The following is a 72089-nucleotide window of genomic DNA, read 5'->3' as shown; positions in this document are numbered from 1 at the left end:
AACAAATTGCAATTGGTGAGAATCTCAAGAAGAGAGATAAATTATATAAATGTCTAACCACTATGCTGTACATGTGAAACAAATATGACATTAAATGACAACTATAGTTGAAAATGTTTAAAAATTTAGAGAGTAGGGATAAAGACAGAGAACTATAGTCCTACTAACAGGTGTTTTTGAATTTACATGGAACTGTTCATTCAATTATCTATAGTTAATTTGAGAATAGGGATTCAATCATGAATCGTTCTTCATAATTGCTTTTATTTAAGTTAAAAAAAAAACACCATGTAGGACATTCAAATGCAGGTGGAGCCAAGAGTGATTTCAATTTTAAATTCTGTTTTTTCATATTTCTCTCTTTTTTATTGTTGTTCAAGTACAGTTGTTTCTATTCCCTGCCCCCTACCACTTCCCCTCACCCCAGTCATCCCTACCTCCCATCCTCATTCTTACTCCTCTTTGGCTTTCTCCATGTGTTCTTTATATATGTTCCTTGATGACCCTTTTCCTTTTCCCCTTGTTATCCTCTCCCACCTCCCTTCTGGTTACTGTCAGTTTGTTATTTCAATGTCTCTGGTTGTATTTTGCTTGCTTGTTTGTTTTGTTGCTTAGGTTCTACTTCTAGGTGAGATCATATGGTATCTGTCCTTCATTGCCTGGCTTATTTCACTCAGCATAATGCTCTCTAGTTCCATCCATGCTGGCACAGAGGGTAGAGGCTCCTTCTTTCTCTCTGGTGCATAGTATTCCATTGTGTAAATGTATTAAGTTTTTGGATCCATTCATTTACTTGGTTGCTTCAAACACTTGGCTATTTTAAATTGTGTTGCTCTGAACACTGGGGTACATAGGTTCTTCTGAATTGGTGTTTCAGTATGCTTAGGGTATAATCCCAGCAGTGGAAGTGCTGGGTCAAAAGGCAGTTCTGTTTTTAGTTTTCTGAGAACATTCCATACTATTTCCCACAGTGGCTGTGCCAGTCTGCATTCCCACCAACTATAGCCAAGGGAGATGTGTTAAGGTAAACAGCTCCTGAGCTTGCTGCCTTAGCAAAGTTGGTTGTTGTCTGGGTGAACTCCATGTTACAATACAGATTCCCAACTGGGGAAGACTGTGTCCAATAACATAAGCCCTGTCCTAACTGGTGTGGCTCAATGGATTGAGCGTGGACTTGTGAACCAAAGAGTCCACAGCTTGATTCCCAGTCAGAGCCCATGTCGGGGTTGCAGGCCAGCTCCTTAGTAGGGGTTGTCTGAGAGGCAACCACATATTGATGCTTCCCTCCCTCTTCTTCTCCTCTCTCCCCCCATCTCTAAAAATAACTGGATAAAATCTTTTTAAAAAGAAAAAGAAAATATAAGGTAAGGTCATGGCAAGTACCCCTGTGTTTGAATTGCTAGGGACATTCACCAGCCTACGCATATACTGAGGTAGATGAGACACTAACTCTGGGCCCTGGCTGTGTCTCTAAGAAGAAATTGCCATGGAACACGTAAACCCCCCGCCCCACCACCAAATAACCCTTTTTGCTTCTTACAGTAACTGTTTAGTTTCAGTTCCATTTCAAAGAGGATACCATTTGCACTATGAACATGCAAAACTCATTCAAGATGTTTGTGTCTCTTTATGACACCCCTTTCACGTTCACGCCAATGTAATGGAATCTGCCTTTGTGCTGTTTACAACAGAGTTCAGTTTTTGTTCAACTTTTAGAACTCACCTCTCTCATAAACTAAACATCAGTGAGCAGAGAGGGAGCGGTAGAGGAAGGGGTCGGTTCTGCTTCTTCTATGGCTCTCAACTGAAATGGCTGGATCTTCCCCCCAAATGAAGAGGGGGAATTCTACAGTGACTTATGCTGTTTCCTAGAGTCAAAAATATAGTTTGGTCCTTATTCTAGTGTCTCTAGGAGAAGATCTCAAATTTTAAGGAAATTTGTTAAAGAGAGGCTCCCGTCCCAACGTGAAAATACCTTTTAGGGCTGTATTATCTAATAATCAAGGGCTTTGTACTAAAGCCTTGTTTCTGTCTGCACTTGCCTTGTGAGCTACGGGAGGGTGGGCAATACACAAGTTCAACGAAATTGCAAATGTCTGTACACATCTACTTCTTAAGAGAAACACTGAAAGGCTAAATTTCTTCAGGGAATAGGCATTGCCAGATAACTATTCTCAGTGTGACTATTTGTTTCCCTTCAATAAAAGGAAAAGTGTGGGCTTTTAGGAACTTTTGAGAGATAAGTCTGTAATCGTGAATCCACTTGACAGTGAAGGAAGAATATGCTGCATGTTAAGTTGCCTTCCTGGTGAGAAACAACGCTTGAGGCCCCAAAATGTGGCCCACGTTTACGGAGTGTGTATTCAGTGACAGGCACCCAGATTAGACGCTTGAGGTACAAAATCTCATTGCGATTGATACTGTCATTCTTACTTGTCAGAGGAGGGAATTGGGACTTGGAGACCTACCATTATGGGTTTAGTAAGTGGCGGGGCTGGGGTGCCAACTGAGAATTGACTCTGAGTCCCACATGTTTCCCGTCAGACCACACTGCCTTCTTTGTATCCCTCCATTTACCGGGTAAACAGGAAGCACTCAGTAAATATTTGGTAAATGAGTGTACAAAAGACTATTGAACTAGATTCAATGTAAATAAAGGATAGAAGGTCAGGCTGTGTGAAGTGCAGGTAGGTGCTACTCTTCTGGCAGGAGGGGAAGGCTGACTCTGGGTAAACTTGTGACAGCCTTTTGACTCTGCTACCCGTCTTGCCTGCCACAAGTCCTCACCTTGAGGGACCTGAAGTGTCCTCTTCAAGTCCCCACCACCACCAGCCTACACTCTTTCCTCTCACTTTTGATCACAGCTTTTTATTAGAGCTAGCAAGCATCTGAGATCTTACGACTCAAAAGGAACTCAGGGAATATTTACAACCTGCCAATGTGGATCTAACAGCAAGTTCAAGCAGAGACAAGTCTATTCTCCATCCAGCCACCAGAAAATTTTCCTAAAGTATGAATCAGATGTCACCTTCTTTTGCCTAAAACCCTCCTGTGGCTTCCCACGGCACCTCAGATAAACCCAAATTCCTTATGGTAGCCAATCAGGCTCTTCGTGGTGTGCCCCTGCCATCCCTTCTGTTCTCTGTCCCTCTCACTGGTTCCAGGGCTTTCCAGTCACGTCAATCCCATGTTCGTTCCTCACGCTCGCTAAATGCTTCACCTTTCTAGGTCTTCTCACAGGACTTTCTGTCTGGTTCATCCACATGACCAGCTCCTGATCATTCTTTGGGTTGTAAATTAAAATGTCCTCCTCAGAAAGACCTTCCCTAACCAATCTGTTTTAAAAATCTCCTACCCCCTGCTCATTTGCCCCCATGTCAGAGGGTCACCATTTTTAATTACTGTCTTCCTCTAGGGCTTCCCCACCAGTATGTGAACTCCATCATGGCCAAGGACACAGGTGTCATGTCTACCCACGTACCTTGACTGCCAGGCTCACTGCCCAGCATATATTAAGTGGTCATTCAATATTTGTTGTATGAATGAATGAAGTGGAGTGTTCTAACTACAAGCCAGTACTCTTTCAATGTACTTTACAGCTTGTCTTTCCTCACTCCTAATTCCCATCTCCAGCTCGTGGTCACTTCTCTAATATTTTTCACTCATTTACTGCTTTAGCGGTTGCTGATTTACTACATAAACAAAGTTTTTCTGATTTACAAATTAAACATGTTTATACCTCACTTAAACACAAACACTTGTATTTTTAAGAAGGCCAGCTTCGAAAGGGATGTTTATGGAGTCCTGTGTTCTGTAGGCATCTGTCTGAAAGCAATTTTTCATCTGCCCATTACACAGATGCAGCCTCTGCCTACCCTTAGGGTGGGGTTTGGCATGGTACACACCGGTACAAGTTGTACCCCACACAGGGAAACATAATCTGGCTCACGGGGGCATAAAACAGCTCTGCAGTGAAATCTGAGCTTTCAAATACATGAGGGGAGTGTGTGATCCAGAAAGCATCTTGGTTCCTGCAGGCCTGGACAGAGTGGCTGGACAATTGTTCCTTCCTGCTACTTCTTTCCCCACAGACTGAGAGACACTAAGTACAGAGAAACTGAAGCTGTTCCTGAGTAACTGGCAGCCACGGCAGGGACGTAGTTGAGTTTATAGAAGACTAGAGAGATCCCCTTAGGTTTCATTACTGGGGGACTGGTAGCTACGAGAATCAGGGATACTATGCTCATAAGCAGTTTGAGGAGCAGTCTGTATTTTTCTGCATGGAACAGTTACCCCCTTGTATCAAGGACTTTATATTAATATAAAGGAATTTAAGTCTTGCTGCGACAGTTGATCTAAATTCAAGGTAAAAGAGAGTATGAAACCCTAGGTTAGATGAGCATCATACTAACTAGGAAAAAAGAAAAGAAACAAACTTTAAGAAGAGATCCCACCCGCAACTTGGCTTCTGTTTTACAAATACCTGACTGTTGAAGTAGGAAACTGGTGACTGTGGTTTATAATATTAGAGCTATTTTAGATTTACTTCATCCATGCCATGGATAAAAAATAAGTTCAGTTATTCTATGGTGAATGTTTTTGTTGTTTCTATTCAGCTGAGAATATAAGGAACCCCTTCCCAGAGGCTGAGACTATGAGTGCATGCATTTGGATGGATGCGGGTGCTGTATCCCCTATCTGGCATTTTTAACAAACATTTCCAGGTTGAATAATAACACAAAGTAAATATATAAATGCACACTTTTATATTTTGAAAAATAAACTTGAGGTTCAGAGAGTTTTTCTGAGCATCATGTTAAAGCTGGAAACTGCAGCAGAAAAACATGACAGATCATACAGAATTTTCACCTGATAAAAGACTGACTGTCAAAATTTAAAATACAGATTATGAACTTGAAAAATTGTTAAAATACATGAAAACATTTAATATTCCTAGAAATAATAATAAATGTAACATTACTAACCCACATAGGCAGTGATTACCATGTATCAGACATTATAATAAGCTTATGTTAAATGATTTACTCAACAACCTCATGAGGTACATGCTCTTAACCTTATTTTACAGATGGGGAAACTGAGGCACTGAGAATCTGAAATACTTATGCAAGGCCCAGAGCCTATAAAATGGTAGAAATTGGATATAAGGAATGTTTACAGATAAGAAACAAAAACAAACATCCCACTAGAGAAATAAGAGAGATCTTTAAAAAGGCAATAGAAATGAAGAAAAGTCTACAGGACTTTTATCATCACCATAGAAAGTGTTCAGGAAACCTCTTGATGGACTTAAAAACCCTCTGGGTCTAGCCTAAAGTTGAGAGGTAAGATCAAGATTGCCTTGCATTTCAACTGACAGAAATTTAGGGTTTCTGGGGATGGTAGAATCTGCCACTGTCAGAAGGGCAGAAAGAGGGAAAAGCAGGGCCCAGGATTTGAGAAGAGGCCTGAGCAAGAGCTGAACAGATGCAGGACAGTTGAGAAGGTCCCCCTGGGCGGGGATGGGCAGAACCTTGGAGACAGTGGAGTCTGACACAGTTTTGATTCGTTGGTTTTTCTATGTTTTAAGCCTATGTTATCTCCAAATTTCCTTAAATATTTACAACTCAGAGCAGGATTATGTTAACACTGTGTTTGCAATTGAAAAAGAGAGGTGGTGGTCAGTGTGAGGAGCAGTGGTGTGGACCAGGACTGTAGCCACGGGGATGAGCCAATGAGCATAACTCACCCCACCACATGCCAGAGTCTCAGTGGCTATAATTCATAAGATGTGAGGAGGGAGATTAACCAGCAGAAAGAAAGTTTCAGAAGTGTGGAGGCTGGAGTATTGGGGTGGCTCATATCAGAGCTATGTAGGCAAAGCTATGCAGAGCAACTTTTTGGAAAAAATACCTAGAGCAATCCACTCAGGAAAAGATGTTCATCCTCACTGATTATTTAAAAAGTCCAAAATTAAAAAAATAAGAAATTATTGAGGATTAGGTTAGAGATTTTAAATCCTATTGCTAATAACTGTGGACACACAATTCCTGAATAGTGGTTTAAAAATGGGCTGTGAGTTATTGGCAACTCCACCCTTAGGTTCAGCTGGAGCCCCTTGGCTGGTTGGCCTGGCTGAGAACACCTTCCTTTCTTTCCCCTCTTGCCATCCAAATACTATAATTTCCTCTCTGTGCTACAACTTATAAAAGGATGGAGAGTGTGCTAGGTTAGAGTCTAGAGTAGTACAACTATAGTGAGTGGCTTTGCAATACAGATTACTAGTTTCAATGCACATACACTTTAACTTGGTGATTCTATTTCTAGAAACACAGAGAACTTTCCTGGAAAATGCACAAAGGTGTAAGTTCAAGGCTTTTATTTCAGAATTGATTGTAAAAGCACTAAAAAAGTAAAATTTGTATTACCCTATTTTCTCTTGATAGACATTTATGTGGGGACTATATGATGTAAAAGCATACCTCCTTTTAGAAGGATGAAGGCAATATGTGTGTACTTACAGGATGCTACGTGTAGTAAATAGTGAAAAACAGCAATGTAATAACAAAAATTCAGTATAGTATTTATAGTAGGAGTCATTGAAAGTTAAAAGCTAAGCATTGGGTGTTAATCAAAGAAGGCTAATAAAGATTTTTACTTTGGGAAGAAAAGATATCATAATTTTTAGAAAAAATCAATAAATAGCAAAAGGTATTTTAACAGAGCGAAGCATTGCAGTCAAGGTCTGTTGTGTATTCTAGGCAGACAATAGACACAGGCTTTCATATTGGTGCCTACTCTTACTTTTTGCTGCCTGGTTATACCACAGGTAACATTTACAAACAAAAGGCAGAAGCCAGCTTAACACCATCCTCTAAAGAGATTACATGATGCAGCTAGAGAGGCAAGTATAGTGTTATCGTTTTGGAAATAGGAATTCTGAGGAGAAACATGCCTTGCTATTTCCAACTTAATTAGAGAAATCTTCAGAATTAGCTTTGAGAATTGCTAAGCCAGGATCTTCCAAGAATTCTATTCATCTCCCAGTATTTTTTCCCTTTTGTAGGACTAAAGAACTAATTTAGTAAAATTGTTGAACATATTTTTATCAGGCTTAGCTTGTGGATGTGCCAACATTTGAGTGTATATATTACAGATATATAACTAACAGGTTCGCCTTCTCTGTTTTCCTGCCAAAACCCAAAACATTGACAACAAAGACATAAAATGTGATAAAAACAAAGATGTCAGTTATTTGGAGTCTGAAAAGGCAACCAGTCTTCTGATGGAAGAAGTAAACATGCTTCATGACATCCTAAGCTATTAGCGAGACACTACTTATGCTAATTTATTGAGCATCGTCCATGTGCAAAGCATTCATGAGAGCTTCAGGAAATATAGAAATAAATATATAAATATGGGGTAGAGATGCCTATAGACTGTGGGGAGAAAAAATATCATACAACTCAGAAAGCTACTCATTGTACTTGGTCATGCAAAACCGGTAGGGTTCTCTGTTTTCTGTGTTACCTCCTACATGACAGTCTTTCCCAAGTTTCAAAGGCTGGGAGTGACTGCTGGAGGAGGAGGTAGGGACACAAACTGGACAGCTGAACTCTTTTGACTTTGCACCTTTCAGGTTGATCATTCTCATTTTGGTAAATATTCAGGTAATTCAAATTTGCATGTCCTGCCAGGGCTAACCGGTCTCTCCACTTTTTTTTTTTTCCAAGGTAGGGTCTTGTTTCAAAAGAGAATTGAGCTGACCTCAGGCTTCAGGTTTGGCCTGATGTTCATGCTGCCTTCTGAAGAACTAGCCTCTCCCTTTGGAGGGCCATGAGGACCCCTTCCGCACCTGAGGCCATGGTAACCAGGATGGTGACCTCCGGTCTCAGGCTTTAACTAGACACCTGTGAGCAAGATTCCAGGACAGTGGCTGCTCCCTGATGGATGCAGCAACCATGACTCACAGATGACCTTGTCCCTGAAGTGAGAGCTTACAGTTTGATCTAGCACACCCCAATTTTACTTTATGCCAGTAGGACTCGCACTTGTACATTATTTCTACCTGCAGCTGAGTTAAAAACAAAGCATGTGATTAATTCCACCAAGCCAAAGAATAAAACAAGTAAAATTCTGAAAAGAAATCATGCTCAGTAGATCTTACTTAAGCGTGTACCTTGTAGCAGCCTCATTCTGAGGAGACAAACAAAATAGGATAGCTTATCCCATCTCCATGATTTATGTCCTATAATATGACTTTATTATAGCATTTTGGAGTAATAAAGAATTGACTGTACTGTGGTTCCTGGCCAATAATTAACATGCAAGAAGTTACCCAGTTTCTTAGTGACTCACCATCTTCGATTAAGATATAAATGACATCCTCTTTCTTCTATGAGTTTTAATTTTTCACTTTTAATGTAATTAAAAGGCTTTTAGACATGGCTTTTAGACAGCCATGCCAATGTGACTGTCTTGAGACTGTTATCTAAGAGTTTTCACATCACTCAGGTGTGACACACTGCAGGGGTCTCTCCATGGAGTGACTGAGCTTGGGTTTTAAGGAAATTTGTACACCCCCAAAACTGCATGTAAAATGTAGTGTGTTTTCTGGGAAAGGACCCGGAGCTTTCACACTCCCTAAAATTCCTGCGGCAAAAAATAGTTCAAAAACAAAACAAACATACAAACAAAAAACTGCCACCTAAAACACAATTAGAACTCTCCCGAAAGAAGATTTCATCACATAATTATGTGGGAAATATGATAAGTAATGTCTCCTTGAATTAGAATATATATATATATTCTAATCTATTCCATATATATATATGGAATGTTGCTTATCTTTTCCTGAATTCTTTAAACCTAAAGCTAGGTTAGCTATCTTTGCTCTTTAAAGGTTAAGACACTAGGGCTTATGTGAAGAAAAGCCAGAAAAAACAAGCTTCCTCTCACTCCCTTAGATTTGCTGTACAAATTTAATATCTGTTGGAACCCTCAGGGCTCACCGTGGAGCAGTACGTAAGTCCAACAGTACAATGCTGAAGAACCCGCCTCATATGCTGTTGCAGTCACGCACATGCAACTTTTTTTTTCTGTATTCTAGAAGGAAACACATACCACCACTTCAGGTGAGCTTAATTTGCATAGAGAAATGAGAATTTTAAGATGTTTCCATGAGGAGCTGAAAATAGAGTTCAGGCTCCTTTTTCCATTACAGCTAGAGTCCACATGGGAAAATGTATCAATTCCCTTTTTCACAAGCCCCCTGAGTTGGGGATTGAAAAGATATTTGCAGGACTATTTTTCAAAAACAATATCATTTGGATTATTTGTGATTAAGGAGGCTGCGAACCCTCTGGAACATCAGAAAAATGAACCACAATGACTTCAAAATGGCTCTTTATCTGTTTATCAGAAAAAAATCTTTCTCATTGAAACTGGCTTGTTGTCTTGCTCCTGTTGTCACCCTTCACCTTGCATCCCGACAACTGCCAGGGGTGCAGCAGGTCTGGCCCCACAACATCTGTACGATGCTTCTTCCTTGTCCTGCTATTTCTGCCAAGGCTTACACTTGCACTAACTCTCATCTAGTCCCTCGCCAGAGATTCCCTGTTGGCTTTCTTGCCCTCATGTCCTCTTTCTGCATTAATTTCTCCAGACTGTAATCTGATGAACAGTCATGGAACTCAGAAGGAATCATGTCCCCCTGAAATACCTAATGGTTCCCCCATTAGAGAATATGATTCGCTCTCAGCTTGCCATTCAGTGCTTCTCCACACATCTGACTCAGTTTCAACCAGCTCTTTCAGCTTTATATCCTTGGGGAGGTCTGTGATGCCTGAAGGACAATATACCTTTTTCCACATCTATACCGCACCTAAGGTAGAAAATGTCTTTGAATGGTGTTTTGTCCACTTCAGCAAAAAGGAATCTCTTAGATCTCTTAACTCCAATAGAAAGTGTTCCATAAAGAATTATTGAAGCTTTGTTCAGAACAAAAAATTACTGATTAGTCTGGAGTTTGGCCTTTTAAAATCTGTGGTGAAATAACAATCTTTAAAGCCAGACAATATGGATGCAAAGCAGGGTTTTTCTAAATTCCAACAGCCTTATAGTCATAACAACAACCAAATATGAAGCACAATGTTATCAAGTAGAATAATTTTTGTGCTTCAAAGGAGTCTATGAAAAAGTGAAAAAACAACTCTTGAGTTGGGAAAAATATTTGCAAATCGTATAGCTAGACTATATTAAGAACTTACAATGCAGCAAGAAAATGATAATCCAATTAAACAAACAATCAAAGTCATTGAATAGAATTTCTCCAGAGAAGATATATACATGGCCAATAAGCACATGAAAAGATGGTCAACATCACTGGCCAGTAGAGAAATGCAAATCAAAGCTACTATGAGACACCTCTTCATATATCGTAGGGCAGTTATAGGCAAAAAGATATATAAGAACTGTTGGCAAGAATGTGGAGATTAGAAATTTATATACTGTTGGTTAGAACAGTCTGACAGTTCTTTAAAAGGTTAAACACAGACTTACCATCCAACCCTACAATACCGCTTCTGGGTATAGACTCAAGGGAAATGAGAAAAAAATATTTACACTAAAATCTGGGTATAGAATCAAGAGAAGTGAGAAAAATATTTACACTAAACTCTATTTACAAGTGCTCATGGAAGCATTATTTGTAGTAGTCAAATAGTAGGAAGAATGCTTATCTTTACCAACCAAAAAACAAATTTAAAAAGTGGTCCATTGATATAATGGAATATTATTCAGCAATAAAGAGGTACGGAATATTGACATGTGCTACAATGTGGATAAACCTTGAAAACATTATGCTGAGGGAAAGAAGCCAGATACAAAGTCCACATTTATATGAAATGACCAGAGTGGGCAAGTCCATAGAAATGGAAAGCTGACCCATGGCTTTCCAGGGCGGAAGGAAGAAGGGAATTGGGGAATCTCTGCTAATGGCTATGGCAGTTTTTTGGGGGTGATGCAAGTTTTCTGAAATGAGATAGTGCTGATAGTTGCAAGACTCCATTAATATATTTATAATCATTGACTTATATACTTTAAAAGACTGAATTTTATAGTACATGAATTCTATCTCAATAAAACTTTTACTTATAAGATGCTACTGGGAACAAAGTATGATTTTAAAAAAAATCAATCATGGAAGGCTTGGAGGCCAGAGTTTTATTAAAATAGTAAGATAGAGCAAACAAAGAAAATAATTGCCAGAGCAATTTTGCTATGGTTTTGAGCAAAATAAAGTGTTAAGCAGTAAGCAGGAATCAGAGAAAGAAAGAAAGAAATGAAGGTGAGGAGAAGGTGAAGCTGGGCCCTCAGTAACCTCAGGGCACTAACCTCAGGCAAAATGATACACATTCTGATAGAAAACCCAAATAACTTAAAAAAAAAACAAACCAGAGACCTTGGGGCTGATCTTTACTTCGCTTCCACATCCCACAAGGCAGTTCTTCTTTGCCTGATGCCTTAACCTTTTGTTCCTTGGAATAATTGACCTTAGAAACCTACATACTTAGGTTTTTCCAACTTTCTGGACTCCCATTAGGAACCTCACTCTAACTTCAGAATTTCCTCTATTGTCTTGGAGGTATCTGAGTCCCTGAGCTTTTGCACAGCTTTCTAGTCCTGCCACCACCCAGACCTTGACTTTAAAGAAGTAAGGCACATAAAACAGAGTAAGAATATAAAAAGGAAAATTAAAGTGCACAAAAGGGCCTCTCGCCTGGGATGCCAGAAGTTTATGAGCTACCATGTTTGCATATTAAGCCACTCTGTTATTTCTTTGATCCGCAGCATGGGACTAAGGGAGAGTCTTTGATAGGACACTAGAAAAAGACCATCAGAAAGAAGATTTATGGTCCTAGGGGGACGGTCAGCAAATTCAGATGCTGGCTGTCTCTCTGCTCTCTAAAACTACAGAGACAGAATAAACAGCCTATTGAGTCTTGAGATGAGGACACGAATGGGGTTATTGGTTCCAAGGTCAGAAGGATTTCAATATTTATTCCCCATGAGAACAAGACAACAAAAATCAGCAGCAAATCCTGAAAGAAAATTTTGGATAATTAAATCATTGATCCAGTTGCCAATGTTATAATGGCAGAATGAGAATATAATCCCCTCTCCTGCTCCCCCTCCTTTGATATGATATATATTTATAGATTGCATAGGTATAGAGGAAATCAGAATGATAACAAAACATAAAAATGGACTACCGCCAACCCAAAATTTGTGACGAGTTCTCTAAAGGTAGAAAGTAGATGGAATCCACCTGACAAAGAGAAAAGGTCATTACATTCCATAACCCAAAGGCACCAAGGACAGGGCAGTCGTGATGGTGGCAATGACTCTGAGTGCTCCTCGTTGGCTCAGTTAACAAAGGAAATGCTTTGAGACCTTGAGGTCATTGACACTGTGAGTAAATGCGTAACTCCTTTCAGAGCTCCTGGGATTGTTGGGTGAACACTGGGAGAGCTCCACTGCCTAAGTCTAACAGTCTAACACACTGGGTACGAGTGTTAGAGTCAGCCGCAAAGGGGGACCGTGCCTGTTGACACCTGGGGCTCTCCAGGATGGGGATGTTCAGTCTCATTTACTGATAGAGCAGCCCTGGGTTCTTTTTCTAAGTTACTGTTCCCTGAAGGTGCCCACCTCTCTCAGGTAGGCCACCGTGTTTGTACTTGCTATACCTTTCACCTAGAATGCCACTTCACCCCAAGGTACCTGGCCAGGAATTGCTCTTTATATAATGAATCCATGTAAAATAAATTGCTTGTAGCCATGCCACAGACATAGTGCTCAAGGAATCTTTGCTGTTTATTGTTATGGTTGTTAATTATCACTATTACTCACTTAAGCCACATTTCAGGAACCACCTCAAAAATCATTCCTCAAGCTAATTCATTCAGAGTGGAATTAGGACCTTTCAAAACACTTAATTTCTTTCTGTGGGAAGGAAGGGTCTATATTGATTTGTGTCTCTATTTTAATCGAGACGGGAGGGACTTTTAAGTTATTAATCTCCATATATTCAGTATCTAGCTTATGCACTAGTACAAAATAGATATTCAACAATTTACTGACTGAGTGAACAAATAAATATGACTATAAAAGTAACCATTTTCTTCAGATAATCTGCAAGGTGTGTGCCTGTCAGCAGATCACTGCACATTAATTGTTGTACCCCAGGAGCTGAAAAGCGACATCTGTGTGAGCTGAATTACTTTTGACATGGGGCAAAATATTTTATGTCTTCAAATTACACGGCTCAGTGAACTGCCCTGAAAAAGACAAAGGCCTTCGTCTTGCCAAACCTTCATTGCACGTCACATTTCTGTGATCACACAGAAGCTTCTGAGAGGAGTAATTGAAAACTTCATCCAGAGAGCTCTTTTGTTGTGGTTGTTTTCAGCAGGAGAGACGAAATAGTCCTGAAACCATTGGCTTTTTCTCCATCTGTGGCTGCACAGAATATGAGAGTTAATGTCCTGTGTCAGCTTGGCTAGGCCACAGGTCTGTCTGTGAAGGTAGTTTTAGATGAAACTAATACCGAAGTCAATAGGGTTTTAATGAAGCAGATTACCTCTTATGTTGGTGGGCCTTGTCCAATCAGTTGAGGATATTAAGAGAAAAAAGTTTAACCTTCCCACGGGAAGAGGAATTCTGCCAGCGGACTGTAACATCAACCCTTTCCTAGGTCTCCAGCTTATGCTGCAGATTTTAGACTTGACAGCTTCCATAACTGCATGAACCAACTCCTTAGAATCTCTCTCTGTCTCCTTCTCTTTTTCTACACACACACACATACACACACACTGTATTCATCCTGTGTCACCTCTGGAGAGCCTGACTCATATTATATTATTATAGAATATTATGAGTTCAGAGGCCATAGCTAACAAGCCCATGTGACATCGCAGACTAAATCTTCAATTTCTACCTTCTACCAAATGAGTAGGGGCTTCCTCTAACCAAAAAGTTTGTCATCAGTCCCAGACTTCTCACTCTCTGTCCTCTTCTAAGCTCCGATATCCTTTGGTCCTCAGAGCACTCCATTCAGGACCAGGCGGACTCTTAAAATGCCATGGGGCTGCCTCTCCCAATGGAGCAGGGAGCAGCTTAGAAAGAAACTACTAAACTCATTTCCTAGGCATTGATGTGCGCTGGAGAGCCCTTGCGGGACTATTGACTCTGTTGTTTTCCTGAGCCTTGAGACAGAAACCTCCCCTGGAGGCATCACCCTTATGGAAGGAATTTCAGCCTCTGTATAAAGTTAAGGGAGCGTCCACCAAAGATGTGGCTGAACACAAAATTGGTTGTGTGGCACCTGAAATGTGGGCTATATTGTGAGGAAGCTGTTTATAAAGAAACTGTGTGAACTAGCAGGAATTGTACGAAATCTTGGATCCCCCCCCTGGGCACCTTAACTTTTTGGCTGGGGCCGCCATCGACACAAGCACCCGCTGTGCCCTAAGGACTCTGGTGGGAAACCGCAGGAGGGCTTTCCTTCCCGACTTGGGCAGGGGGAAGGAGGAGGGCCCTTCTGCTGAGTCTCTTCCCAGTTGCCACTCAGCTAAACAGATGCTTCCAACAATGGCATGAGGTGAGAGATCTCTGCCGCAGGGTCGGCAGGAGTCCTCAGAAGCAGGGAGGAGTCTGAAGGCAGTGGAGCACTAGCAAATCTCTGTCATATCTGTCAACTTTGGGGAAACTGCGGCGTCAGTTTGTGACATACCGAAATTAGAGAAACATAAAGGGACATGTGCTATGAAAAGTGCATAATTGATCGTGTATTTTCAATTTTTAAAATTAAAATCAGGCATCAGTTTGTGATGGGATTTGGCTTTATTTCTCTTCAGTGGTTATAGGAACAACAGGCATTAGGCTTTGTCACTTACTCAGTTATGCTGCTTCAGCTGCTGTTGTGAAGGTCAGAGAAATGCGTGACTTCTGCCTCCACGCCCGTTAAACCCAGGCTGCCTTTAGACACGCTCTAACTTCTAATATTGGTACTTCAGTGTGACTCCTGGCCAGGAGGCCAGTGAAAAAATAATCTTAAATCATCAGTGATCGCCCAGACACACTTGCTAAATACATTTTTTGTATGACACAGGAATTATCACCATATGAAGTTAATTTGAGACACATGATTCCTGCTCTATAGGAAATATAACCGAAGACATGGTAATCTGTCAATATACATGGATGGTATAGTAGCAGTGATTGTTTACCTCATTACCAGTAATTCCACCTCCTTCCAGGAGCATCTCTGTTTTCTGTGCGAAGGTCTGTTCTTCTCCACTCTTACTCTGTGGGTCTGGATCAGGCTCTACCACCACTTTCATGGGTGGAACATGAGATTCGGAGCTAAACAAACAGCATGTGGAGAGGATAAAACATGGTCACTGAAGCTGGCATCATCTTAGGACTGAAGAGAAGAGCCTGTTTGATACTAAAATCAACACGTGGAAAGCTGAATGTGGAAAAGGAGAGAATTCCAATCCTGAACACATTACCTGAGTCTTCAGTAACTTTCTTTCTTCTAATAGATTGGAGATGGCAGAAGTGATGCCATTTGTCTTCTGAGGCTAGGTCATAGAAAGGATATCTTTCCCTTAGCTCGGTCTTTTAGATCACTCGTCTGGGAAAAATTGGTACCCTTCAGAAGGATGCTCCCATAGTCCTGCGGAGAGACGCCTGAAGGGTGAAACTGTCTCATTAGTACCACTTTGCCAGCGGACTTACATCGGGACCCTGGGAGCAGAAGGTGAAGCCCTAGTCAAACTTTCTGATGACTGGCTGCCACTCCAGATGCACCTTGACTTCAACCTCATGAGAGACCCAAAGGCAGAACCGCTCAGTCAAGTCACTCCAAGATTCATGACCCACAGAAACTTCAAAATAATAAGCGCTCGGTTTTATTTTAACTCTTTATGTTGTACGGGGTAGGTTTTATGTTTTGTTTTTAACATAGTGACAGATAGGTACTACACTTACACCAAAAGAATGCTGACTAATAGAGTTAATGAAACAAAACAAGCAAATCTAATATTTCTCCCAAGTCAGATTATGCATTTCTCTGACTCCGTCCTTGCTGCACTTTGTATGACCAGTGGCTGCAGCACCAAAGATGCAAAACATGAAACGTTTTCCAGGTAGCTACTTATAACACAATTTTAGATAAAACATTTAAATGTGAAAAATGAAACTATAAACGGACAAAAAAAAATAATGTTGAAGGGGTAGCTTTTAAATGTGTCCAGCAAACCCTGATTCCACATTGAAAAAGATTGTCAGGGCTGTTTATGTAAACATTTTAAATGATAAGCAAAATATAAGTCATATATTAAAGTCAAAAGATAATAGGAGAACATAGACAAAAAATTATCAATATCTCTAATTTTAAAACATTTCAATTAAGAAAAGCAAATGGGCAATTAGCAAAAGAAAATGAATCAATTAATAATAAATTGTGAAAACCTCCAGTATTACAAATAATCAAAAAAGGAAAATTTTTAATTTTATGTTTTACATGTATGAAAAATTGTCAGTTTTTACCATCAGCAAGGGTTTGAGGAACTAGATATTACTGTTCTACTAAGGACCCCAGGAATCAGTACATTAAAATTTTTTTCCCTCAAATTAGTTTTGAGTTTCTGTCACTTACAATAGAATAAGTATATAATGCCCCATGTAAAATTTTTTCCTTTATTTTTATAATTTTTCTTAAAGTTTTCCTAAAATGAAAATATATTATCCCCATCCATATTCAAAATTACAATCCAATTATTTTAAATTTGGCACAAAGGAAGGAAAAGGCAAAACTAATTTCACTTCTGCACAGTTCTCAGTTACTCAGCCCACCCTCTGTGGGCTCTCGCCTGTCTGTGTAGTTTGACCGCTCAGTTTCACCTGGCATGTGATAAATTTCAAAACAGAGAACTCTAGACACATCTTGCTTAAAACAAAATAAGAGAAACTAAATCTGCACATGCACAACCAATCAAAGGACATTTTATTTTACCAAATAGGTGCTTGCTTTTAAAAAAGAGTTGCTTGTCTAATTGCATCAGATAACAATTTAGAGAGACTCTGATGTGATGCAGTTTATGAGTAACTTTCCAGAAAAATCTATATATATCTGGCTATGCACTGATCACATGATATAGGAATTCAACCCCATACTTGACTATTGACATTAGCATGAAGGAACCAAAGCGGGACCTCGAACAAAGCCAAAAGATGTGGGGCAAACTTCATTTCAGATATCCTCTGAGTAAAATGAATCTTTTTAGTAACATTTGGCCACCTTTAGATGATTTATTTTATCCTGGAGTTGGTATAGTGTCTGTCTTGTGAGGAGCAATTTTTTTTATGTTTGTGTGTCATTGCAATAAAAAAAAAACTTCACAGAAAGCATGTGTTAAAGCAAACAGTCTGATTGTATTGCTTGGTTGATTGAGTTCTCTCTGTCTCCAGTCGTAAATGCACACATCTCAAGGGCTGGAAAAACATCAGCTTGTGGACTGCCTGAAATTGTGGAGAATTTTGGTTTCTGCTTGGGTTATATAAATCCTCAAAGCACTATTTCAAGACATAAGGTTGCCTGCTCTCCTGGTCTGTTAGTTGATTGTGTTTTTAATATTTCAATGAAATATTTTGATTTGGGGAGACAGCTATGAATAGTAGGAAAGTTCTGGAAAAGCAGAAATAGCAAGCATATTCTACGCAAAAGAAAAAGCTGCTTTCCTTAGTGAGGCAAAGCAATACTACAGCGTTTCATTTCTGTTTGCATAAGGAATAAGTGGCTTTGGCCCATAGCCAAGAGAACTTCGAGCAACAGTTTGCCCCACCCTCCTAAAGCCTGAGGATGCTGACAGATGGGGAGTATAATCTCAGCTATGGCATTTGCCAATGATTTGCACTTGGAGCCATGGGGTTCTATGGCATTATGAAGATAATAGTGGAGATCTCAATTAGAGAGGACAACTGAAACAACCAAATAAATAAGGAAACACATTGGTCAGTACTTGAAAGGCTCCAGTGTACAGCTTTATGCATGCCTGGCTGAATTTAGGAGCACAGCCATGGCAAAGGAAACTGATCTCTCTCTCTGTCTTTTTTAAAGATTATATTTATTTTTTTTTTAGAGAGGGGGCAGAGAGAAAGAGAAAAACATTGGTTGTCTCTTGTGTGCTTCCAACCAGGGACCTGGCCTGCAACCCAGGCATGTGCCATGACTGGGAATCCTACTGGCAACCTTTCAGTTTGCAGAACTACACCCAACCCACTGAGCAACACCAGTCAGAACTGATCTTTCTCTCTTTGATGATTCATTTTCTGTGTCAGATTGACTGGGTCACCGAGTGCCCACATAATTGGTCAAACATTATTCTGGATGTGTCAGTGAGGCTGTTTCTGAATGACGTTAACATTTGGATTGGTAAACTGAATGAGTAAAGCAGATTCTTTCCCCTACCCACCCCATCAAGGTGGGCCTCATCTAATCAGGTGAAGGCCTGAATAGAACATAAGCATTGACCTCTCATAAGTAAAAGGGAACTACTCTGGCCTGCCTACTTGAGCTAGATTATCAGCATTTTCCTGCCTTTGAACTTGGGTATAAAGCCTATCAACTTTCAGACTGGAACTTAAACCGTCTACTCTCTCAGTTTTCTGTCCTTCGGACTCAAGCTGGAACTACACCACCAGCTTTACTGAGTCTCTAGATTATTAAATGCAGAATTGTGACTACTTAGCCTCCATAATTGCATGAGCCAATTTCTTACACTGAATCGATAGGTAGATGTTATTATATGGAATCTCTCTCTCTCTGTTTCTGTCTCTGTCTCCCTCTAATTAGTTCTGTTTTATTGGGAACCCTGGCTAACGTCAGCTCCACCCTCCTGCAAATACGGATGCCCATTCATGGCAAGAGTGCTGCCAGGAGTTAGTCTAGGCTTTACAGTCCCAGGTTTCCATTCAATTGACAAAAAAAAAAAAAAAAAAAGAACAAAACTAAACAAGCCAGCACAATCACCACTGTGTTTTATTCACTCTGATTCATAGATATGCATAGACCAGAACTGAGCTGCTTGACAGGACAGTGATGCTCTGCCTGATGAGGCCTCAGCCGCAGGCCCATCTCTGGAGCCAAAGGTGGAGTCAAATCCATCCAAAATAATCATTGTTAAATGGGTTGCATTGTGCTGGGGGAAAAAAAAGTAGAAGAAGAAGAAGAAAAAAAAGTTGAAATCTTAACTTCCTATACCTCAGAATGTGATCTTGTCTGGAAATAAGGTGATTATAGATGTAATTAAGATTAGCTCATACTGAAGTAGGATGGGTCCTTAATGCAACACTGGCTAGTGTCCTTATAAGAAGACAATGTGAAGAGAAAGGTGGGGAACATCACATGATGATGGAGGCAGAGTTTGGTGTCATGCAGCTGCAAGCCAAGGAACACCACAGAATACCAGTAAACCAGCAGAGCTGGGAAAAGGCATGAGGGATCCTCCCCTTCAGCTTTCAGAAGGAGCATAACCTTACTAACATCTTGGTTGTGGATTTCTAGCCTCCAGAACTGTGGAACAATGCATTTCTGTTTTTTGAAGACACCCATCTGTGGTACTTTATTACAGTTACCCTAGAAAACTAATGCAGGTAGAGAGGTTGTTTATTAAAGGAATAGAAAAGTATGGCTACAAGAATAGAAGTTTAGGGAGGGGGGACATAGGAAAAAATATATTGGTATAGGTTTCAATTCTGTAATTGTCAAATTCCATTCAACTCGATTTCTGACACTTCTGAGTGATGGTTGTTCTATATTTTAGATGTAATTTTGATGTGGTTGTGTAAAGGGGTGAGCTAGGTCTACCTACATTGCCATTGTGACCAGAAGCCTCTATTTTCATTATTTTTAAGTGAAACAAAGATTATATTTATATTTATTTGTGAAACTATGATCATACTAACTAAACCACAAATATTTGTGTGTTAATCAATTCTTTCAATCTAATTGTTGTTCTTACCAGGGCAGAAACTGCTTGCCAATTATGCATTTCTTTTCTACTTAAATGACAAAGGAAATTACTTGGAACCAAATAGTTCCAAACATGGAATTATGGGGTATTAAGAAATAATAAAGTTTTTTGTATAAAACAATTTAAATATTTAGTATCCTAGATAGGTAGAGGGAGACTATCATAGAGATCTAGGAATTGGAGCTGTAGCTTCAGTAATACATGATTAGGACCTACTTAATGTGCCAAAATGAGCATCCTTGCTGAATACCCTTCCTAGACACAGTATGAATGAAATTAGTTTAGTCACTAACACATAAAATTGTTAGTGAAAAGGTATATATTTAAACAAACAATAGAGCAAGTGACATGGAAATAGTACCGAGGTAAGTGAGTGAATGTGAAATCCATTTGTCAAATACTCAATAAGGGAAGCACCTCAGATATTTAACAATTTACTTAGACAATGGTATGAATTTCCTAATTTATTGGACTCTTGCTTCTTTCGTAAAGGTAAATTATATATCATTAATCTTTCTGGGAAGCTCTTGTCCTAGAGTTAATTTAGTGGTGATTTTTTTTCAAATAATATACCTGCTAGAGAAATGGTATGCAATCAATACAGAAAAGTAATCAAGTAAGAAATAGAGTATGCTCTCCCTTTTCCACTTTATGGTTAGGGGGATATATTGCAGGTTTGGGGTAAAAAGAGGATTAAAACAAAAATAGAGAGAGATACAATTTAACCTGACTATCAGACTGTCCTAACACCAAATTTCTTCCACATTAGAACTTCCTTTATTTTCTTAGCTGTTTCATCACTTAGTACCCTGCCTCCAGCCAAGTTCAGATACTCTACTATTACACTTCTTTCCTATCCTGTTCTTGTTTTAACCCACCCCAGGGACCTATAGTCCTGTTATTTTATTATGCATAACAATTTTTGCCTTCTATTTGTTGTACTACTTCTTATCTCTTCTTGCCCTGGTATTACCATTTACAGAAGCAAAGGGGCCATTAAAGTGTTTCCAAGAGTTCTTTCTTTAAGAGAAATGCTGCCCTCTTTTTATCAATAGGCTCTAATTAAAAGCATCTTTTAAATTCTGTTTTTCACTGCTTCTACTAAAACCAAGTAATCTCCTACCTACAGTGTCCTCCACAAATCACTGCAAACTCTAGACAAAACACAACTAAGTACTTGAGAGCAATGGAGGATTAATATAAACAGATCCTAGAAGAGAGCTGACATTTGGGAGAAACAAAATGTACTGGATAAATTTCAAATCTCTCCTCCTCCTCCTCTGCTCAGTCCTCTTCCTTCTTTTCTTTCTACCTTCTCCTTTTTTTTTAAACCAGTTTTTAGGTTAAGGCAGGTGGCAGACAGAGCCAGGCAGTACAAGCAAAAGTCTAACAGAAAGTCCACAGTCTTTCTGGCTTAAAAAATAGAGAACAGAGTTGGGGAGTTTCACCCTCTGAAAAGTTAACCAACTGGTGGTGTTGGGGGGCAGGTGGGTAGATGGAATCCCAGAAAGGAGAGAGACAGAGAGCCAGGGCTGAAAATTCTGTACATAAGCTTTGCCTAAAAAACTCCTGATACATGAACAATGAATGTATGGGGCAGATTCCATAAAACCAAATAAGAATAAAAGAATAGAACTGAAATTTGAATTATCATCCAAAGGATAGTCAATGCTGACAAAATCTAAGAAAGTTTATTGCCTATAAAAAAATAAGTGAGAGTGCTGGTCAAGATAGAGGCAAAGGTAGATATACTTTGCCTCCTTGCATGACCAAAAGAAGGACAACAACAAATTTAAAAACAAAAAATAAGCAGAACTGCCAGAAAATCAAACTATATGGAAGTCCAACAATCAAGGAGTTAAAGAAGAACATTCATCTGGACTGGCAGAAGGGGTAGAGATGGGCAGCTGGTGGACTGAGTGCTCTCACATTTGCATGTGGACAAACCAGGAGGGACAACTGGGGAGGGAGACAAAGCACACAATCAGGGTTCCAGCATGGGAGAAAGAAAGCTTCAAAAACCTCTGGCTGTAAAAACCTATGGGGGTTGTGGTAGCAAGAGAAACTCCCAGCCTCACTGGAGACTTCATCGGAAAGAACCACGGGGTCCTGGAATATACACCCCCCCCACCTTGGAATCAGCCTCAGAATGGCCCAATGTCCTTGTGGGTAGAAGAGGCATGAGAGCCGAGCAAGAGGCATTGTTCCTTCTCTGACTCCTCTCCCACAGACAGTGACACAAACCTGAGAAGTAGCTTCCTCCACCCTGGCAAATACAAAAGGCTCTGCCCCTTACAATGTAACAAGTGCACCAAGAAAAAGAAATGTGGCCAAAATGAAAGAACAAATAAAAACTTCAGAAAAAGAACTAAGTAATGAAGAGATAGCCAACCTATCAGATGCAAAGTTCAAAACACTAGTAATCAGGATGCTCACAGAAATGATTGAGTATGGTTGCAAAATAGAGAAAAGAGTGAAGGCAATGCAAAGTGAAATAAAGAAAACTATATAGGGAACCAACAGTGAAGGGAAGGAAACCAGGACTCAAATCAATAACTTGGAGCATAAGGAAAAATATAAACATTTAACCCAAACAGAAGGAAGAAACAAGAATTGAAGAAACTGAGGAGAGGCTTAGAAACCTCCAGGATGACTTTAAACATTCCAACATCTAAATCATAGGGGTGCCAGAAGAAGAAGAGAAAGAGCAAGAAATTGAACATGTTTTTGAAAAACTAATGAAGGAAATCTTCCCCCATCTGGCAAAGGGAATAGACTTCCATGAAGTCCAGGAAGCTCACAGAGTCCTAAAGAAGTTGGACCCAAGGAAGCACACACCAAGGCACATCATAATTCCATTATCCAAGATTAAAGATAAAGAGAGAATCTTAAAAGCAGCAAGAAAAAAGGAGACAGTTACCTACAAAGGAATTCCCATAAGACTGTCAGCTGATTTCTAAAAAGAAACCATACAGGCAAAAAGGGGCTGTATTCAAAGTCATGAAAGGCAAGGACCTATATTCAATATTACTATATTCAGCAAAGCTATCATTTAGAATGGAAGGGCAGGTGAAGTGCTTCCCAGATAAGGTCAAGTTAAAGAAATTCATCATCACCAAGCCCTTATTACACGGTGTTAAAGGAACTTAAGTGAGAAAAAGAAGAAGATCAAAACTATGAACAGTAAAACAACAACAAACTCACAACTATCAACAACAGAACCTGAAACAAAAATAAACTAAGCAAACAACTAGAATAGAAACTGAGTCACAGAAGTGTTGACCCTGTGGAGGGTTATCAGTGGGGAAGAGGAGGGGAAGAATGGGATAAAAGGCACAGGGGATAAGGAGTATAAATAGTAAATAAAAAATAGACAGGGAGTGGGGAAGAATAGTATAGGAAATGGAGAAGCCAAAAAACTTATATGTACAACCTATGGACATGAACTAAGGTGGGGGGGATGCTGGTGGGAGGAAAGGTGCAGGGCAGAGCAGAATAAAGGGGAGAAAAAAATGGGACAACTGTAATAGCATAGTCAATAAAATATACTTAAAAACAAAAAAAAAATAAAACAAGTGGAGGTATCAACATAGGTTAAGGAAACAAACTCCAGAGCCTCTCTAACACAACTTGTATAATGTGGGATACAATCCAAAAATACTTGATATGAGAAGGTGACAGAAAATGTGAATGAAGACTGACCCCATGATGATTGACTCAGACATTAGAAAGAACTGGAAAATATTTTAAGTGTTTCTCAAAACCATGCTCAATAAAGTAAAGGCAAATATGCTTATAGGGAATGAAGAATGACGTGAACACAGAACTTCAAGAAAAGAACCAAATGGAAACTATACAATTGAAAAGTAACAATAGTATAGCTCTGGCTAGTGTAGCTCAGTGGATTGAGCGCGGGCCTGTGAACCAAAGGATCGCAGTTCGATTCCCAGTCAGGGCACATGCCTGGGTTGCAGGCCAGTTCCCAGCAGGAGACCCATGAGAGGCAACCACACACTGATATTTCTCTCTTTCTCTCCCTCCTTTCCCTTCTAAAGATAAATAAATAAAATCTTAAAAAAATATGTAAAAAAAGAAAATACAATAATATAAATTAAAAAATCTCTTAATGACCTAAAAGCAGAATGGAAACTTAAAATTAGTAAGCTATTTCTCCTTAAACATGCTTATGGATTGAAAAAAATTCCAATCAGAATCCCAGGAGGCTTTTTTGTTGTTGTTGGACAAGTCAGAATCTAATTATAAAATTTATATGAAATGTAGAGAATCTAGGAGAGTGAAAAACTCATTGTAAACAACAACAAAAAAACCCCCAAAAGTGTAAGACTTACTGTAAAGGTAAAGTAGTCAACACAGTGTTGTATTGGTATAAGAGTAGTCATATAAATCAGTAGAACAGAATAGATAGTACAGAAAACAAAACACATAAGTGGTCAATCAAATTGAACCAACAAGGAACCGAAATAATTAAATGGAGGAAGGAGGGAATAATCTTTTTAGAATAAGTGCTTGAAAACCAGATACCCACATGGGTATCTTGTGGGTATACTTACATGGAAAGATACTTAGCAGATACTTACATGGAAAGAATGAATCTTTTATCTTTACTTTTGTCCCAAGTCACAGGTTAGTGTTGAATTGTCCTCTTTGACCTAATCCTGAAGTCCCAATTTTGTCCTCAAATTAGTAACAACTACTGACCACCAGTATAGATTACTGCAAGCAGGGAGCTATCACGTAACTGGAAATCCCACCTACTAGGTTGAATGGTGGACCCCCTAAAAGATATGTACACTTGGGATCTGTGGATGTGACCTTATCTGGAAAAAGGGTCTTTGCTTATTTAGTTAAGGCTCTCTCTAAAAGAGATCATCCAGAATTATCTGGGTGGGTCCTAAATCCAGTGAGAAGTTCCTTACAAGAGCAGGAGAAGACAGAGAAACCCAAGGTAGAAAGTGATGTGAAGGTGGAGGCAGAGGTCTCTGCGAAGGCTCTACAAGTCAGGGGATATGCCAAGGACTGGGGGCAGCCACAGAAGCCAAGGGAGAGGCAGAGAGCAGTTTCTCTCTCAGAACCGCCAGAATGAACAGACCCTCCATTCCTTGATTTTGGACTCTAGCCCCCAGAACTAAGACAGAATAAATTTCTACTGCTTTAAGCTACCCAGTTTGTGATGACTCATAATAGCAGTCCAAGGATACTAATATACCACCCTATGAAGAACTGTTAAGTCTGGACCAGATCCTGGACACTCCCTTTACAGAGACCTGGATGGAACACATGACCTGGAAAGCTCAAGACTGAGAAAGCTGTGATGAAATAAAAGGTAAACCAATAAAAAATGGTCCATCCCAAATACCCTATTTAAAATTATAGCCCCTAGCATAATCAATCCCCCTTATCTTGGTTTGTTTTTTCCTATAGCATTTATTTTTTAATAACAAAATCATTTTCTTATTCATTAATGATAAGATTCTGTAACACAATAATGCCTAGATATAGCTAGAAAGAAACAATAACTATTTGATATGCATACTATTTATTTGCAGTATGCTAATCTTTCTTTTTTAATTTTTGGTAAGTACCCCTGGCTATTTATTATTGCATGTTAGTTTTAATGAGCAATTTTCTCTTAAAATTTTGGAAAAGAGAGTAAATACCTAACAGTGATCTCCTAAAGCCCTTTAAGATGAGTGACTTTCAATTTTCAAGAAAGTTCAGCTTAAATTATATTGATTCTTTCCCTTCCCACTCATAAGCAAGAAATATGACAATGATTTTTGTAAAAGAAGTGGAAATATTTAAAAATATCAGAATGCCATGTGCCCCATGCAACTAGAATTTCAGTCAAATTATTCTTTCAAAAGAGATGACAAATCACTATGATGAGCTCAGAAGCCTTCCAAAATCCTAAGCCATTCCTACCAAGAGTGCAGAGGATTTTTCACTGTGGGGAACTGGGGAGATGCCAGACAAAGTAATCTCTTTCTGCTCACTCAAGTTCTGCCTGCAGTTTTCAATAGGATGGAGTACTTTTCATTCCCCATCCTAAAGTGTTGCTGAGGGGCTTAGAATGACTGTTCACTCTTACTCGAGAGGCAGCTAAAAATTTATACCCAAAAGATGAATTCATTGAGCAGTAGGGAAATTAGTAATAGTCTTATACAGACAAATGTTGACTAATAAGCCCTTGGTACAAAGACAAAGAGGTTAACTACGACTGTTGGTTAAAAAAAAGCTACTACTTACAGAATACTAATGATAGTATGGTAGGCACAGTATTAAAATTATGTTTACCTACATAATTTTATGTCACCTCATGTCAGCCCTATGATGTAGAAATAATTATTATCCCACATTTCCAGGAGAGAAGGTTGCAAGGCTAGGTTGCTTGCCCAAGTTCACAAACTGGTGAAGCTGGCATTTGACTCTAGAAGGTCTTACTTCACAAGTGGCACTTTAATCATACAGTACATATGCTATACTAGAAAGAACACTATCTGGGTGTAATAATTACAATAAACAAGTGAGAACACTTAAACTATGAGAAGAAAACAAAAAACAAAAAACAAAACAGAAAACACCCACTACCCCTTTAAAATATCTGTGTTGACTATTTTCTTGCTTGGACATTCAATAAAACCTGGGGCAAGTCACATAGCTCTCAACTGATAAAACAATTCTCTACTACTTCTAAGTGCAGTAACAATCTCATTTCAGAATTAAAATGGCCAGCCCATGGCCATAATCAAGATTCCAAGCCTCCCTTGAGGTCAAAGCTCCTATTCCACCTTACCGCAATAGGTTACCTCTGACTAGTCCAATTTGGGAGTAGCTTGGGAGAGAGGGGCAGGGGAAGAGTGAGAGGAAGATGATATATTAGGGGTGAGAATAGTTTAACATGGCTAGTACTGTCATCACTGATGAGCTCACTTTGTGATCTGGCAAAGCCAACTCTATCTCTGAGGGAGCCTTTGTGTGTTTCTCAGAGATTTTCCCACAGGAAATCTCCAGCTACATTTCTGAGATTAGGGCAATGCATCTTTCCTTGGTGTCTGCTTCTAACTCCTCCTGAGGCCATGGACATCCAGGGGTCTGTTCTGTTGCAGTCTTATCTTCCTTTTAGACAGCCCTCTTGGGTTCCATGCTTGATTCCCATTGGAGCCCTGCAATTAATCCATGGGGGATGTGGGGTTGAGTGCTGCTGTTTACCAAGGCAGCCTCCACCATTTCCCAAATTTGGACATATCTTGAAATGGAGATGGTATCAGTCTTTGGATTTCACAGACTTCTAGGGACAAAGACCAAACACTCTGAGCAGTTTGCTTCATTTCTACTTACTCAGCTTGAGGGAAAGGGTACGGACACCTCTCTTGTCCCTCATGGTGGTGAGGTGTGTGTGTTTGAGTTAGAAGTGATGGTGAACTCTAGACATTCCAATAACTCTCTCCAAAGAAGTTCTCTCTAAAAAGGATCCTCTTTCTTGGCCTTTCCAACCTTCTAAATATCCCTGAGGCAGTCATTATACTGTGTTTTCAAAGCTAGTTTCCAGAATGTTTCTTCACAAGTCTTGCATATACAGCTTGCCTTCTCACTTTAGATGGTGGAGGTATTTGCCACCTATTGTTTTATTCTCAGTCTTTGGAATTTGAGCTGAAACTGAGATAGAAAAGCTTTGTTTCAACATCCTGTTATAAATGCTTTTATATTTTGGTTAAATGGTTCTTATAAAGAATAGAAAGTTCGAAAATGAATAGTTGTCCTGTACTTTTGAAACATCTAGGTATTTTTATTTTTATGATGAACTTTTCTTCAGGCAGAACAAGAAGCTTAAATGGGACAGTTCAGATACTAAATCCTTAGGCCTCTGTAGTTTTTAACCTGAAATTATCCTTCCATATTTCAAAATAAGCTTTTCCTCTACCATTTCATTCCAAAACCTGGAGCTTCTGAACCTTCAATTAAGCCTAGCTAACTTAATTATCTCAGCTAAGTGTTCCTTTCTCATTCAGCTTATAGTTCATTTATCCCTTCCTGGGATATGAGTCATTATGATAGAGCTATATAACCGATATACTTGTTTGTCTGGAAGTCATTTTAATGTCTTTGAAAGATTGAATTGTCATAGTTTATCTGATTTCCATATAAACAGAAAGAAAGAACTTAATTCAAGCCCAATAAAACAGTCTGTCCTTGGCCTTCATCCTCTTTGACTGCCCTACATCAACTGCATGTCAAAGCTCCCGACCGCATCTCATTCCACTGAGCTGCCTCTGACTCTTCCAGAATTAGAGTCACTTTCTGGAAATTTTCTCCTCCCTTGACTTCTGTGGCTGGTTCTCTCTCTCTCATTATTGGATTTTCTTTCTATTTACTTCTTTGAATCCTCATCTTAGTGAGTGTTTTTGGCCATTATTTTGTCCCTACATAATTTTATGTAGCCCTCATGTCAGCCCTATGATGTAGAATTTCTATGATGTAGAAATTCTTTCCCTTAGCACTTGCATCCATACCCTGGTGTAATGGCCACCCATATAGAGTTAATTCCCTTAATGTCATCTTTACTTTGCTCTTTGTTCCTTTATGCCTACTGGTAATTTGCTTTAAAAAACATTTTATTCATTTACTTCTAGAGAGAGGGAAAAGAGAGGAGATAGAAAAGGAGAGAAGTATTGTTGTGTGAGATCAGTTGCCTTTCACACACCCCGAAATGGGAACTTGGCCCACAACCCAGGCATGGGATCTGACTGGAAATTGAACCAGTGACCTTGTGGTTCACAGGATATCACTGAATCCACTGAGCGACACCAACCAGAGTGTGTATTTACTTTTATCATGGCTCTTATCACATCAAACTCTAATTATTTGTCTATAGGACTCTGATCATTGAAGTTAGGGATCTGGTTTATTAGTCATTAGCCAGTACCAGACACATAGTAAATGCTCTAAAACTTTTAAATTAATAAGTAAAAGTTTTCTGTATTTATCCTGCTGGCTGGATAACATCTGTATGTTTAGTTAGTCCCTCAAAGTAGACATGGTTAGAAGAAATGGAATTAACTTTTACTACCAATCCTTCCTTCTGACTTCCCACGTCTCATAGGCATCACCTTTGATTCTTCTGTTTGCCTGATCGACCTCAGCTAAATATTCATCAAGTCTATCTATTACAATGGGCAATATCTTTGCATTTGACTCTTGTTTTATTTCCAAGTTCCAAATCTTGGTTACCATTGGTCTGGGTACATTGGGAAGTACTCAGTTGTGCTGCAGAGAAAACATAATACTGAAGTTGGGCCGATGTAGATTAATACTTTGAGTCAGCTGTTAGACGAAGAGCTGTACATTTAACCCTTTTGAACTTCAGTTTCCTCACTTATGACTTCCATTATAATAATTGATTAATGTGTCCAATGGATTTAAACTGTTAGGGCAAGAATTATGTCTTTGTTGACTTCTTATTCTCAGAAATCAAACATAGTTCCTGGTACACAGCTGCCTCTTAGTGACATTTGCTAAATGAGTAAATGAATGAGGGTGGAACATATCTACCTTACAAGCTATAGTAAGAGATAAACTAAATGTGATAAAACATGTCAGGAAGTCCAAACAGATTTGTAGAAGGGCCCCTGTACAACCTCCAGCTGACACCATCAGATGAACCATCACCCAGCAGCCAGGAGCAGCTCCAGCCATGTGGTGACACCATTTGGGCATTCCTATTTATTCTGGCATGCCATCTAACTCCACTGGAAACCAAAGAACCATGTAGTCAACTGACAGAATCTTGATACATAATTGTTATTGCTTTAAGCAACTGAGTTTTACAGCAGCATAGAAGTGGGGTATATTATATTACAGCTACAATAGAAACCTAAAATATGTGGCATGGGTTTTGAGATTGGACTGTGAAGAAGAGGTAGAGGAGTGAAGAAGAGTAAGCAGACTTAGTAGAGGCTGAAAAGGCAATGGGAGGTTAGTATTGGAAGCTAGAGGAAAAGCAACCAGTGTCATATGGTGATAGATTTGACATTGTCACTTACTCTAATGCAGATAACAGAAAATATGAATAATGAGCTTGTGGATTTGACAAAAGCAATTTCAGGCAGAATGCTGGAAGGGTCAAGCAGAATTTAGAGAAAAATTTTCTGATGTTAGAGTTTCAAGGTTGAGCAATAAAACTGTTTCTCATTATAAACCTCTCCAGATGGCAAAAAGTTGACAAAGTAAAAAATGACGCAGAAAAGATGAAACCCAGGGTGATGTGAATACAGAGGTTGGCAGAAGTAGATTTACAATTGCACTGTAGCATTCTCGTGAGTTAATAAAGTCTTTGTAATCATCATGGCCTACATATCTTCTTCCACACAAACAACTGTAGACCTATCATTGTTCGCCCCTGTATAATGTGGTCTCTGGTCAAAGCCAACCCAAGGACGGGTCTATAAGCTTATTAAGACCTCATAAAACCTAAAGCTTGTCCCTCCTGGATGTTTTCAGCTATACAAAAAAAGCTTCTAAAATTTTTTAAAGCTATGATTCATAGACTCTTTCAGGTGAAGTAAAGGACTTGAAATATTTTTAGGGGCAGTGTTCGACAGCACTGTATGTAATTTTCACCTAGTGTCAGGAAGACCCTATTTTTTTAGAGTAGTATGTGTGGCCTTGGTCCACAGATGCTAACCCTAATAAGTGTATGTGCCTTCTGTCCAAGGATGTTAACCCCAATAAGAGTCATAGGAAACCTGTAAGAATGTTCAAGAATCCCCATGGAGAGGATCAAGAGGATCAAAATTTGAGCTGTGGGCTGATAGCTCCTGCTGAGCTCCAGTCAGCTCTCAGTATCACCTTCAACAATATAAGTGAGATCATTTTAGACCTTCTACTGTTCTTATTGCCTCAGTTCTCACCAAGTGAATCAGAAGGACCCACTGAATCTTGATAAATAATGCATTGCTATCATTTTAAGTGGCTAACTTAGGGTGGTTTGTTATAAAGTAATAGATAACAGAAACAATAAGCATGTTTGGAGACAGACTGCAAATATCTCAGCTCACTACTTGGGAGCCAGTGGAATGGTCAGAGTACTGTAGACATAGCTTTCTATAACCTCACACAGTTGATCTCTCAGAGATGTATATGCCTAGGATTTAGTGAATCTTTTGAGGATACCCTCCAGCATCTGATATGGTATCTAGTTTAGTAAAGGGTTAGTAAGTGTTAATGTACATACTCAGAAACCTTCGGGTCTTAATGTTTCTTGTTTGTAAATGATCAGAAATGGGGAGTATATATGCCTCAACATATCCTCTGTTTCTTTGGTTAGGTATCTCCTACTATTCCCCTATATATATTCTCATTCAGTCAAAACAAACTACTTATTTTCCCAAAATATCCTTTCCTTTTCAGACTCCATTTCTTTGCTTTAATCATTTAGTCAATCATTTATGTAGAAGTTTTATGTAAATTAAAAGGAGTTATAGACTTATATTACTTGGCATTGGATTTTAGTTGTGGACATATTTTGTATACAAAATGATAAATTATTGAAGAGCAATGGATGTCAGTTTTATTTTTCTCCCATCCTTTAGGCTAAACTAGCTTTAAACATAGCTAGTAATCAAAAACTTTCTTTCTCTCTTTCTTTCTTTCTGTCGTCCATTTCAGGTAAGATCCAGAAAAACCTAAATCCATTCCCTCTAAAATCCAAACTCTGACATGATGCACAAGGCCCTCCACATTCAGAGTTCTGCCCTATCTCCAGCTTCATTTCTTGCCTCTCAATCACTCTCACTAGGAATTTGGAATGATGGGGAAAAATGACAGCATGCTGAAAAGATTTGGAGCAGCCATAAAGGACAGCTCACTACTAGATAGAACCTGTAACAGAAACAGCTATTGATCTCTCAAGATTCAGTCACCCTCCTTCTTTTATAATAGAACCACTTTATGTTAGGGGAATATGTGACCAACCAAAATAAGAGCTACATTGCTCAGCTTTCCTTGAAACTAGATATGACCAAGTAACTAATTTCTGTCCAATTAGATAATATAAATATGTGTCATTAGATACTTATATAAATATAAGTGCCAATTAGGTAATATAAATTTAAGTGTTATTCGAGGGTTCTAGAAATTGTTCTTAAAAGATGGGGCTGAGAACTTTTAAGATTTTTCTCCATCCTGCTGCTACATTGTGGACATCATGGTGTTTAAGTCATCTGAGATTATAGGGTGGAAGCTACATGTTGATGGCAGAACAATAAAGTATAAGGACCCTGAGTCTCTTAATAATCATAGAATTACTACTAGATGGTTCTGAAATGCTTATCACCAGAACCATTTATGTCTTAGAGCAATAAATGTGAAGCCACTCTTATCTGAGCATCTCTATCACTTGCGGCAGAAAGCAGTCTACCCTAACACCATGTCCAAGTTTTGGAGTATTCATATGGAAATAAAACTGATTTCAGTTTAAGTTTAAGTCTGGTTTTCTATGTCTGAATCAACCAAGTCTATGGGACTCACACGTGGAGAGAAGATTACCACTTTCATAAATAAAAAGATTTGAGTTACTTTCAGTTTTTTATTTGCTTTCCATTTAATCTGGTTGAAACTGCCTTCGTATAACTTTTTGACAATAGCATCACTTCCATAATACCCATTTCAAGTGAAAAAGCACTGAAACGTGACCTGTAATTTCAAAGAAAAAGAGAGGAAAAGATGCATTTTTTTTCTGCGAAAGGATAGCAAAGTGCTCATTCCGAGCACTACCCCTACCCATTATTTTCCTTCCCCAGATTCCTTCACCCACTTTATTCCCCTAGTTCCTACACAAGGATGATAAACACAAAATATTGAGTCATTTGCCCTGGTGCTGGTGGGGCTCAGTTGATTGGAGTGTTTTCCCATAACCTAGAGGTTGAGCGTTTGATTCCCGTTCAGGGCACATAAATACCTAGGTTGTTGGTCGGGTCCCCAGTCTGGATCCCTGAACCAGGTAAATAAGATTCCCAGGTCTGGGTGCATATGGGAGACAACCAATCAATGCTTCTCTCTCATCAATGTTTTGGTCGCTCCCACCTTCTTTCTCTAAAAGCAATGAAAAAATGAAAAATGAGGATTAAAAAAAAAACCTTTGAGACATGTTAGCTGACCCCATATTGGCAATATTTCTAAGATCATTTTGTCTGGCACATGAAGTTCCTTCCTCCCTCTAAGGCAGCCATGACTTCATTCCTTGATGTCTGTGCCATGCATTGGTGCACCCATAATACAGGGCACATGAAGCATCCACTCTGAGGGACTCTTGGGTGCAAACACCCAAATATTCATGTTTAAATTAGGGGTTAGGGTGCCCCTCTGTATAATTTCTGATTTGGCAAAATCAAAAAATAACACTTTGCTATTTCAAGAAAAATAATACCTATGCAGCCAGTTGAAAGGTCAAGAGGAAGATTAAATTATTAGTTGCCTTTATTAAAATAATTCATTAAATTGGCACATTTCGAGGAGTTAAATTCTCTGCAAACATTTTAGTGCCATTAAGAATATTTTCCTTTGTGCTTACATGTCCTCTACCTCCTTTGTAATTTGGTTAAATACCTGCCTTTTACAATAAAAGAGTTTCAAAATCAATTTACCCCCACCTGGTGACTGTACTTGATAAGGAAAAATGACCAGAAATCTATATGGTGGTTCTGCTGAGCAGAAAGTGAGGCTTTGAGACATGGAATTCTCATCCCAGGTAATTACTTCTCAGAACAGCATCCATGGGCTGCCTTCACTTTGTACCTTCTTTGTAAAGGTTAGTGATGGACTTAAAAAAAAAACATGAGTGATTGATCCATCAGTATGACTTTGAGTGACCTTGATTATTGTGAGAGAAAAATCAAGCAACATTAGTTTATGTCTCTCTCGTAGTGGACGTGCTTACTGGATGTGCAATGATGACCAGACAAGACCTAGACCTTGGAAAACTCCTATTCTTTTGGGAAATAAAGACATGGTATTACTGCATACCATGCAAAAACATGGTATCATTTAGAAAATGTGGTTTGTATTTTTTTAAAAAGAGTATGGGAAAATTAATAAAAAGATGCATTGTAAAATTTCATACATGACAAACAATTCATCAATAGCACTTCTAAGTATTTTTCCCAATTGCTTCTTGGCCTTTTGGCTAAGATCAAGTGTAAGTATTTGATTTTTAGGGGCAGTGTTCGACACTGCTTCAGAAAAGTGAAGAAAAGTGAAGCTTTTTATCACACATTCACATGCATGTTCATAGCAGCTGTGAATACCCAATGTTCTTCAGTGAGCGAAGAGATAAATTGTTACATTCATACAATGGAATACCATACAGCTATTAAAAATAACTGGCTACTTATTCATACAACAACTTGAATAGATATCAGGGGTATTATGCTGAGAGGGGAAAAAGCCAATCTCAGAATATTACATATCTTATACTTCTATAGGAGAGGATTTGTGTGTCCAGAAAAATGTCTTACAGAAGAAAATTTTTGAGGTTGAGCTTGAGGAATCAGTGTAAAATGCATACATGGAGAAGAAAAAACCCTCCCTGTAATAACCCTGTATGGTAAAAACCAGGAGCTCAGAAACTTGGTTCAGTGGAGAGATGCCCACTGCATTACCACAGCATAAAACTCCAGGTTTCTGGATGAAGGAGCCTGAAGGTTAGAAGAACTGGGTGAGGGCCCCAGTGGGTCAGTAGAAGTTCAAAAATGTTTAATTATAATTTTAAAAAGTAAAAACAGCTTCTCTGTAGTAGTAATAACAATAAAGAAAGACAGATTTTACTTACTTTTTTAGACTAATCCCAATACAACTTTTATTTCCAAATGCTTTGGTGTTTAAAGTGCCATAGATTTCCAGTGTAAAAGTCATCACCTGTCTTGCTTTTTATCACTAGGGGCCTTAATCCTCATAGACTTTATATTACTCAAGTTAATGACAGAGGGAGAGAGCTTCGGTAATCGGAAGACCTGATAGCACAGAGAGAAGGACTGAGAAAGTTTGTCCTTGGCAGGTTTATTAGCTACACCATTTTTGTTTTCATTTGTGTATTTGTTTTTAATGATTGCTCCAGGATTTACAATGTGTATATCTTTAACTTCCCTCAGCCTACTTTCAAATAATATAATACCAGTTTGCATATATAACATGAAACGTATGACAGTAGTTTCCCATTTCCTTCTGTTCATCATTTGTACTAGTGTAGTAAAATGTTTAAGTTCTACATGTTACAAACCCTACCTCTCAATGTTATCATTTTTGCTTTAAAAATCAGTAACTTGTGAAGGAAGTTGAACATCAACTTTAAAAAGCCTTTCATATTTGCCACATACTTGTCATTTCCAGTACCTTTTAATATTTATTTACTTGAGATCCAGGTTCCAATCTGGAATCATTTTTCTTTCAACCAGAGGAACGTCCTTATCATGTTTTAACAGTCAGGGCTGCTGGCAAGAAATTCTCAGTCTTCGTTTGTCTGAATTTGTCTTTATTATGCCTTCACATTTAAAGATACTTTTGCTGGATTTAGAATGCTAATTTGATAGTTTTTTCTACGAACTATAGGTGTTTTTTCATTTTCTTTGGGCTTATCTCATTTCTTTTGACATGTCTATAATAATTCTTTTCTTCATTCCTCTATGCCATGTCTTTTTTCCTCTGGCAGATTTAAATTTTATTATTGTTTGCAGGAGTTTATTCACGATGTGCTTTGATCTAATTGTGTGTGTGTGTGTATGTATACGTTTCTGTGCATCCAGCTTAGGGTTTATTGAATTCCTCAGATCTATAGAGTTAGAGTTTTCATTAAATTTAGAAAATTGGGGGGCCCTGTTTCTTCACACCCCCACACACTTTTCCTTTCCTTCTGGGGCTCTGTACAGACCTATGCTAGACCACTTGATATTGTCTCATTACTTGCTGGGGTTGTATTTATTTAGACTTTCTCTCTGTATTTCAGTTTGTATTGTTTCTATTGCAATATCTTCAAGTTCACCAATTTTATTCCTGCCGGATTCTAATCTGCTGCCAATACCATGCACTAAATTTTTTACTTTAGACATTATGTTTCCTCTTTAGAATTTCTCCTTGGAACTTGATGACAGCTTCCCTTTAACTTCAGATTTTTTTTGTAATCTTTAACCCTTCAACATAGCATATTCATCCTAGTAGTTTTAAAAATCTGATGATTTTATTAGTGCTGTCATTTTTGTCTATTTCTAAAGACTGATTTTTTGTCTGGTTCTTGGTTATATTTTCCATTATTTTTTATGTCTACTAATTTTGGGGTTGAATTTAGACATTATAAATTTTGTTATTGAGGGTCTAGTATTTTTTTCTGCTTTTACAAAGCATAGTAACAAAAATTGGCAGGCTTCAAAATTACTTATAGATTAGTTTCATCATTTCTTAAGCTTTGTTATTAATTGTCTGTGGTGGTCTTTACTGTAAGGCTTGTTTTACGTGCCTATTGAATGCCCCACTCTTTCTGACTGAAATTTAAAATTTCCTCAGCCTTATTTGAACTCTGGGAATTGTTCAGATTATAGCTCTTTGAGAATTGTTTGTCTGGCATTATGAATTGCCAGCCAAAATGATTCTTTGTCTGACTTAGTGATGTGTAGCTCAGTACCCAATAGCAAAATCAGAGGTACCCTATGTAGATCTTTCAAGCATTGTCTCTATGTAGTTCTCTTCCTTCTGGTACTTTGTCCACCATTCCATCTGTCTGAGCTCCCTGAACTCGGATCTCTAGCTCTTCAATGCATCGCAGACGATGTGTTCTATCTGAGCTCTCTCCGTCTCTCCCTCTCTCTGCCAAAATCTGCATGGTGATTCTACCCAGAAAACCTTATTTGTTTTTCTTCTCTAAGAAATCACAGTCCTGTGCAGCCTGTTGTTCAATGTCTGAAAATAATTGTTTCATATATTTTGCCTAAGTTTTTAGTTGTTTACATCAGAGAGCAAATCTTATAATATTTCCATGAGGCTGGGAAGCCCAAATGTTCATACACTCTTTTGGGCAGCTTCCCTTCAACACATGCAACCAACTAGACAGTTCTCACTCCTATATGGTGTAAAACATGATTGCTACAACTTAGGTTTCTGAGAGACACATAGATATTTGCCTTATTTGAGTTATACCTGGGTAGTAAATGGCCACAGCTATTTAAAAGGGGTTCTGGTGCTCGTAACAAAACCATAATGCTTTAACTTTGCAATTCCTATTGAAACCTGCCTATTTGGAGTCCCAGTGCAAAGCACATTTATTTGATTTAGCTTTTGGCTGGTTGGTAATTGTCCTCATTCCCAGTAGCTAGCCAGATCAATATATGCCCAGTGGGGGTAGAAGCAGTTAGTGTAATGCTACCCACTGTGACTAACTTAGATCGTTAGTGTAGATCTCTAGTGTTTAATTTTATAATTCATTGAATAGTTGCCACATAGAGTAGGCACTTTCATAATTCAATGAAATAAATAATGAATGTTTGTTCCAATGAAGATTCCAATTTAGAGAGTTTTAGTCTGCATAAAGAAAAAATGAAAAGGAAGAGAAAGTGCAAAGAGGGGGGAGGGACAGTAACAGGAAAATCAGCAAAATATATTTTGTTTTCCTGTTTCACAAAATAATGCCTACTGGGTATTCACAAACCTGTATCATCTATATTCATCCATACCCTCAGAAGTCTCCTTTAATCTAATGGTAAAAGGCTTTCCCTGGTTCTCTTCCTCTCTTCAGTCTTACAAGGTAATTTCAAAACAATAGCTTTTCTTTAAATATGTGAGCATATAGATCAGACATAAGTTGACAGATTTCTACAGAAAAGTCATTGATAAAGAGCTGCCCATGGGAGAGTGATGGGGAGAGAGATGGGTGAGGGGGCAAGAAGGGTCTTGAAGAAGGAAGTGGAGCTGTCCAGTAGGGGCCATCAAGGTCAATTCAACTAGATACTAAATTAGTTAATGGTGTTATTGGTGAGTTGCAGAAAGATATACAGGTATTTGAAGTGAAATCTTTTTAGCTTGAAAAAATTTTTAAAAGAAACAACAGAAGATGTTAAAGAAAAGAAAGAGCCAATGTTAGAGTCATAAAAGATAGAAAAACTTCAAAATCAGAAGCATGTAGAGACAGAGTAGGTGGCACCAAATTGTAAATGAGCCTGTAAAGCATTGGCCAGTTTAAAAACCAAACAATAACAACAAAATAAGCAAAACAACTTCTATGATATTCCTGAAGATAGGTCTGTCTCCAGCCACTAAGTGAAACATTTTAATTTTAGGCATTTTATTGTATGTTTTGTGTAATAATGTATAATGGATGTGTCAGCAAGAACTGAAATGTATGCTGGTGTGTGGTATTTCAGTTCTTCAAATTTTAATTAAAAACCTGCAGGCATTATAAACTTTTTTTTTAAAAAAGCAAAAGTTCATATAATTAGACCAAAAGTTTATATGACTGTTTATGCTGCCCTTGAATTCCTCACACTTGTCCTGATGGAGTATTTTGTCTTTTTCCTTGAACTTGGGCAAGGCTATGAGACTTGCTGACCAATGTAGCTCACACTGGTTATCCTCACCTTGAACTCACACTATTCATATAAGCCAACATAAAATTTGTTTTGAAACATCTAGCCTTTATGGTCCTTTTAAAAAAGCATGCATTATCACACTCCATTGGAAAAATGGAATTACAAGTTCCCCATTTTTTTTCGCCGCCTCATTTGCTGAGCACAGAGCAAGCAATGGAGATTTATCTGGTGGTTTTGGTTCCAAACCACTCAAGATAAACTTGGAGAGAAGGCTCTTTGCTATTAAAAGTATTTCTTCTGGTTATCTGTTTAATCTTGATGTCCTCTATGACATCATACTTATTTCCTAGACTTAGGTTTATTATAGGCAATAAAGATTCTGAAAATGCCTAAATGTAAATTTAAATATCTTTAGGGGGCAGTCATGCAATGAGGTAAGAATTTGATCATAGGAGAAAACAAATGTGGGAATTGTGGAAAATCCAGAAAGTGTAATTCTTGTACTAAAACTTATGGAATACAAATAGTGTATTAACTCCATTTTGCAGAAGGGAGAACCGAGACAGAGAGAGAGATTAAGTAATTTACCCAAGGTCACAAAGCTATTTATCATTAGAGCTAAATTTAATCCCAGCCTCTCTGGTGTGAGAATCTATACTCTGAGTAGTCAGAAGTGTCATCTGGCACCCCAGTTGCAGGAGGTCCTCAAGGGCAGAATGCTGCAAAAGGAGGGAATAACTAAGATTTAAATAATGGCCACAGTCAAGGAAATAAGTAAGAAACTATAATACCAAAGCTCACCTTTTTTTTTTTTTTTTAATCAGGGAACTTTCACAACCTTCTTCTTGGATGAAGGTTCCATCATCCCCAAGTAAGGCCAGTCAGGGCTTGCAGGAGCAAGCATCTGGTGGGATTTCACAACAGGAGTGAAGTGCTGTGGGGTGAAGGGTCCTGGGCACTGTGAAGGTGCGTGGAATATGTCAGGGATGGTCAAAGTGCACGAGAAGAGCTCATGAAGAAGAGGACTGACCGTCTATCTGTCAAATGTCTCCAGAATCCATCACAGAACTTAGGAAATAGGGCCACAGAAAATGTCCATATGAAAATGTTGAGATCAGAATTGAGGCACAGATAAGGAAATCATATATTTAGAAATGATTCTTAAGTCAGGAGAAAAATGAACAATTTCAGAACCAGAAAACTAACAATTTTCTGATTCTGATGTTCTTAAAATAGCCATTTTCTTAAATAGCTGTTAAGAATGAATCGAATTAGTTGATATCTTCATCAGAAATAATGGAGTATACTACTTAGTAGTTCATTGATCTTCATCATTGCTAAAATCCCATCCATAAAGAAGGGATTTATGAGTGATTCCCACTATATAGCTCCTTTTTTCTTTTGCCATTTTATGACCTTGAAATGCCCCCATACCTCACCACACTATCATAGGCTTTACAGTGTCCCTGAAATTTTAGAGAGCAGATGCCTGAACATGGAACTGGCCTGACTTCTATCTGTTCATACATGTTGTAGAGAAAAAGAATGTAGGATTCTGTGTGTGTGGGGTGTTTGAGTCAGCAAGGTCTAAACCATAGATGCTTTGTTATCTTCTACAAATCTGCTCTAAGGCTACTTTACAATCCCAATTGCAACGTTTCAAGGGGAAATTTTATTTGTATATTTCTTCACCATAAGCAACCCTGAAGAAAGATAGTATATTGCAATAATTCTGAAAAATGTTTTCACCTTTTCAGATTTTCCTGGGAATGCTCTGTTGGCTAGTCGCAAAAAGTCTTTCTGCCCTTCACTCTTATCCACACTCTGATGGAGCTGACTGCAGACTCAGTTTTTTTGTTGTTTTTTTGTATGCCCGTGGGCCAACTGGGAGAAGAAGAACAAGGAAGATTTCTAGTTATTTGCTAAAACTCAATACTAAATCACCTGGTTTCAAAGCTTTAACTGAAGAGTGTATGTGCATGTGTGTGTTACTGTTAACTTGAGTCTACATAACTGCAGTTTGTGGCTGGCAACAGTCAAATGGCAAATGGCTTTGACAACTGAGGAGCTTTTTAATTTTTCTCAACAAAACATGTACTGGTGTTAGTAGGGCACTGTTGGTAATCATGGCTGGCAGCATTATGTGGTACCTTGGCTGGTAGCCCTCCTACTTGGTTTCCAAGTGTTTGTGTTTAATGGTTTGTATTTCCTAAGAATACAGACGCATGAGGATAAAGGGGCTGGTCTCCAGTTGGTGTGGTACAAATGCTCTGATGTCTGGGCCCTTTGATGAAATGAAGAGGCATGCCAGAACCGTTAAAGCATCTGGGCTGAGTACATTGGACCTCTGAAATCATTCTCTATTCTAATAGGCAATGGACTAGGATTGAAAAGGAAGCCAAGTAGCTTAGAAATGAATAGGTCTGTATGGTAGAAAGGGATTTTCCAGGCTCATTTCCCTGTAATTCTCAGGTAGTTGCCTATGAATAGAATTGATCATGTCCCCATGTCTTGTCTTTTGTCCCATGTCGAAGCAACATTTTTTTTTTTAACTTGGGAACCTGCCTATTGCAGACTTGAGCTCTCTTCCATTCCTTGCATTGCAATAGCTCAAAATTTTTTTTTTAATCTTCAGCTGAATAAAATACCTCTTTCATTAGTGAACAAAGTTTTAACCCTTCTACAGTTAGAGTCACACGATCCATTTCTATGGCAACATCTTTATGTAGGAGAATAGTTTATTTTATTGTCACTGTGGCTAGTGTTACTTAGCCTGTGGAACGGATTTATCGCCAGTTTTCTAAATTCTCTTTGTCCTTGATCCAACCTTACTCTCTCCTTCCTAACTTCTGTTATCACCTCTTGTTATGAACCATACAACTATTGAGTCAATCCATAATTGCCATGCCCTCTGTTTAGCCAAGGACCTTATCAGCCATCTTTTAATATTTGGTTGTTTATTTATTAAAAAAAAGTATTGATTGTTGTACCTGCTAGTCATAGGAAGTGGGACACAGTCTCTTTTTTAAAGAGCTTGTGGTCTAATAAAGAGGACAAATAAAGTGAACAAATTATGCTTCAGAAAGCACATTTGATTCAGAAGTCAACCCAGGAAAAGTGAGCATGGGATATGTAAATGTAAATTATTTTACTTATTGAGAGTATTTACTGCTGGAAAGCACTAGGTACATTAATTCAACAAAACTACACCTCTTTGCTAGCCATTAGCCAATGAGCTTAAAGATCCTGCAGATACCAAATTGATGCCATCTGTTCTCTGCTTCAAAGATGTTATAGCCTAGTGACCAAGAGGTGCAACCAAACATTATATTAGAGTGGAAGAGTGCTAAGATAAAGGAGGGCCAGGAGGGCCTGGGTACACATAGTTGGGTATGCACCTACCCAGGAGGTGACAAGGTTCCCAAGAAAGGCTTTCCGCCTTCAGGACTGAGCTTTATCCAAGTGAAGAAAGAGAACAGCATCCAAATAGTGGAAAAACTATAAGTAAAGAGTCAAAAACAGAAAAGCAGTGTGACTCTTTCTATGTGGCCATAAACATAGACTAACACTTTTACTCAATGGGGTATTTTTTAGAACATTTTTACTTTCAAAGCACTTGTAGTGCATGATAAAATTTAGTCTGCATCTTGATTGGAAAAAAAATAGGTACTGTTTCATCAGTCCTGAAGAAGCAAGAAAAAAATCTACCATCACTATGAGTTGTGTCTACCCTGGAGAATGTGGCTATATTACCGCTGGGGCGGAGCTACAGGGGGTATTGCATCCTCTCTGGGAGATTAAAGCTTCACCCTGTGCTTTGTCAGAGATGGCCTTGGCTCTTGAGGGATGCTCTAGAGAAAGCCACATTACCCTTCATTTTTCACAAATGGTCATTTAGATTTTATCTGGAGCCTTGCCAGTCAGGAACATTTTTCTTAAAACAATCTCAGCAAACTATTAACTCAATGGAAGCTAAAACGCATGCATATGGCCTAAGGATAGTTACTCAAGAGATTTCCTGCGAACCAGCCTAGATGAACCTATAAGAAGTGAGTGCCTCTCAGGAGATTTAAAACTGAAATTGATACTATCAAAGCTGTTTCAGTTACAGTGATAAATGTCTTTCCATCCAGAAAATTAGAACTATCTGAGAATGGAGACAAATGTGAAAATATTCTTGATATCAAGCAGGACCTGAGGAGTGCAGCCTTGATGTAGGACATAATTGGCAATTAATAGTCTTGTCAGTCTCTAGAGCCTCTCTTTGATGTGCTCCATGAGCACCATTAGTAGAGCATGTAAGTATTCTGAACATTTGCCACACAATGGAACTAAATTGAATTTCCTTTGTTTATTTTTGCTCTGAGGAAACCTGAAGGAAAGGTAGGTGAGTAGAGTTGCCGCAGGCCACTTGGGTTTCAAGCTTTGGCACTGGAAATGTGTTTTAAGCATCTTCTCTCTATTTATTACTCCAACTATTAGGATGTACTCTCTGCTGTACTTGAATTAATTGAGTTAGTACTGGAAATTCTCTTTGATTTTCCTTTGCTAATTGAAAAGGGGTTCCAGTTCCCAAGTTTCCCTGCAGGCTCTATACAGACATTATTTTGAAAGTCAACATTGAAGAGAGAAAACTGCTTGTGTTTCTTGTGCTTTTTTTTTTAATCGAGAGAAATGTTGGAAAACCATAAGCAGACTTTTAGTGTTTTATATTCTGTCAAGACCTATTTACATACAATATATTGATTTATGTACTACTGTATGATTATTCTAATGTTGATCTAAAGAAAACATGGCAAAGTATGATAATTTCTCCCCTAAAGGTAGTTATCATCCCTGTAGTTACAGTGTATTTTGTCATTCTGACCTTCAATATTTTATAAAAAGGTAAATATTGAATGATATTTATGTATTTATAGAAGGCTTGAATTCACAATGTTTTTGATAGATCGAGTTTACTTGCATTTTGAAGGACTCACTTCATTAGAAAATGCTTTCCTTCTCTTTCAAATTCTTCAAAATGTCATGATTATTAATAGTTTTGCCCTCTTTTACAGATAATTATCTGTATTTTGGGGTTAAAAAGATGAATAAATTGAAAATGTTCTTTTTAACACTATAATAAACACCCTTCTACACTCCACATTTATTCATTGATACTTAAAATTTTTTGGTTAATAATGTAGGTCAGTGTCAGAGTCTCTTTTCTCCTAATTGATATCAAAACTCAAGTACAAAATTATTCTTTGCATGTATTTATTCAAAAAGCTCCAAATACTCAGAATTAGGAAGACATAAGAATCTTTAAAACAATAATTTTATTTCATGCTTACTAGATGAAATACTTATATTTAATACTCACCCAAGGATATGTTTATTGATTTTAGAGAGAGAGGAAGGGAAAGAGAGAGAGAGAGGAGAGAGAGAGAAACATCAATCAGTTGCCTCTTGTACATGCCCCGACCAGGGACTGAACCTGCAACCTATATATGTGCCCTTACTGGGAATTGAATGCACAACATTTTTGGTGTATGGGATGGCATTACAACCAACTGAGCCACCCAGCCAGGGCAGATATGATGATTTGCTAATTGCTTCATGGCTACCTGCACAAGTTACCTGAAAATACCAAGAGCTGAGGATGTTGACTGTGACAAATTTGTGAGACACAGCTTCAGTGTTTCAGACAATCAATTCTAAGTTAGCCAGTCAAATTCCCTTTTCGCTTTTATCCCTTGCCTTTGTTTCCTTATCCTGCCTCTTAAAAATCTTAAAATAGGTTCTCTGAGATGAAAAACTTGCTAGAAATAATTTAATTTGCATGTACAGAGAACCAAATTTCTACAAGAATTTAATTTCAAACAAGAATTGAACTACAAGAGATTTTTCCAGCACAATTATCTCTAAGTCTGTGTTCCAGGTAGCAGTGGCACTGATTAATCCTCAGATTGCTGTGGTAATAGGAGACCAAAACAGGGAGAGAATTATAAAATATTTTGATAATGCAGAAAATAGTCCATAACACTTACAAACTTTTGCAAAACATACACCTCTGACTTAGGTAGAAGTTAGCAAGAGAAACCATTGTAGGATCAACATATCTCTAAGATTTTAAAAACCAGGATTCTGAGACCAGGGATAAAGAAAAGGGAGTCCTAGAGTAGCAAACTTTCCTTCTTTCATTATCATCTGATTTCCCATTTCATGCACTGTGAAAATCTGGCTACAGGGCTAATGACATGATATGATTTAGGAATCTGAATGGCTCAAGCTAAGAGTGTAATCTTCATGGCTAGTGGAAGGGTCATACAGAATAAGAGGCCATGTACAGGGGACAGCTGAGAGTAAAAGCCTCTGATGACTAATGAAGGCATCATTAGTCATCAGAGGGAGGGCCTGGAGTACTCAAGAAAATGATGATTCCAATAATATATTAGGAAAAGAAATTCCAGTTCGGATGAGGTGATAGAGTTCTGTGCCAGTGTGGGAGGACTCACCTGCTTGAGAGTTGGCTACATAGTATAGGCAGATTCATTTCTTAAAGAAAGTGCAAGGCTCTGGTTCTTTAGTTTCCTTGTGGAAGACTTCACTACAGTTATATAGTTGTCTTAGAATGGCACAATAAACATCAAATGCATGTAAAGACTTGGGTGTGGAAAATGCCAGTTTGAAGGAAAGCTTATCAAAGGTGGCTAAATTCAAAAGTACTCTTCATTCTTTGAAGACAGCATCTTGGTGACATCTCATAAGACACACACCAACATCATATATGTAACTTTACACCTAAATAATCAAAATTGGGCCAGTCATCGATGCCACCAAGTACAAAGTCACTACCAATGTGTTTTGTTTGGCTGCTGATTTTCATTTGGTGGATAAATTATATGACTCTATAGAATATAATTTATTGAAAACTATATTCACTACTTTATCGCCATGACTAGTGTATTTAATTAAAGATGACTAATTCATTCATGAAATGCCAAACTTTGATGCCCCAAATGGCAAGGAGGTTCTGGTTTCCAAGATATTAGCTAACTTTAACATGTGCAGTGGATTAAGGGATATGTATTTTAGTATACACACAAACTTACAGAATTCACTATTCATTAGGAAATCCACAGGCCATACTTCAGCTGAACCACCTCAACCTTAGGAACACTAAAGAAAGTTGAATGAACCAATAAATTTGATTCAGGTTCATGAAATTTTAACAGGGCTTCTCACTTCACCCCATAAGTACTCTGTTGGTAGAGTTGAAACTCTCAGGTTTGATTTATGAAGAGATAAACTCAAAAATGGGCAACTAAAGAATCTCCTTTGCTTGGTGCCTCTGATATAAGCAAAAATGACAACAAACCCACTCAAACTCTTCTACTCCCTGTGCTTCAGTTCCCGTTGACAATAAGGACTCTCTTATTTTGGATAGAAAAATCTGAAAGGATTATGAATGCAATAGGGTAAATCTGACACAGTATCTGAAAACAAAATTCTTCTTCTGTGTGAGTAATTGTCCTCAGTATTTTATGTTTCTGATGAAAAATTTACTCAATTTTTCTGCTTTATTAATTAATATTGACTGTGATGGTACCTGATTAAAATATCATCCTTTTATTTTCAGTTTAGGATCAGGTTTTCATGAGGTATTCTTGACAGTTGAATACTTAAGCTCCACCAAATAAATAAAAATAACTGCCCAATATGTAATTGTACTTCAGAGCAATTATAGGAATTTAATAATTCAAACAAACATCTATGCATTACCTACTGTGTATGTGTGAGACACTGCCTGGGATTTGGGACACCTTCTTTGCCAAGTATTAAAAGCCTTGCCAAGCATCACATTTTGAGGGTCTAGAAAAAGTAGAGAAAAGGATTTAGAAAAGATGATTAGAAAAGCAGAGAAACATGACACTTAACGCATAAAAAGAATAGTGTTAAGAAGAGAGCATACCACAATGTTTAATGCTGTGGTGAAGCAAAATACAGACAGAAAAGTGTACATGATGTACAGCTCGAATGTTGTCCACTTTGGAACTCAGTGGGTCGTGTCTGTGAGATGGTAGGGATGGGAGCCATGTTGCACCAACTTGAAGAACAAGGAGCATGCAAAAAATAAAGAATAGATAGAGTTAACTTATTTCTGCAGGAAAATAGGAAATATAAAAACACTTCCCTCCTTTTTAAAAAAGGAATAGCAAGACAAGCATTTGTTTGTAAATCCCATCAATTCAGCTAATATAATCTTGTTCTTTTACTTTGGAGACTGGCCAAGCCAGCTTTAGGTTGCCATTGTTTTTTAGGTAGTTGTGGTCTCTCCAGGGCCAGCTACCTTGGACAGTAGGAAGAGTAAGAGGGCTTGATGGATGACCATCATTTAGAAGGCTGTCATCTGGATCTCTTTACTGTCCTGAGAATGGATGTTGTGTGTGGCTTTTTGTGGAGGGTCCAGTGAACTACTATATCTCTGTTTGTTTAATTCTATTAAGATTATCACAGTATTCAGTGATGCCAAATTGATAAGAAAGAAGTCTTTCCAGCACTCCCTTTGCTTTCTCTTGCCAAGGCATTTGATTATCCCACCTACTGGGGGATTTAAACATGAATCTCTAAAGTGCTAGACTTCCTCAGAAGACCAGATGTTGGAAGAGAAAACCACTGGGCTGTTCCAATTTATCACATTCTTGTGTTACTGTGACATATGGTGGGAAGCAAATATTAGTGCATGGGAATCTAAAACATCAAGATGCATCTGAGTTATTCCTCCCCATTGCATTTGGTCTGCGAATGCCGGAAACACTCCATTTCATAGCCACATTTATCATTCAAAGTAAATCATGCATTTGGGGGGCATAAAATTGGATGCTTTAGAATGCATGAGATTACCAACTATTGCATATTTCTCCAAAGAAATGTTTGAATTATTCGGTCGGTGAGAGGAGTGGCTGCCTTAGAATGTAGCAAAGAGAACTTGGTGATGTATTAAAATAGATTAATATCAAGCAAATATTATCTTCCCTTTCCTCTTCAGCTCCAGAAATTAATTTGTATAGAAGTAGCTCTGTGGGATAATTTTATTTGTTTTGTTTATTTATTTTTTATTATACAGTTTTTCTTGAAATTTGAAATCTGTAAATCAGATTTTATAAGTCAAATAATATTTTCCAATAGATTTCCATCATATGTTCAGAGGTCTGTGTGCATAGAAATGTACTTGGCTCTAAGACATGCTAGAAATTACATTAAAAATAATTGCAAATGTGAGAAGGTATTAAGATAGAAAATCAAAAGTAAGCATTGGAAAAGATGTGAGTAGATGCTAAATCTAGTGTTAGAGGTAAAGGGAAACTTCAGGACAAATGTGAAAGCCAATTTAGTTTTAGGAGGTTAAATGAACAAAGTCAAGAGTCCCGAGGATCTAAAGTAAGAATCAGTAAAAGCGCTGGAGTCAAAGCACTGGAGATGTCTTGAGGAGGAAATCCCCAACTGTCCATCCTTATTTTGCTACCTTAGTGTTCTTTCCCTTGTCCTTTGACTTGCACTACAGAAACAGACAGTAGAGGTAGGGTACGAATTTTGAAATTTGTACAAAAACATTGCTCTGAAAATTAAAGTCATTTGAATATCATCCTAAGGTCCTTGTTGCCTGCCGATGTAAGGAATAGAACAGGGAATATTTACAGTTTAATTTTTAGAAACTACTTTAAAAATTGTTGCCTTAAACCCCTAATTGGTATCTTTCTCTTGGAAGAACTTTCTAATTTTATATATGTCTATAATCTTCCCTACCATCTCCTCTCTCCCTTTTCCCACTTCTGTCTCCCCAGCAATCCCACACCAAATATATGTTATTAAGACTTGTTTTGATAATTTGAATAGATATATCCCATCTAGAAATCACCTTTTTTACTTTCTAAAATATCAACTCACTTTTTAATCAAACTGTTTTGTGCTAATGATTTTTTAAATATAGTGAAACTTCAGCTTGCTTAGGGTCATAAAGCCTTGTGTTTTTGTTTGTATGTTTGTTTGTTTGTTTTGTTTGTGTGTATGTACAATCCAAGTAATTACCGCTGACCTAACAGGGAAGCCTATATATAGTCATTCCTCTTGCTTTTCCCTCTGCCCTCCTCAACCCTATGTCCTCCTGGTCTACTATGTATATTCAGATCTTGCTAATATTAAAGTACATTTCCCATTGTACTATAATTTTATATCTACTCTCCCCAAACAACAATGTTCTTTAAATCAAAGCTCTATTTTATTCTTGCCATTATTCCCAGCACTTACATAGCATATAATAACAACAATATTAACAAGAAGACACAGAAATAGAAAAAAATATGCAATGACAATAATACAAAGTAAAAGATAATATTATAATGGTTCAAAGTTACCCTTGGTCAATTTACATGTTAAAAATTTTAGGAGTAAGTATAGGTTCAAGGAACAGAAACCCCCAAATCACAAGTTTAAAATGATGAAAGTTTTCCCTCATATTTCAGAAGTTCAGAACAGAGGTAATAGGCTTGGCATGACATATCACCCTGTGGCTGCAAGAACCATGGCTATTTGTACTTAGTTATTCCCCATGGTTAATTTCTACACATTAGGTCATCTTATGCTTCAAGATGGATGTGGGAACTTTGGAGCTCCAGCAGTCATGGCCAGATTCCAGTCATCAGGGAAAGAGAAGGGGGCAAACTTCTCCTCATCACCTACTTCTTTTAAAATCTCTTCTCAGGCCCTGGTGGGTATGGCTCAGTTGGTTAGAGTTTTGTCACTAGACTGAAAGGTCGAAGGTTTGATTCCCAGTCAGGACACATGCCTAGGTTTCAAGTTTGATTTCTGATTGGAGTGCATAAGAGGAGGCAACCTATCGATGTTTCTCTCTCACATCAATGTTTCTCTTTCTTTCTCTCTTTTTTCCTCTCTCTTTAAAAGCAATGAGCCTTGGCTGGCATAGCCCAGTGGATTGAGCAGGGCCCATGAACCACATGATTGGTAATTCGATTCTCAGTCAGGGCACATACATGCCTGGGTTGCAGGCAACCACACATTGATGTTTCTCTCCTTCTCTCCTTCCCTTACTCTCTAAAGATAAATAAATAAAAAATTTTTAAAAAGCAATGAAAAAATGTCCTCAAGTGAGGATTTAGAAAAAAGAACCTTAAAAAGTAATAAAAATAAAAAAATAAAACCTGTTCTCACAAGTTGTATCTGGCACTTTCGGTTACTCTTTAACTGCTGGAACTAGTCACATGATCATTTTAAACCAAAAAACGTGGTGGAAAATGGAGTCTTCTTGTGGGCAGCTATGCGCTCACATAAAAACTGGGGATTCCATAAGAAAGCAAGAAAAGAAGAATTAACACTAGGAAATAGTGATATTTGGCATATGTGCATTATCAAATTTAAGCTACTCAACAACCTTACTCGTACTAACCCTAGATTAATATTTTCACCATTTATTCATTTGACAAATATGATTGTACACTACTGTGTATTAGATCTAGTTCTAGGGCTTCGGGATTGGCAGGAAACAACGTGTTCTGTTGGAAGTTTTATTCTAATTGGGAAGGCAGACTTTAACAAAGGCACACATAATATGATGTTAGATAGTGATCACTTTTATGAAGAAAAGTTAATAGGGAAAAGAGAATAGTATAAAACGCTATTCATTTAAGCGGTAATCCTGAGAGGACTTTGAAGGGGTAACTTCTGAGACATGACCCAGATGGAACCATAGGGACATCATGGAGGGTTTTAGGAAAAGGAACAAAACACATTTGATTGGACATTAGGAAATTAATAAAAGGCTCGTGAATGTAGAAATGAAATCAGAGAAAGAGAGCAGTGAGCCATTCTAGATAAGTTGTGGACAATAATAGGAAATTTGGGTTTTATTTTGAGTTTGATGGGGGCCACTGGAGTTTTGGGGCTGGTGAGTGAAGTGATTAGATTTACATTATAAGTAATTTTGATTGTTGGATAAATAATCAATTCAGAAGGTAGGAAGACAGTGGGATGGAAGGCAAAGTGGAAGCAGAGAAAGCAAAAAATTATTTTAGAGAATTTAGGTGAGAGATCATGATAACTTTGACTAGGAAAGTGATAATGATAAATGTGATCAGAAGCAGGCTATATTTTAGAAGTGGAACTTATGGACCATCTGGGTGATGAGAGTGAAAGGAGGACTTGTATACATTTTTATGATGGTTAATTTTATATGCTAATTTGGCAACCATGGTACCTAGTCATAATTAGTTTTCTAATCTGATTGTATTAAAGGCACTAATGACTATCTCTACTAGTAAAGTAACATGGATAGTCCATGGTATGATTAGCAGTAGAAATTTGCAAAATAGCACCATCAAATACTACTAATACAATACTTATAAGAGTTAAGTTCCTGAGTAACCATGCATTTGATGTCTTAGAATGTTTTGGTCAAAATATTTAGTATGAGATTTATTAGTTGCTCCAAAGAGGGGAAATAAAACGATGAACTCAGGGATTCAAAATTCCAGCTCTTGGGTAGCACAAATGACTAAAAGTTTCTCTGTCTGTTTTGAAAGAAACTCTTATCACCTATAGCCAAAGAGCTGAGATTGCTGAAAACCAAACCCAGAATCTCAATGAATTTCAATGCAAATTGCAAATTAAATTACTATCTTTACAGAGTGCCTTCAGTTACAGTGAAGGCATTGATTAGGAAGGTATGGTATTTTGAAAATCAGAATGGGAACACATGGGAAGATCCTGATGAAGTGGGGGGCATTGAACCCTTTAAATTCTGGTGAGCCTTCTTTGCCAGGAGTAGCAGCTGCTCCAGACCCATCTGAGGGGAACAATCCTGTTCTGCTTAAGGAAATTATAATGGCCTCCTCTGAAGTAGGTGCCTTGTAAGATGCTGTTGACCCTCATTGAGACCTACCTCCACCACTTCTCTTTGCTTTCAGACCCATCACTAGAACTCAGGTTCCCGTAGGCCCCTAATGGTGAGGTTCAAAGTAAGACCCATGAAGAGGTACAGCACACTTCACAAAACTACATAATTTTTCTAATTTTTATAGACATAAATTTACACATAAATGTGTGGGAGTAAATATTAAAGGTGTGGCATAATGGTAGAAGTAACTAAAAATTGGATGAGGCAAAATTTATTGATATAAGCACAGTAAACAGAAATATGAATTTAATATGGCAACTCAGGGGGTTAAAACAATCTCTAATAGTTTATTTGGTTGGCCGGCTGAAACATGAACCAATAGGTGGCCACCACCAAATGAACCGAAATACCAGAACTTCCTTGATATACTGCAGAGGGAATGATTCAAAAGCTTAGGGAGATTGAAATGTTAGAATGGATTTATCACTTGAGAACTAGGAGGGTTCAGAGGACATGCCTTTAACGATGACTGTGAGAAATAAATTTGTGAGGTGAGCTCCAACATTTTTGAAGAGCTTTGTCATTACTCTTCTTTGTAGGTCAGAAATTACAGTGGAACTGCTGTCACTAAATTGAAAAACTAAATGCAATAAAAGTAATTAGATCCCAGGATGTCAGGGATCAAGTGGTTCCATTAAATCACCAAGGACAATGTGGGCAATCAGAATAGTATGACTAGTAGGAGACCTAGAGGATTGGCTAGGTGATTGTGGTATTTCCAGGAGTGAAACAGATGGTAAGTCTCCTAAATTCTTACTTTATCTGTATAAGCAGAAAGTTCTAGGTCAAAAGAAAAAAAGTCAAGCTTGGATCATAAAAGCAGAGAGTCATAAAGCCATAAGTATAAACTTATTATGGCCTTTACTTGGACTTTGAATATGACTTAAGGAGATGAATATGGCTTGACAGGTGGTGGAAGATGATAGTTAATTTTGTGTCAGCTTGGCTAGATGCTGCATAAATACCTTTAAACAACATGGTTAACATTTAAATCAGTAGACATTGAGTAAAGCAGATTACCCTTCATAGTGTGGATAAGCCTCATCCAATCAGTTGAAGGCCTTGAGAGGAAAAATTTAAGGTCTCCCAGGGAATATGAAATTGTACCTCCAACTGTGTTTGGACTCAAGCTATAGCATCAAATTTTCCCTGCATCTTGAGCCTTTTGGCCTGCCCTCCAGATTTCAAATTTGCCAGTCCTCAAATGGCATGAGTTAATTATTTAAGACATCTTTCTATATGTTTACAGATACCATTGGTCTGCTTTGTGGAAAGCCCTGACTAATAATAGAGTTTTGACTGGAGCAATGAGGTGAGTGCTTATAGCACTGATTTAAATGGGAGAGACAGACAGAGAAGTGAATTGTGGTGGGAGAGGAAGAGATGAAATGGAGGCGAATATGAATGCTATTTTAGACATGCTAATTTTGAGAAACACATTAGACAATCTAGTGGAGATGTTGAGCAAGCAAATGGTAAATGAGTTTAATACTCAGGGGATGGATCAAAACTAGAAATCTAAAATTGGAGGTCATTAGCATAATGATATTTAAAACATTGGGACTAATAAGTTCAACTACAGAGAGAACATTGATAGAAAAGAGAAGAGGGCTGAAAACTGAGCCCTGAGGAAGTCTAATATTTAGAGGTCAGTCAGAAGGAGAATCGTGCAAAGAAAACTAAAAAAGAACAGACATAAGTACAAGAAAACACTGGAGAGTATAGTGACCCAGAAGATAAATAAAGATGATGACTTAAGAACAGAGAATTCATCAACTGTATCTCTAAGATGCTTCTGAGAACTGGAAATTATTCATTGCATTTGGCACATTGATGGTCCACGGTGATCTTGAGAAGTGGCCTATCAGTAAGTGATAGAGACAAACTTTCAACTGGGTTGAAGAGAAAATAGTTATTAAGGAGGCAAAGATAGCAAGTATAGACAACTTTCTAAGGAGTTCTGTGGAAAAGATCAGCAGAGAAAATGGGACTGGAATTCATAGGATTTAAGAACAAAAGCAGATTGGTGGAAATGCGGAAGAGGCATCTGTACTGATTACTAGTTGAAGTGGAAACCCAAACAAAGCCACTTAGAAAACTTTAATTTCAGCTTGTCACTGTTAATATTTTCAAATTATTGAACACTGAATGCATGGATACTTTGTTAGGTTTTATGCATTTCCAGAAAAATTCTGGCGCAGTGCAGAAAAAGAAGGCCGAGACATATTACAACAGACCACAAACAAACCCAGAGAATATTTTCTTTTTTTAACATGGGATGTATCTCTACATATTTATATGGTGATATAAACAATGCAATGGGGAGAGAAAGAGGATACAGGGGAGAAAGTGTCATTGCAATAAAGAGAGTCACAGAACAGGCAAGAGAGGATGGGATTGAGTGCATCTATGGGAGGTTGATACTAAATTAGAGCAGGGAGAGTTAAATAGGAGCAGAGAGGCTGAGATATGCATAAAAATGCAGGCAGATGATGAGAAGTGATCATGGGGAAGTATTTCAGTTTTCTTTGGGTTGCTTTAAATCATCCCTTTGAAAGCATAATAGGCAGTATAGTCTTTTGGCATTTGCTTCTAAGGACAGTGAATTTGGAGATGTCGAGAGAAGAAATGATTTATACATAATAACAGAGAGCAAGAAGGACAATTATTCTACCACAAAGCCCTATGTGATTGGGGTGGTGGTAGTGGTAGAAACAGCTATCACAGCAGAGAGCATTAGGAAACCATTCATTTTCTCTTAGAGAAAGAAGGTGAGGGGATTAATTAGATTTTTTTTTCTGATGGCAGACCATGAATTGCAAAGGGAAAAGTAGCAGAAGAATTTCGTGTGCGGGGGAAGAATGAAAGCTTGAGTTAGACCCAAAGTTACATAGAACCACAGGGGAATAGGAATTCTTGTAAAGAGGGATATCACAGGGTCTTGGACCCCTTATGGAAATATAAGGCATGACAGTCTTTTTGGAGAAGGTGGGTCATTAATTCTACCTTCCTTCTTGAGATTGATTTTTTAAGGCAATGGTACTGAGACTGTAATATTATAGTGGTAGGGAACTAGTGATTTTATTAGGTTCATGAGAAGTCCTCTTGACCTTCCTAGATCCTGACATTTTATTAAACTTAGGCACAGAGATGTTGAGTAAATCTCCCAAATTTTGAAAGCAAGCAAGTGAGAGAGCTAGGGTGCAAATTCCAACAATTGAATTCCAGAGTAGGGAGTTCTAAGTATTGTGCTAGAGGCACTCAACATGCTTGTTGCCTGATAGATGCAGAGAAATCTCTTATTTGGGAAAATGTCTTTGCTGGGGGTCAAGATGATATCAGTTTGCTGATGAGCCCACACTAGTGAGATGAAGACCTAGGTTAGTGATTATCCAAGACAGAATCATGATAATGTCATGTTCTTTTGTCTTGTGCCCTTTATTAAGACTCTTGTCCTAGAAACCAGGTACACTGGTGTGGGGAAGCCCAGTCTGCATGGAGAGAAATGGAGGCCCATGGGCCCTCAGACTCAGCTGATGTTTCATTGGGTAAATATTACCAACTTGCCAGCCATAACAAGTCAGTAATCTTGGTTATGGATCTCACAGCCCTAAACGGTGTTCCCCAACTAATGCCACTAAGTCTTGTCCAAATTGCATATTCATGAGTAAAATAAATTATTGTTGTTATTTTAAGCTACAACATTTAGGAATTTGCAAAGCAACAGTGAATAACTGGAACATTTGACCATTAAACTACCTGATGTGCTTGAGCTTTTGCTTCCCTAACTGTAAAATGAAAACCACATTGGTTCACAGGGTTGTCATGTGGATTCATGAAAATTTAGAAATATTTATATTCTTGCATAAATAATAGTCAGTCAAAATTGGCTTCCTCCTTTATCCCTTCTGTAGCCTCCCAGATTAGACAAAGCAACTAGAAGTGTTTTTAAGGAAATAATTTCCTTTGTGTATATAAGGAGGCAGAAATGGGAGAAAGAAGGAAGGTTAGCATATCTGCCGACTCTCAGCCGCCAAATAGCTCACACTCTTCATTCCTATCTCTGCTCAAATACCATTTTCTTAAAAAGTCTCATCTGGCTTCTCCCATAAAATAGCAGTATATGTGTGCTCTTTATCTTGCCTTCCCTCTCCATTAGTGTTTATTATTTTTCTTCATAGCACTGATCATCCCCTGAATATTGTATATATACTTATATATCTATTTATATATATATTTATTACATGATCTCACTCCACTAAAATGGAAGTTCTACTAGAGTAGGGATTTTTTACTATTTTGTGCTTTAATCTCTGTGCAGTCCCTGGAACAGTGCCTGACATACATCAGAAATTCTATAAATATATGTTGAATGGCAAAGTGAATGAATACTTTCTGGTGTAGCCCTTCCTTTTGTTTTAATTTACTCCTTTCAGGTGATATGCCAAAGAACACATTGAATAGAATGTTGACTTCAAGATCAGAAAGTCAGACAGACTCTAAGAAAGGAAAAGGCAGTCAAATATGCCAATTACTTCCAAAGGGTAATGGCATATTTTGAAATTTGGAGGCTGCTTCATTAAAATTCATTTTGTGCTACTAAAATAAGGAATCAGGAACCTGACAGAAATGAAACTCAAATAGGTATTCATTTCCTTTATCTTTTTACAAGACAGATCAATTAGTAATTTTATGGTTGAAAAAACTCATTTTTAAACGTTATATGAAACTTAATATAATATCAAATCTGGCCTAATGTCACCTTTATTAAGGAATTGAAAACACTCTTACATCTGTTCATTCCACCAAAAAATACTGAGAAGCACTTCCACTCCCCCCATCTAAAGTTTATGATGGAGGAGGAAAATGGGCACAGAAATGATCTCGTTGCTTAATTAACTTCCCAGAAAAGAAAGGTGAATGATCAGCACCAGACCAGAATGTTTTAAGTTACACTTCTATCTGTAAACCAAGCCACGGAAACCCTCCCAAACAGGTGTGTTAGAGAGTCCAGATGGCCTAGATGAGGAGACAGGAAGCCAACACCTTCTGCTGCCTTTCTGGCCACTCTCACAGGCTCACTGTGTTTGGCTGTGGCAGGGCCTCACTGCTGGGCAGCCAAGAGGCCATGCAGGTGGTGCCGGATGAGAAACAGGGTATCCAAGCAAGTGGCTGCTGTGCTGCTGGAGAAATGCCTTTCTTTCCACTAACGGGTTATAAAACTAAGATCCAAGTCATTTACAGCTGGTAAAGATCCTGGATGCCTTTTAGATAGGAGAACATAGGTGTTATTTAACCTCAGTATCCGAACTCAGGTAATTACATTCTGCCACCTGAAATTTCCCCTGTGAGTTCAATCAGATCTGGTTTTTACCTTTGCTGTTCAGTGCTGCTTAGGGTTGCTGTGCAGCTATTAAACAGCTGCTGAGCCCCTGTCTACACAACACAAAAGAGTATGTATTTTTTATGAGCTGGATGTTGAGGTGAGGATGTGACGCTGGCAAGCCTTCATGTGGGTCTAGTTCTTGAGGGATGTTTCGCTGACATCATTATAAACAAGGAAGGAAAACTTTGGCCTCTTTGATTGCAAATGGAGCCTTGGGAAAGTGATGGTGATTGATGCAGTGAAAGTGAGGTAGCAAGGGAGCTTTGCAAGTCACAAACCTGATGATGGAAGCTGCACTTGGAAGGAGGAACCCTAGGGATGATTACCATGCAAACAGACCTGCTGAAAAGAGCTCAGTGAGCCATATTCAAAGTACTGGAAAGAGGCCATTTCTTTTTTGCCTCCCTTTAGTTCTTCCACCAATTTATCCTTCATCCAGCATTCATAGTCCAAAGGGGCTTATGCATGGAGATAGAACCAATTTTGAAGAATGCTGAAAGGCCCAATTCCCTGAATACTCACCTTATCATTCTTTTACAACACTTGGTTGGGTTTAGACTTTGCACTTTCAAAAAGAATTGTTAAAACAGGAGCATGTTAATTCATAAAACTGATCATAGCTACATTTATTATTCTAACAATATTTAAATAGTTCCCTGCAACAAATACACCAAAGGAAATTCTCAGAGAGGACAGACCCTGGGGTGTGTCTGGGGCTGTGCCCAATTCTGGGGCTGCTACTTCCACCTTCCTAACACAACTGGAGAGCTAAAATGAACAAGTGAGAAAGGGAGGCATTATCATTGGAATACTATTCAATGCATTTTAATTTGTATAAAGAGAAATAATTTACTAATGCTAGCTTCTTGACAATGAAAGAAAATGAATAGCCAAAAGGTCTGTTTGTAAATCCTTTTCTTTACTCCCTTTTCATAAATCTGTAGTTGCAGAGAGAAATTTAACTTGCTTATCCAATATACTTTCTGATAGAGAACTATCACCTAAAGTTTTTAAAGCTTTAAATAGGACCTTCCAAGTATATATTTCCCACCAAATAGACTACTTTCATCAGTATTAAAATCTGCTGAAGCCATTTGTCATTTAGAATTGTGGTGGCATCATGCAATAGAAATGTTGACTATGGCTCAACCAAGTAGAGTTTTTTCTCATGTAACTACAATTCTAGAGGCGACAGTCCACAGTTGCTGTTGCTCTTGGAAGTCATCAAAGAGCTAGGCTTCTTCTATCTCCTGGTCCACCACTCTTAGCTTTTGTCTTTTAAATTCATGATTATAAGATGGCTGCTATACTCAAGATACTGCATCTTTAGTCCACCAGCAAGAAAAGAGAAGAATAAATGGCAAGAGGTTCATATAGACTGAGTTTATACCTTTTTTTGACAGAAAACAATAGTATTCTCAAAACCTCTACTTGAAAAACCCCTCATTTCCCACAGCTGGGCTATACTATCCCCTGGTTGCAAGGGGTTCTGAGGTTGTAGATTCTTTTCCTTTTTTTTAAAGTACTGAGTTCTTTTAATTGGCCTAACCAGTTAATCACTGCTACCTTGAACAAAATCAGAACTAAAAGGATTTGAGGATTATGAATAAAAAATTCTCCTTATAAATAAAGAAGAAAGGGAAAGTAGATATTATAGGTTAACAAGCAGTGGATGTATGCTACATACATATTAATGAACTCCACAAATTCTAGTGGGTATCTTCATTTTCCTTCTTACCATTGACCTTGATGATGTCCAGATGCAAATTGCTTTGAGTAGGAACCAACATCCATGGTCCCCAGGTAAATTTCCATCTGTAGTAACATTACCGTGAGTAGGATTTACATTCTCAAACATATACCTGTTCTCCTCTTGTATCAATTTTACATATATAGTGTAGGACCTTAATTTCTGGACACTGTTTAGGAGAAAAAAACTCTTCCTCTGTGCTCTTATATTTAGTTTTGGCAGGGGAAATCTGTAAATTAAACTAATAAAATATAGATAAGGAGGAGAAAACAAAGAATTATTGTAATAGTTATACACACAAGAGCTCATAGAAAACAAGTGGCACTCAAAGAAGTGGGTGGAGGTGGGATTATACACCCTTTTAAGAAAGGAAGGGGGATTTGGGCTTCAAAAGATGAGGAATCATGGGGAAATGACTAGAAAATATCAGGGGGAAATAATGGGAGAAAAGGGTTACTCTAGTTAAGGTTTGTTTATAGAAACTCCCAGTGGTATTGACTCCTCTCCTTCTCCAGTGATAGTCACTGCTTTCTTTTTAGTACAATAGAGTCACCTTCATAAAGGGAAACAGACTCTTCTTCTAGGCAGATAAGGGGAAAGCAGAGTGTGCTTCCTATACTTGTTGATTCTCAATTGCTGTGAGCTTAAAATAATTCCTATGTCAGAATGGCATATTTTGGGTGGCATATCCTGATCCCCTTCAACATCTAACTGCAGGATTCTCTATATATTACCGTTTGTTGAGGACAGAAAACTTGACATTTTATAGTGAAATATTGTGTTTTTAAAAGTTTGAAGTTGAAAGTCCTTAGGTAGGGGAATCTCTCTGTATAGGTATTAAATTAATTATACTAAACCTCACTATGGCCCAGCAACACAGTCTGATGCTGAAGCTGAGACCAGCTGCACTAGACAGTAAGATGAGTCGACTGTTCTTTACAGTGGGGTTTACGTTTATTCCAGTTGCCAGGGTGAGACCAAGGACACATAAATGCTGATGGCTGGGTAAGAGAAGAAGAGAGAAGAGAACATGAAAGGTTAGCATGGTGAATTCTGCCATGGTGACTGATTGCCATAAGGGAAGACGTAGCCAGCTGGACAGTAGAAGGCAACTTTGAAATCCACCTTAACCTTGTCCCTGAAACTGGAATCCAAATTTGCTTCTGCGGGCTACAGCCAGATGCCCTTGATTATTACCCAGTTTGCTTTAAACCAAATCCTTTTAGGTAAGCAATTTTATATTTAAATGAGAAGCTTTTGCAAATTTATGAACTAGGTTTCACTGGCCTTTTCATTTATAAAACATAGTCTTTTCTTTTTTCATTGATTTCAATAACTAGTAGGTGAAATTATTGACCAAGATTGAGTCATCTCTATGAAATGCAAACTGTGGTTGTTGAATTGAGATGAGAAATCAAATGCTCTTGGGAAAATTCAAACTCAGGTTCACTTTCTTCTGGTCACTAATGTGCTTGAGGAAGAACTCTTCCAGAAAATACTATGATTAGCAGTATGTAAACTGAGCCTTAATCTAGGCTCTCCATGGCTGCTCTGACCCATACAGAGATCTAGGTGGAAATGTTTTATTCTCTACTATTAAATGTCTATTTAAAAGCCAATTCTTCCTCCACTGCTGCTAAGGAATAGGAGAGCTTCTTAACACTCTGTTAAAAGGCAATTTAAGTGTCTTAAGACAAAACACAGGATAACTGTTTCCAATAAAACAGCAGAAAGAATCCAAGAAAGGAGGGTGAATTTTCTAATATGGAATTTGACCAAAACAAAAGTTAACTCACTTCTATTAGGTCTTTAATGGCCACAATTTTAGGGCCACTGCTTCTTCCATTAAAAAGTCTTACTATGAATTTGAACCATCCTTCCTCAATGTTGCTGAATCCTAAGTTATTAAATTGGCCATTTTGTTTTCCACATTTCATCAGTCTATTTCCTCTTAACCTCAAAGCCTCTCCTTTAATATTCAATACTCAGCTGACAGAAGACACCCCTCTCTCCCTTAGATCATTTTTGTTTGCCATAAATTTCTGTCCTGAGCCTAAAGTGCATTTTAATGAAACAAAATTATCTTTTTCTGTTCAAGTTGGATAAAGAGTTCAGTCTCTACCTTAGGTTGGTTTACTTTATTAAATGGCCTAGTACCAGACAAGGTGTCCTTGAGTTTGAAATTCCAAGTTCAAACATTTTCAAATCTTTTGGGATCCTAAGAATAGTTTCCCAGGACAGAAGGTATCAAAAACTTCTCCATTTTAAGAATAATAATAATAAGATCCTACTTCAATTGGGCCACCTTTAACCTGGAAATGGAATGAAATGGGAAGCCAGATTGTTTTGTAATTGACAGCTTTGTCTCCCAGCAGATGGCTGTAATCTCCTGAATGTGCCAAACACAGACTCCAGGATTTCTGAGTTTGTAGTGAAAACAAAAAGGACAAATATTTATCATAATTACAACACTTGTGCATTGGATATAGTTTCACAGCCTTTTAATCCTCCTTGATTAGGAAATACAGAGTGACTTTGATGTTCTTGCCAGTTGAGGAAGTTTGTTTACTAATGATTTAAGAAACATTTCAAGTTTTAATAAATATAAAGCTTGGTTATATAGAGACAGCTCTCTTTTAGTTAGCTTTTTAGTGAATCTATACATCAGCCCATTCAGGGAGTTTGAATCAATATGGTATATCCCCCAATCAACAGTTACAGTACTCAAATTCAAGTACCATTTTATTTATTTATTTATTTGTTTGTTTGTTTATTTATTTATTTGACTTAGTAGAGTGATCTTTATTGATGGTGCATGAGAAGCCTCTCCCTAAGTCCCTCTCCTTCTTTGGGGGTTCTTGGGTGAAAACTGGAGGTTAGAATATTCTGTGTCCTGGGAGGCATTTGGGACAAAGACTCCCCAGCAGTTGAGGGTCTCTCTTCTTCTCACTGGGGCTAGTGGCCTAGGGGGCTCTTTCTCTTCAGAGGCCAGAAGGTCCACCACCCTATTGCTATAGCCAAATTTATTGTCATACCAGAAAATGAACTTGACAAAATGGTCATGGAGGGCAATGTCAGCCCAGCCACCAAAGGTGGAGGAGTAAATGTCACTGTTACTCATAGGAGACAACCTGGTCCTCAGTCAATTCTAGATTTGTCTCAGGAAATGATTCACTCATTATTGCTGGTTAGTTCTTGTCAAGAAGGTCAGTGGGGGATCTCTGGAGTGATTTCCATAATTAGGTTCTCTGTGAAAATTACTTAGGGCAACGGGACCCACACCTGATTAATCCCATCTGATTAAGTCCACCCCCATTGTTAGGAAATCATTAGTCTGCATCTGCATTATGGTTAACCTGAAAAGGAGAAACTATTTCCAGAAATGAGCAAGTTGTAATTCAAATGTAAATTCTATGAACTGAAGTTAAGGTTTTCTTTCAGCTTTGGGGAGTAATGGGTGAAAAATGGATAAGAAAGAGCGCTAGCAAATTGTGTTTAAGACATACCTCTTCCACTTCATGTTTTGCTGCCTTGTGTAAGCCAATGAACATTTCTTAGACTATTTCCTGACTTGTCAAGTGCTCAACACTTAAGACTGTTACTTTGATAAAAATGTCCCATTGATAATATTTTGCATATCTCTACTGCCAGATAGCCACATGGACTTTCAGTTCTCTCTGTATTACTTAAAATAAAGTCAATTATGTTTTTAACCTAGTCAGATTAAATAGCCAGTTCCTAAAACCCCAGAACCAGTTAGAAAATTCATTATTAATATTTTGTTCCTCTAGAACTACTCTCAGTACCAAAATTAGCCAGAGTTTTCTAAAGAAACAGAACAAATAGAATGTGTGTTAATATCTGTGTACATGTAGGTGGATAGTTAGATAGAGAAATGAATTATTATAAAGAATTAAATCACACTATTATAAGGTAGATAATCCAAAATATGCAGGGTGAGCTGGCAGGCTGGAGACTCAAAAGAGTCAATGTTCCAATGGAGTCCAAAGGCAGTCTGCTTTAGACCCAGGAAGATCTAACATTGCAGATGAAGTCTAAAGCCATTCTGCTGGAGAATTCTCTCTTGCTCAGGGGAGGCTAGTCTTTTCTTTTCAATTTAGGCTTTCAATGGATTATATAAGACTCATCCACATTGTGAAGGGCAATCTGCTTCACTTAACTACCCACTTAAATGTTAGTCTCATTCAAAATACCCTCATAGAAACATCCTGAACAGTGCTTGACCAAAACTATCTGGGCATCCCATGGCAAATTGACACACAAAATTAACCATCACACACAGTAAACATTTCCTCAAAATAGATTTCCCTGACCTTCCCATTCAGCACCCACACTACCACTAGAGTGAATCTTCCTAAGTGCAAAGCAGATTACATTTTCTGCTTAAATACCATGCAATTCCCCACAATTCCCCAAAGACAGAAGGCCAAACTCCTTACTATCAACCTTTAAGCCTGCTCTGTTCTTACCTAGAATCAGTCTCTCTTTCAGGTGTACCTCTTGCCCCTCAGTACGATTCCTATCTCACCACTGCGAGCGGCTTCTATTCTAGCCTACAAGAACAATTGCATTTCTCACATCACACCAAATTTCATGCTTCTATCTTTATTCAAGCTATTCCCTGTTCAAGGAAGGGACCCCACCCCACCCCGTGTTCTCATTACCAATGATATTTGGCTGAAAAATATGCATTCAGAATCTCAGAACCACCTTAAAAATATGCTCAGAGATGCCCTAATTGACCTCTCATTGAAGTCATTTCTGCCTTAGTGTTAATACTGAATTATGCCACTATAGCATCACACTGGTCACTCTGAAATGCTCTCACTTTCTCTTTGTGTCTGTCTTACCTACTGACCTGTAAGTTCTAGTAAGTCCAGGAACTATTTTTCTTTGTCCCTTGGTGTCTCCTGTGATGTCTGACCCCCATTAAGTACTCAAAAATTATTTGTAAAATAAATGAAAGAGGAAAAAATGAAAAAATTGGGGTCAAATTTGGTAGTCAGTGGGGAATCCCTAAAGGTTTTTAATTAAAAATATCTTCTTGAAAAAAGAAAGGATGAATTGTACTTCAGGGAGTGTCATCTCTGAATGATGGGAGAAGGGCTGAGGATATATGGAGGAAAGAAAAAGAAGGCAGGGAACCTAAGTAGACTATTGTAATTGCCCAAGCATAAGGGAGGAAGTAGTTAAACTAGTACTATGGAATAGAAATAGGAGATGCTCCTATTCATAAATATGCTCCTCTTTTTCAGAGCACATGGTAGAAAGTCACTTCCTTTGACCCCTTTAAAGTTAGGTCTGGACAGGTGATTTTCTTTGGTCACTGAGATGGGAAGTCATATGTGTCACCTATGAACAGGAGTTCAAAGAGCCAGTATGTGATCTGCCACAGCCTGATTTTAATGCCTCACTGATCACGGATCCATAGATCAAAATAGGACTTCTGTCAGTCTGGTTCTCCGAAAGACAATGTTGTGCAAATTTTCCCTTTCAGCTTGTATTTGACATGTAACATGAGTGAGAAATTAATTTTTGTTGTGTCAAACTAGTGAGATTCTGGAATTCTTTGTTGCTGCAGCAAAACGTAGCTTATTTTGATTTATCAAGATTTGGCAGCTGATGACAGAGAATATGAGTAGCAAAACAAAAATTTAGGATGAGGGAGTGTTACAATTTCAGCTGGAGCGACTGACAGGCCGCTACATATGGTTGTTAATAGCGTGTACTTCACAACTGTAGGGCTCCCAGCTATGTCATGGTCTCGCTAGACTGTGGCCCCTGAGCTGTCTAGTGTAAAACCTGTGCAGATGTACCCAGCAACCCTGGGAATAATTTATCAGAATAAAAATAATTATTTATTGTCCACTGACTCTCAAATGACATTCTGAGTTCTGGAAATATGAAAGCAAACTAGAGTTAATTACTTCCTGAGATATGGTCAGAGGCCCACACAATGTGTCAAGGTACTTTAATGGAACCACTCTGCACAGATAGGGAAGAGGCAATCAGCTCTGTGTTGTAGCTGAGGTAGAGTTTGAAGGCTAATTCAGAATTTTTCACGCAGAAAAGGGAAGTGAGTCATTTTAAGCAGAATAAAGAGAGAGGTAAAAATCCATGACCCATTGAAAGAACTGCAATAGATCCATATGGCTATGGCTTAGGTAGAAATAAATCATTTAGGTGAATTTTGGAGGTAAGTGGAAATAGTGGGAGAAAAAACTGGAAAGTTAAGCTGAGGTTCATTTAGAAATATTTCATATTCTGCCAATGAGTTAGGCTTTCTTTCTGAAAAAAGTGTCCTAGAAAAGTTTAAATTAGTTGAGTGCTGTATTTAAGTTTTATGCTTAAACCATATTAATGCAAGATTTCTGTGGTGTCATTGGTAGAAATAATGACCTTATATCTAAAAAGGAAAGCTGAGATATTCAACTTGACATCGTTTGATGACTTTTCTAATTTGAAAGATTGTTATCACTATTTGCAAAAAATAAACTTGGGAGTTAAATTTTGTTAATACTGGTTTCACGGATGGATCTCACTCCATCACTGGTGATACTTTGAAAATGTATCTACTTGAATGTAGTTTGAAATACATGGGCCATCATTAGAACCTGAAAATCTCTTTGTCATGCAAATCCTCTGCAGAAGAGGATTTGATATGTAATCACGCAGGCCGTAAACACCACTCCCCAGAGCTAGAGGACATTTTTGAGAAATTGTAAAAGGCAGAAACCACCCCCTTATAATCATAATTTATAATTACTTTAGAGTGCAAAGTCCAGTTGAATGAGTTTTGTGCCTGATCTTTTTTTTTTTTTTTGGCTTTTAAGATCTTCCCTGTAGTGACATTTACTGCGATAGATTGCCACCTGTGTCACAGGCAATGATTTCTGGTTACTGTTTGGCAGTTCAGGCGTTACTATCAAATTCTGGTGTCTAGATCTGCTGCATCATCAGAATTTCAAATAAGACCTTTTAGCATTCTCCTTGCAATGAAATTACTGCTTTCAGCCTGTGTAGCCCCTTTCATACCTTGTTTATAAGCTGTTCAGATTTATCATTCAGTGTTAACAGTTTTAAGTGTCCAGTATTCCCTCTGCTTTTTTATTGTGTAAGAAAAACTGGACAGTAAGAAATGTCCCAGTGGTGTTGCAAAAGACCATTGTTGCCAAACTAAAGTGGTCTATTTGCCTGCATGCATCAAAGCCCCATTGAACATGAACAGGAATTTGCAGCCAAGAAAATGACAGTTTATTTTGAGAAAATTGCTCCACACTTACAGTTACAGGTGAACTTGTGTCCCCAGTGGCTTCAGAGAGGATGAGTTATACAGGGGACTATGGGATTTAGGATTGTGGTCTGGGTGGTGGTCTCTACTGATTGGTCAGTGCTAGAGGAGGGGGTAGTCCATCAGTGCATCTGGCCCTGATGTCAGCCATGATGTTGCTTCATCTGGTTTCACTGCTTTCCTGGGCCTGGAGCTGAATCACAACTGAGGCCTAGATGTTATCTCTAGTTTGACTGAAACTCTGTCTTTGGTCAAGAGAATCAAGGCTTTAGTTATTGCTGACCAGGGTCTCATTGTCCTGAATGTCCAATGATTAAGGAAGTGGACATGCAAAGGAGAAGGAGGCAGGAGAAAAGAAGTGCTGGATGAAGTCATTCAAATCAAAGTGAAAAAAAGAAGAAGAGGTAGTAGCTAAGAAATAAAGTTTCTATGTAGTTACACCATCATGACAGCCCAGCTGGTCCCTGAAAATCAGTATTTGACTATAAAAATCCACTGAACTTGACAGCTTATATACATTGGTGAGGAATTCATGAAAAAATGCAGCCTTCAGAGCAAAGTGAAAATCAGAAAGTTATAAATGGTCTTCTGAGGCATAGATGTCAAAGTAACAGCCAGATGTTGGCATACCCAAAGTCAAAGGAGAACTTGATTTGAATTTTGATTCATTTGAAGAGAAAGCATTATAATTAATGCCTAGTCAAGCATTATCATCCCAGGGACTCCATAGAACATTCCCCTAAATTGAGAAACATTTCTGCCAAGGAATGTAGTGCCTGGCACAGAGTAATCATGCCATTAATATGATACATTAATGCTACTACTCTGCTGAACTGAGAAATAAATTGAAAGTTTCAAGTTGAACTTAAAACAAAGTTGCCCTTTGACTTTTATACTAATTAACACATAGCTTATGATTCAAACTATATATATGTGTGTGTGTGTGTGTGTGTGTGTTTTAATCCTTCTGCCAGATTAATAGTGTGATGAGGTGGCACCCCGCTCCTTGATAACACTGCAGGTGACAAGATAGGACTGCTGGTGCTGGTGACTGATAATATGTGCTGGCCCACCATCTACAACAGAGATACTTTTGAAGATGTGATTTAACTATAAGACTCTCTGGAAGTGAACTGACAAACCTTCTCATAATGAGATTGACCATTTTGCAGCCTTTAAACATCACTGTATTTATAGTATTAGGAGAATGCAACCTATTCCAGACAACTCACTAGATTTTATATTTTATAATCATAATCTCATTCGACTTTCTCTGTAGTCTTATGATATAGACATTCTCATTTCTTTTTACATATGAGGAAGGAAATTGAGGTTCAAGAACTGGTCCTTATCATACAGCCAGTGATTGGTGGGCTGTGATTTGAACCCTGACTGACTGAACTCAAAGTCTATGTTCTTAATCACTCCGAGTCATGGCTTTCCCACTACTGCAAGTTCAGGGTGAGCTCCATTCCTCTCTTTGCATTATTTTATGCATCAAGAGTCTTCACAAAAATGATTCCTTACACTGTCTGAATGATTGAGTACACCTCAATTCAAGGATTGTTAGGTTTCTCTGAAACACCCTTTCTTTGATAAATTTCTCAAAGAGAATAGTCCAGGGATAATAAATCGAGGCATCTTGGGGACTCATGGGAATTTGCCTTTGTGATTGATGGAATGAGCTGGCTGTCACCTGCATACATGGTAAATAAAGCCATGGAAATGCATGAGATTGCCACCTGAAAATCGACATTGGTTTGTTCATTTTCTTATGGAAAGAATGCAATTGAAATGAAGGGAGCTGAGGGGAACCATAAGTGTGATTGATAGAAAGATACAGAGTTTAGATTAGGAAACTAAAAAAGAAAATGGAAGATTTTATTATTATTCTATTACTATGTAATCAAAGTAAGCCGGCACATTTCCCCCAGTGAAATCACAAATTATACAGCACTCTACTGGGCACTGGGAGAGAAAGAGAGAGAGTTGTTCTTCATACTTAAAAAACTAATGATTTAATTAGTGGATTAAAAATTAATTCATACTGGGTGAGAGGACATGAACCTAAATAGCACAGGCATATGTTAATCACCCAAGGCCACATTTGTTGATCATTTCATGTAATTTGTCTCTTACATAAATACATGTAGATTTTAAGAAAAAAAGACACTCTTGAATAGGAAAGGCTAAGCAGGATATGAAATGCAATGTGCCAAAAGTATGCAGGCAAAATATTCTTTCAATAGATAAATGAAAGAAAACCAAGGCAAAAGCCTGCCTTTTATTATATAGCAAAGGAAAGCAGATAATTAATGATCCAAAGTGGCAGAAAACCTTGGTGCACTCATTTTTCTCAAATTTTCATAAGGAAATAATTTAGAGAATTGATTACAAAGAAAAGAGACTGATCCAGGGTTATTTAAATACAGCTTTTTTAGCTCTATATTTTATCTAAAAAATGGTTATTCTTAATATGAATATTATAAATCAAAGACTTTCTAGTGGATCTGACATGATCAAGGTACCTTCCAAGGAAAGTAAGGTACTTGGTCAACTCTTTAGCAATTGTTTAGGAATGAACTTCCAAACCGCAGTTACATGAAAATCACAATAGAATAGAATAAGCTTTACCCTAGTAGGAAATAACAGGAGGTGAAATGTTCTTTGAAAAGGGAGAGAAAAATATTCTCTTTAACATTCAAGGAAACAGGAATATAGTGACTTCTAACAAATGGTCGATTTGGGCCTCCATGGGAAATGGTGAATGTTTCCCTTTGAGACACTTCAAACTAGAGTGAGCCATGTTTATACTAAACTCTTTTCTAATTAAGTCTTCTATATGTGTCTACAGAGTATGGAATTAGCTGTGTCCTTGACTCCCATGCCTTTTCTGGAATTTAATTGCAAGTGGGAAACTTTAATGTGAAACCACACTCCAAGAGATTCAGGAAAATAGGAAAGGGCAGCTGATGGCAATTATAACTGTGTGAGGCCCCAAGGTACCTACTTTGAAGGGGACTGAATCATCATTGTCCTATGTGCAATGTTCCTTGTATATTCTTCAATAATTCTTTTTATTTTTCACATTACATGGATTGATACTTTCTGGACAGACCTCATGTATTAATGGTTTCATTAAAATTTTCTTACTATATTTCTATTCATACACTGGCAAAAATATTTAACCTAAAATCATTTCTTAATATACCCCACAAAGTGATAAAATACATTTTAAATTCCCAGGGAGCAGATCTGTTTTGTGGAAAGCAATACTTGAGTAAAAGGAGGTGGGGAATGGTGCAGTGTTTATATTTTCTAGGTGAATAAATAGACCCAGCTAGGAGAAATGGACTGCCCAAGGTCAGCCAGTTGGTGGCAGGGTCAGGACCTGCAACTCTTGATCTCTAATGCAGAACTCTTTCCATGAACCTTGCTGCCTCTGTTATTCTAAAAACAAATTAGAAATATTGCACAAATTTCTATTTTCTTATTTAACATGTGGAATAATTTTCATCTATAGCAAAAGGCTTTCCCTTCCCTAGATTAGAAGAACAGGGCAGTTATAACCAAATTTCTGCACAATATTTAGGTTTCCAATGGCATTTTTTGCAATTAAAAATTGCTATCAAAAAGCAAAGATGACAAAGAGGAATTACAAAAGAAGAAGAAGAAAAAGGAGGAGGAGGAGGAGGAGAGGAGGAAGAAACCACACATCTATCTTTTAAAGTTATAGCTGTTAAGGACTTGCTCATGGATGTGGGCTTACTGTCTCTTCTGAAGGAATAGTTCCCCGGGAGTGACTTGGCTCAGGACAGCATTGCACAAGTAGTCAGCTAACAAATACATGTTGGGTGTTTTTGAATGAATAGAACCTGACCACAGTTAGAGAATATCTCTCTTATGGAACCTCCCTAATATGAGATAAATCCCCATCTCATTAGATTGGTGACAAGGGATGTGTTCAAAATCCAGGTTTATATTCTGTCAGTGGTCAAACCCTTTGCCATTTATACAGTTACCACTCATCTGCACACTTTGGTTTTGGAGGCAAATAATGACTGCCATGCAGGTTTAATGATAGCGTTCAGGAAAAAAAAATACCCTGAGCACAAAATAATGTTCTTTCTGGATTACTGTGATCATCTGAAAACAGAAGATGAAAAGAAAATATAAAGACATGACTCTTTGGTAGTGTCAACTGTTTATCACATATCAATACAGAGCCCATCCTTTCTGAACACTGAATAACACAGAGATCTGACCAAATTAGAAGGTTAGGCAGTGCTTGTGGGCAAACAGGTGATATTTTTATTGCCTATACTTCTGCCCAGAGGAAGCTTCCATGATTCCTCACACCCAGGGCCACATGAGGGCTTTAAATCTTACCACGAAGCATTGAACATCTGGACTGATGTCTTCCAGACCATAATTAATCCTGGAAGACTGGATATGAATATTGTCTTTTCATAGCAGAGTTGTAAAAATTGCCTTGCATACTTCCATACTGTCTTTTTATTTGGGGGTTAATGTCAGTTAAATGTATCAGTGAGAAAGCTAAAAGAACTTCATTTGAAAAGGAAGGGCGTTGAGAGACACAGTGACTTAAAATTAACTTCAATCCACTTAATACTTAGGTTTTCTTCAATAAGAGAATAATTTAAAGTGAAATGAGCAAAATTCTTGATTAGCTAAAGATTTAGTCATCATTTCTAGAAAGCCTAAAATGAGAACATAAATAATGTTTTAGGCAGTTAAGAATTTCAATTTACATAGAAACACATAAAATTCATTCCATGATTCCTTGATTAGTTGAAAGCCTCAGCATATCAATGAGAATAACCAATATATTAAAATCTCCCCTCCACCCAAATTAGAAGTTTAAGTTCACTTGATCAACATAATTGTTGTTTATTTTCACAACAGTTTAGGTACCTGGAAGGGGAAAAAAGTCTTTAAAGTTAGGTTACCTGTTCTTTATGCTTGTTTTTTTATTTTTATTTTTGTTCTCATTGGATTTTTGCTTTATGGTTGCCTCAAAGCTAACATGTTGATCTTTTATTGCATTGTGATTCAAAGAAATCCAATCAATGACTTACAAAATAATCATATAGCCCCAAAGTAGCAGAGAGTGAGTCCAAATCTGACACCAATAATTTTGCTCTTTACACTATGCATGTGACTATGATTTCCTCATCTGTAAAGAAGGGCTCATATCTACTTCACAAGGATTAAGATAACATATGCTTATCATCTAGAGTAGTGTCAGACATCTGGTAGGTATGCACAAAAATGTGATGGTATTAGTACTAATGGTGCCTATTGCTATGAAAGAAAAAGTGTCAGAAAATATTGCCATCTGAATGGTCTGAGAATAATACACTGCATTCATTAAAAGACAAAACAAAACAAAACAAAACAAAACAAAACAAAACAGTGACTATGGAGTGCAAACTAATTATCTCCAAACCCTCCATGCAGTTTCTTCTAGAAAGATAGCTTCACCAACAGATTTAGTCACACATTGTAGATCACAGGTAAGTGTTCACTGGGTGGATGATATTTTGTGGTACTGCACAGAGGAAGAAAAAAATATAGCCTCTTAAAAATTCTGTCATAATGACTAGCAAGTACTGGATTAATTGCCTGAAACATACACCTTGAAAATTCCTTACATGGGCTAGACTATAAAGCTCTACCAGAATCAGGAAACCTAGTTTAAACCAAACACAAATACAAAAACACATTTCATATGAGCTCATGTATGTGTTTGAGCCACTTATATTTTGATACCTAGTGGATGAAGACATTCTAGCAGTGTCCACTGTGTCCAACAATATCTGCTGAGTCTCTTAGCAACATGATTGTGTCATGATGGTGGGAGAAAGCTTGGTAACTGCCAAAGAGAAAGGCTGGTTGAGATGAGGAGCAAAGGGGTTGAGAACAAGCCTCCCCAAGATGTGCCACTGTGGCAGGAGAATTATTTTGAGCTAACAGCAAATGAGA

At 38.0% G+C, this 72089-nt stretch overlaps 1 pseudogene; it reads left to right on the top strand.

The window, feature by feature from the left end:
* The first annotated feature begins 34279 nt into the window (after nt 1–34279).
* On the top strand, nt 34280–34425 carry LOC119056399 (uncharacterized; annotated as a pseudogene).
* Nucleotides 34426–72089: the final 37664 nt, after the last annotated feature.

This window comes from Artibeus jamaicensis, unplaced genomic scaffold (genome assembly GCF_021234435.1).
Source record: "Artibeus jamaicensis isolate MK-2021 breed Jamaican fruit bat unplaced genomic scaffold, CSHL_Jam_final contig_851, whole genome shotgun sequence".
Classification (NCBI taxonomy): domain Eukaryota; kingdom Metazoa; phylum Chordata; class Mammalia; order Chiroptera; family Phyllostomidae; genus Artibeus; species Artibeus jamaicensis.
Note: the sequence above shows the minus strand (reverse complement) of the source record. Positions and strands in the feature narration are given on the sequence as shown.